General features: G+C 45.7%; 3 protein-coding genes and 1 long non-coding RNA gene across 5 annotated transcripts; 2 read left to right on the forward strand and 2 right to left on the reverse strand.

Annotated features, from left to right (window-relative positions):
• Positions 1–21,766: 21,766 nt before the first annotated feature.
• On the reverse strand, positions 21,767–24,911 carry LOC136495361 (uncharacterized). Of its 2 annotated transcripts, none has more exons than XR_010768981.1 (3): positions 24,691–24,911; positions 22,147–22,206; positions 21,767–22,037 (listed from the first exon to the last, which is right to left on the reverse strand). It is a non-coding gene; the product is annotated as an uncharacterized lncRNA (long non-coding RNA). The 2 variants fall into 2 exon arrangements; XR_010768980.1 differs by having other exon boundaries at positions 22,147–22,266.
• Positions 24,912–28,946: 4,035 nt separating this feature from the next.
• Positions 28,947–31,876, forward strand: LOC136497285 (protein SICKLE-like). Its single transcript, XM_066493084.1, has 2 exons — positions 28,947–29,472; positions 30,996–31,876. The coding sequence occupies exons 1-2, from the start codon at positions 29,157–29,159 to the stop codon at positions 31,631–31,633; spliced, it is 954 nt and encodes a 317-aa protein (XP_066349181.1). The 5' UTR covers positions 28,947–29,156; the 3' UTR covers positions 31,634–31,876.
• Positions 31,877–40,224: 8,348 nt separating this feature from the next.
• Positions 40,225–43,943, forward strand: LOC136496823 (probable glucuronosyltransferase Os04g0103100). The gene is made up of 4 exons (XM_066492576.1): positions 40,225–41,385; positions 42,069–42,321; positions 42,671–42,883; positions 43,476–43,943. Exons 1-3 carry the CDS (start codon positions 40,691–40,693, stop codon positions 42,839–42,841), a joined length of 1,119 nt encoding a protein of 372 aa, XP_066348673.1. The 5' UTR covers positions 40,225–40,690; the 3' UTR covers positions 42,842–42,883; positions 43,476–43,943.
• Positions 43,944–55,111: 11,168 nt separating this feature from the next.
• Positions 55,112–55,959, reverse strand: LOC136498302 (putative F-box protein At5g55150). The gene is made up of 2 exons (XM_066494245.1): positions 55,619–55,959; positions 55,112–55,520 (listed from the first exon to the last, which is right to left on the reverse strand). The coding sequence occupies exons 1-2, from the start codon at positions 55,957–55,959 to the stop codon at positions 55,112–55,114; spliced, it is 750 nt and encodes a 249-aa protein (XP_066350342.1).
• Positions 55,960–71,571: the final 15,612 nt, after the last annotated feature.

Genomic DNA, 71,571 nt, shown 5'->3' on the forward strand with positions numbered 1-71,571 from the left:
GGTTGTTCCCCAGTCGACTCTGGGCTCCTAGTCAAAGAAGAGCTATAAGCGGAGGTTCAATGTACTCTCGGTCGAAGAAGCGAGTCGGAGCCGGAGGCGAGCATCGCGCCTTCTCAACCAGGTCTTTTGGTCGGAGGGGCAGGCCAGAGTTGGAGGCAAGCGCCGATCTTCCTCGGCTAGGCCTTCTAGTCGGAGAGGTAGGCCAGAGACTGAGGCAAGCATCAGTCCTCCTTAGCTAGGCCTTCTAGTTGGAGAGGTGGGCTGGAGTCGGAAGCGACGAAAGCGAGGTCCGGAGTCGGAGGCGAGCATTGCCCCTTCTTGGCCAGGCCTTTCGGTTGGAGAGGTGGGCCGAAGTCAGAGGCGAGCACCGGCCTTCCTTGGCCAGGCCTTCTAGTTGGAGAGATGGGCCGGAGTCAGAGGCGAGCGTCAGTGCTCCTTGGCTAGGCCTTTCAGTTAGAGAGGCGGGCCAGAGTCAAAAGCGACAGTAGCGAGGGCCGAAGTCAGAGGTGAGTGCTAGTCTTCTTTGGCCAGGCCTTCTAGTCAGAGAGGCAGGCTAAAGTCAGAGGCAAGCGTCAGTTCTTCTTTGGCCAGGCCTTCTGGTAGGAGATTGGATCGCCCTTCTGGCCTATCGTTAGGTTTTTGGGCTGGCCAAGGAGTTGCTCGTCGTTCGCAACATCATCTGCTGGGTCGAGCTTTTGCTGGGAAGCAGGTCCATGAGGGACTCTAGGTTTATGAACCCGATCGGAGCCCCTGAGCCCCTGGGCGATTCGGGTAGAATCATTAGGGGGGTTTTTTGTCTTGGTAGCGAGGGAATTTTTTGTGCTGACAACGGGTGCGCACAAGCGCACCCACGGGTGTAGCCCCCGAGCCCTCAGGTGATTCGGGTAGAATCATCTGGGGGTTTTTTTGTTTTGTCAGCAGGGGAATTTCTTGTTTTGATAGTGGGTGCACGTGAGCGCACCCATGGGTGTAGCCCCCAAGCCTGCGTCCGACTGGTGAGTCAGTTGGAGGCTGAGCATCTTGGTACTCTCTCCTGGGGCCATAAGCTATCATTTAGGGTGGTTGCCGTGTTTGTCCCACTCGCAACCTATGCAGTTGGTTGATTTCCTGAGTCATTGTTAGGTGACCTGAGCCCCCGAGCCCCGTTGGGCTTGGTAGGGCTTGGTCTAGTTCCGTGCATTACCCCATCCATGGTTTCCACAACTAGAGGGGCTGAGCTAACGTTGCTTGCCTCGATGGCTCAAGTGATGCGCTCAGTGAGCTCGCTAACGGGCATGTTCGAGTGGAATCAAGGTCCATCGTTTGTGACGGGGTCAGCATAGCCCTCATGTGGCATTCCACTGCTCCTTAACCCGCATCCTGGTAGATGCCCGGGTCTTTCCGTAGACCGACCCAGGTGGCCTGCTGGCCTCCCCTCGATGGAGATTCTATGGGCATGGCTCAAGGTTAGGATTGAACAAGAAGGTTGAGATGACCCTATCTACTTCTGGGCAGATTGGGCGAGGGCTGCTAGGGCTCATCTGCATTTTCTCCCCTAGCTCTATTTGATGTGAGGCGGCCTCGAGCCCTTTGTGGGCCGGCCTTCGAACCTCGGTCCTTCGTTGCTCATGTTGAATGTGGCAGCTACCATTTCGTGATGCAACACGAAGCGTTGTGATGCATTAGCTGCATATGCGATGCTTTGGATGTATGGGATGAATGAATGTGTGCATGGATGAATGTGTGAATGCATGTATGAGAATGGATGAATGAATGTTTACATATTTAGAAAATCAAATAAAGTAAGGGGGTCAGTAGAGTTACCTTAACGACTCGAGTGATAGGCTTGAGGAGTTCTTATCGGATATGTCCAAATGTGATCCATGCTCATCGTTCATGATGGAGTTAGCATGGCCCACATGGAGCATCCCTCTACTCCTTACCCATCTCTCGGTATTCGCCTGAGCCGTCTGATTGACTTAGGAGGCCCGTTGGTCTTTCCTCGGTGGAGATCCCATTGTTGGGTCCTTCCAAGTCTTGCCTAGGAAGGTGGAGGGCCGCCTGCGCATGGTTGCACCTTGTTTCCCATGCTTGGTGTGCGGTAGTGGTGGGCCATGCCCAGGCCACATCTTGTCTAACCAGGCGCTGTCTCGTCGGGCAGGGCACATCCCATCGGTCAGGACAGGTCCCACCGCATCCCATCCGCATTGAATGGGGAAAGGAAGAGGGGGTTTCACCACATTCCTTTGCCTTTCCCCAACTGCTACACCTCCTCCTTAAATAGGGGAAGGGAGAGGGCTTTCATCCCGTTTCTTCGCCTATTCTCCATCTACTGCCTCTCCTCCTTCTTCTTTCTCGCCAAGTGCATTCGTACCGTGGCTTTTCCGAAGTGAGAGAGGGTAGAGCGAGGGAGAGGAGAACTCACGGATCTGTTTCATGAATCCAGAGCGCAATGTCAAGATGGAGGCCATTGAATGTGGATGAGTCGGTGCTGGTCGTCTTCACTAAGAAGGGGCTGCTTCCACCGAAGGAGGTGGCACACTGGAGGGCTCCCATTGGGGAGGCTTTTCCTCAACCTTAGGCCAATGAGGTCATCTCCTTCCTCGCCTTCCATGAGCATGGGCAAGGATACCCTATGCATTGGTTCCTACGTGGGCTCCTAAAAGAGTGGGGCCTACAGCTACAACACCTCAATCCAACTAGGGTGTTGCACATCACCGGCTTTGTCATCATGTGTGAGGCCTTCCTCGGGATGGAGCCGCATGTGGACTTCTTTCGGTGGATCTTCACTAGGAGGGCCTTGTTGGAGGGGAAGTCGACCAAGACCGCGTCGGTTGGTAGTTTCGCCTTGCAGAAGAAGCCTAGTGCGTTGGGCTCCTACCCCTCGTACACCCCCTACGACTCCAACCGGGGGTGGCATAGGGAATGGTTCTACATTAGGAAGCTAGTGGAGGTGCCGCTCCCATCGTTCACTGAAAGAAGACTGGAGAGGCGGGAGAGCTGGTCATGGGCCTCTCTAGCTGGCAGAACAAGCTAGAGATCATCAGGGTGGAGCTCCAGAAGCTATTGCAGCATGGCCTCAATGGGGTGCGGGTGTTCCACACCTTCTTCCACCATCGGGTTGCCCCGCTGGTGGAAAGGACATGGCCAATGTGGCTATACTCTAGCCCGACGGACCCCAACCACACGTCGCCAATGGAGTTGGAGAAGGACGAAGCCTAGAGCCAACTCAACCGGGTATTGCAATTGAAGGCCCAGGAGACCCTCAAGGGAAAGCCTAGACCTTTCCATGCTGGGAAGTTGCCCAATCTAGTACATTCTCCTTTCCTTATTCCATGTCCCTTTCGATCTTGCTCTCTTGTAATTTGACTTCAAGTCATCCATTTTGTAGGAACTCATCGGTTATAGATCCTGACCGCACCTTTCGAAGGGGCGGGAGGGCGTGGCTTAGCAAGCTGCCTTGAAGGAGGCGGTGATCATGAAGAAGAAGAAGAAGAGAGCTGAGAAGGCTCAGAGGAAGCACGGGAAGGAGATGGAGATCGCCCAACGGGTGTGGGCCAGCGAGAATCAGAGTGACGTCAAGGTGGAGCTCGAGTCGGAGGACCCCATGGAGATGGGTGATGACGTGATCTCCTCCGAGCATGAGGGAGGCCAAGAGGTTGTCGTGACCTTGATGGAGCATTGCGAGCCTATGGTCGCGTCCACCAGCAGTGGGTGGGAGGCAGAGAGATGCGGCGACATTCTCGTGCCAAGGAAGTGCGCCATGAGCTTGGACGCCGTCGACGAGCAGGAGGCAAAGCGGACATGGTCGCCACACCCTTCAAAGGCATCAATGGCCTTGTCCCCACCTACTCTGGGCATGGTGGGGCAGGCCAAGTGGTCAGAGGAGCAGGCTCATACCCGCGCATCATCGGGGCTAGCACCAGTGTACGATCCACAATGGGCGAACGCCCCGCCAGCTGCTCTGGTCGGCGTGCCTCAAGCCGAAGGTCGTGGTGACTCGCGGGCCGATTAAGAGTTGGCCGGATTGACTCCCCCTGATCGAAGTGAGGGGGCGTGGCTCACAACCTATGAGCAACCCTCGTCGGGCAGGCCCATTGCCAGCGGGTCGGTGAAAGCTCTAGTTTAGTTTTGGTTAATTGATGAAACCCTAAGTGATAACCTAGTTTATCAAAGTGATTATGAGATAGGTAGCACTACTCCAAGTGATGAAGCAATGGCGAAGATCATGATGATGGTGATGGCATGGTGATGATCAAATGCTTGAACTTGGAAAAGAAGAAATAGAAAAACAAAAGGCTCAAGGCAAAGGTATAAATAGTAGCAGCCATTTTGTTTCGGTGATCAAGACACTTAGCGAGTGTGATCACATTTAGGTTAGATAGCCGTACTATTAAGAGGGGTGAAACTCGTATTGAAATGCGGTTATCAAAGTGCCACTAGATGCTCTAACTCATTGCATATGCATTTAGGATCTAGTGGAGTACTAACACCCTTGAAAATGTTTGTGAAAATATGCTAACACATGTGCACAAGGTGATACACTTGGTGGTTGGCACATTTGATCAAGGCTGGTGGAGTTTGGGTGCAAGGGTAAGAAACTCCATCGGTGGAGTGTCCGCCCGTAGAGTACGGATAGTCCGACGGTGCCACCGGCACCCTAGATAGAAAAGATAGAGGTCAATGGGTGTGACCGGACGCTGGCCTCGGTTGGACCGGCGTGTCCGACCAGGTGTAACAGCGAAGACGCTGGCATCGGTCAATCGACCAGACGCTAGGCCGCTCTGTGACCGGACGCTGGTAGGGTGCGTCCAGTCAGTGCTGATGTACGCTAACATGGGGCGTATAGAAGAGACATTGAGTGACCGGACGTTGGGTGAGTCTGGTCGGGCATGACTGGACGTGTCTGGTCGTGAAAATTCACGTTTGGAACCTTACTAGAAATGACCGGACGCTGAGGTCTAGCGTCCGATCACTTTCTAACTGATGCGTCTGATCATCAATTGACCGTTGAAATCGGGTGAACGGCATTTGAAGCCGATGACACATGGCGCACATCGCACGACCGGACGCTGAGGTCCAGCGTCCGGTCAATATGACCGGAGCATCCAATCGGCCCGTGTTCAGTGCAGTGAGGAGCCCAATGGCTCTATTTTGTGGGGGCTTCTATTTAATCCCCATGGCCGGCTCAAGCTCACCCTCTTGCACATTGTCATTGACATAGCAACCTTGTGAACTTAGCCAAAGCCCTCCCACTCATCTCCATCATTGATCCATCATATTTGTGAGATTGGGAGAGAATCCAAGTGTATTGCTTGAGTGATTGCATCTAGAGGCACTTGGTATTCGTATTTTGCTGTGGATTTCGATTGTTGCTCTTGGTGGTTGCCACCACCTACATGGCTTGGTGCAGCGGTGGAGGATCAGCATGAGTTGGTGATTGTTCGTGGTTGTCTCTGGTGATTGTGAGGGGAGTTGTACCTTCCCTGATGGAGTGTCGAAAGGTAACTCTAGTAAATTGCTCATGTCATTGAGTTACCTCACTTGTGGGTAGGTTCTTGCGGTGTCCAATCATGTGGACAAGGTTTGTGAAACACCTCTTAGCCGCCGAACCACCAAGTGTTGGTCGACACAATGGGGACTAGCGTGTTGGCAAGCACATGAACCTCGGGAGAAAAATCGGTTGTCTCTTGCCATTTGATATTCTCTGGGTGATTGGTTTCATATTCATCTTGTGATTGGTTCATCCCTCTACACGGCGGTATAATCACCCTACTCACTCTTGTATATTCTTGCAAACTAGTGGTGACAAGCTCTTTAGTGTAATTAGAATTGAGAGCTTGTTTTGTTATTTAAATTCATCTAGTGGAGCTCTTTAGTGTAGCAAGATTGAGAGCTCTTAGTGAGAAGTATCATAGCAAATTGTGTGTCTAGCTTTCATTGCAACTAGAATTGTTGGATAGGTGGCTTGCAACCCTTGTAGAGCTAGAGCAAGTTTGTATTTCGCTATTTGTCATACTAATCAAATTGCTTTAGTTGATTTGTAGTTTTTTAAATAGGCTATTCACCCCCTCTAGCCATATTAGGACCTTTCAGTTGGGTCTTCAGAGCCCTGCCGCTTGCGTCCCGGTATGTATTCTTTGTTTCTTTTTGATCTCATAGTTGAGTTTTTTAGCGCAGCTGACCTGTACCTTTTGACAGTGGCCAGATTCTGATGGGGTTGAGAATCACCCTGACTCCCATGTGGGAGGAGTGGAGGTCCGCCTTGCAGCGTGTCTCAATGAGCGGTGGGGAGAGAAGGCTGGTGGTGGAGCGACCTTCCCTCCTATGGGCTACGCCCTCCTGGCTAGCTGCAAGTACGGCGGTAGCGGCAGCAGCGGTGTTGGTGGTGATCCCGGTGGTAACGGTGGAGGTTGGGTCAGAGGTGACCCTTATGGCCCCTCCCCCAACAGTCATGGTGGAAGAGAGGAGGGAGACCAGGCTCCCTGCCTCACCCGTTAGAGGGACGCACGGCTCACCCACCTGGTCGGAGCTATCAGTGTCGGGTGGCGACGCGGCCAGGCTGGAGGTGGAACAACCGCTGGTAGGCCACAAGGTCGAGGAGGTGGAGACCCCTGCCCCATCGAGGTGGGCACTAGGGTTGAGCTGCCGGTGCCATCACAGGAGCTGGCGGTGGTCCAGTCACCAGCTAGGTCTTTCGGTAGGTTGGGGGCGACCATTGACCTGGTGTGGCCCTGCCCTGGGGACCTGAGGAAGGTGTGGTTATCCTTCGGGATGAGGAGGAGGTGCAGCTCTAGGACGTGCTTGGGGGAGAGGGATTGCGATGGAGTCTGATCTTGCCCAAACTAGGGCGAGGCTCGAGGAGGCCCTAGAGCGGGTCAAGTCCAGCCTCTAGGCAGTTACATTCAACCTACCCTATGTCACCAAGGTGAGTTTTCTGCATCCATCCTTCACTCCTTGGTCTTTTCGCTGGTTGCTTTAGTATGCCCGCTTCTTGCTTTGTAGGGCTTGGAGGAGATGTCGAGCCGCAAGTCCCGTTTCCTCTAGGAGGAGCATGCCCGGATGGAGCAGGAGGCCACAGCGTTGCGGTGGGTCGCTGAGCTCGAGTGCCAGCTAGAGTCCACCCACTATGAGTCTCAAGACTAGGCGGCCAAGGCGACCAAGGCACGGGTGGCGGAACTACTCGTGGCAGAGTGGGTCACCGCCGCCGAGCGGGGGCTTGATGCGGTGAAGGTCCGCTAGGCGGAGACCAAGGCGGCACTCCAAAAGTCCTTGGCGGAGACCAAGGTAGCACCCCAGAGTTCCCTAGAGGCCCTAGAGTCAAAGTGGGAGGCCTAGCCGGAGGTCGACCAGGAAGTGCTCACGCTCTGGGGCCGGGTGCTTGGGATGGAGGAGTTGAATGCCCAGTTGCATGAGCAGGTGACTCGGCAGTAGGAAGGACTCTACATCCTTGAGAACACCTGCCTCGGTATGTACCTATTTGGTTTTTGCTTGATGTCTTGGTTTTTTCCTTAACTTGCTTCTGAGCTTGTCATCCTTGTTCTAGAACTAGGCGGAAGGGTTGGGTCACTAGAGCAGGACCTAGAGATGGCCAAGGCGACGATTGGTCAGAGCGCGGAGGTGCTGGCCAAGTCCCTTGAAGAGCAATGTGCTCTTAAGGGGAACTTGACCAGATGTGCAATGTCACCTAGGTCGTCGTCTCGGAGGTCTTTGGGTCGGCACTAAGCACCAGTACACCCGCCATCCAACTGGCAGAGGTCCTGGATGAGATTCGGGCCCTCACCTTCGACGAGATGTTCTATGGGACGTTGAGGGTGCTGACTTCGGTGGCGACGCATCACCCAAACCTGGACTTCACCGCCATCTGCAGTGGGTACACCAAAGGCTGGAGCCCGGATGCCATCCATGCACTCAGGGAGAGCTTGCTGCCATGCGCACAGATGGTGGCAGAGCAAGTCTCCGCGCAATGCGTGATGGACGCTCACCTATGGATGGAGTGGGGCCTGGGTCAGAAGTGGACATTGTAACACCTCGGGTGTTAGCCTTGCATAACTTGACTTGCATAGCATGAGCATGATCATAAAGCATTCATATATAAGCTTTGACACTTGAAACATTTGATTGAAACATATGCAACATTCTTATTATTTCATGTTTCCATCTGTATATGCATATGATCATGAGTGTAAACATGTAGATGATTGTGTGACCTTGCAAATAGCTTAAACATGTTTAGAATATCATCATGAACAGCTTTGGTATTTATGGCTAGGGCTAATTAGGTCATTATGTCATAGTTCAATTATGTACCATCTTTTGAATGTAGCCTGTTTGACCAAGTTTGAACTATGTGCTAGAGACAATGCATGTATGTGATCACTAAAACAAAGTTGTAGTATTTTTCATGGGGAACAACTTTTATCTTTGGGTCATGAACTAATAATGTGCATAGCTTATTCTTTTGGAGCTCACAAAAATCATCAAGTCAACAATTTTCAACACTTTGCCAATTCTGCTAAGTCTTGTACCCTAACCGTGCTGACAGCCGATCTTTGGGATGGCCTAACTCGAGATTGGTTGAGAGTTTGGGCGTGAGTTCTAAACAAGAAATGAAGATGGTACATCGGTCTACAAGTTCCATTTAGATGGTTTGCACAATAGAGCTACGGTTTAGTAGTTAAATCATTGTCAAAACACGCTGTCAGGCATCACTTTGTGAGTCTGAACTAACTGAATCGGTCGATCGTTCAGTCATCAGTGGCCGACCGGCTCAGAGCCGAGCAGCCGCGTGGCACGGGAATTGGCCGTGCGTCGTCGGCGTTCTGCCCCACGCGGCAGAGACGAGCCAGAGCTGGCCATTATCACCCCCAGCGCCCTCCCGATCCATCCCGCGCCCCATTTTTCATTTCCTTAGCTCCTCCTTCGTCCTTGCGTGCAGCTGCCGAGCTTCCGCAGCATCGAGAGCCTCCGCCGTCGCCATAGCCAATGCCAGCTCACCCTCGTTGCTTCTCCACCACTGTAATGCCTCCACCAGAGCCCCCACGACTCACCGCCTCCACCCGTGCTCGCTGACCGCGCTTGGTAAGCCATAGCAATGCGCACGAGCTTGCCAGAGCTCCGCCGCCAAGTTTGTCACCGTGGCTGGAAGGCCATCGTCCACCTCTTGCTGCAAATGCTTGTGCGCTAGGTTCGCCTGAGTCCGTAGAAGCTCGTCAGCGCTTGAGCTTGCTTCGCCGTGGCCTCCACCGACGTAGCGCCATCGTCCCGCGCCACCACTCTGCCATGGTCGCCGCCGTAGTCGCTAGCTCCGACGGAGGTCCCACCAAGTAGCTCAATCGATGCGCTAGGTCACGTAGGTCATGCAGTGATGATGTCACCGTCGGCAACCCCGCCGTCGGTGAGCTCCGCCGTTCCCGCGTCGATTCTGCGCCGTTGCTCTGTACCGTTTCATTGACATGTGGGGTCCCCTGACCAGTGGGTCCCGCTTGTCAGCGACTCCAACTTAAAAGCTAGTTCATTTAAATCCAGATTTGGTGCTGTTTTGTGATTTTTATATCTCCAGTTTGATAGTTTCAAAAATTGTGAAACAAATTTTGTAGTGTTCCTTAGGAAGTGAACTATTTAAGAAAAATATGATCTTAACACTTACAGTAGAAATTTTGGAAGATTTAAATGGAGATTTGAAATGTGTTTTTGAATGCATGCAAACTTGTTTATTTTATATCTAGAGTTCCTGTGCTCCAAAAATTATGAAATTTTTGTGGTAATCTATTCTTGTCATATATGAGCTTTGGTAAAAATTTGAGGATCAGTGCATGCATAGATTTGTAGTTATAGATTTTTCTTTTATAATTAGGAGATCCTTGTGTGAATTTTTATAAATTATTTAGGAATCCAATATTCATGAAATTTGTTGGAGGTTAACCTAGCAGTATATGGATGCTAAGAAAAATAGGAAATCTACTGCTTGACACTTTTCAATAGGGTTTTCTATTTATGCTATTTCAAGCCTTGCTGCCTTGTCATTTTTGTATAGGATGTTCTACTTGGCAAAATGGCATAAAACTTTTACAGTAGTCTATTGGTAGCACTAGTAAGCCACTATAATTTTTTGAGAATTTATGATGCACATTTGGTATATGTTTATTATTTAGCCTATGTATCTAAATAAAATAATAAAGGCATAATAAGAAATAGTTTGGGCTTCACCATTATATTGTCTTGAATGTATTTGGTATGCTTAAACTGTTGGTAGGCTTTATGTTGTCAAACTTTGAGTGATTACATGAAGTAGAAGTATGGTTGCTTTAAAATGCAAAGTTAAAAGGATTCCGGACAGATTCTATAGTTTGATAAGTTGCATGATAGGGATGATGTTTGCTGTAAAAATGCTTAATAAGAAAGTTGTAGATAATTTGATAAGCTTTCCAGAAAGTCTAGGATCACTGCATTTTGATTAGTAGAACTCCAGTTATGAGTGAAACAAGTAGCTGCTGTTTTGTGATATAGTCGATGCATTGTGGAAGTAGTTAATTAAATAATCGAGAAGAGATATGCACCTACTCAATAAACATGATGCACTTGTTAACATATATGCCTTCGTAATACTTATGCCATATTCATGCATCTAGGATCGGAGGAAGAAATAACATTGCTGGACTTCGAAGAAGCAGAGGAAGGGGACCAGCAGGAGAATCCTCAAGCCGCAGCTCCCGAAGGCATGGAGCAGAATCCTGAAGAGCTTCCGGAGTGTCCTGACCACTGCCCTACTTCCTTTCCGCGAGGCAAGCCCCAGAGCATTCTAAGTCTCTTAGTATTTTACAAATGTTTACTTAAGTACTTATGATTGATGCATTAGGTTATAAGAGTTGAATGGAACCACTTGGTGCATGTACATTCCTTGTCCAGATATTACACCTTTAACCGGTATAGGTCTAGGATCGAATATATGCTTAGCCATGCTTAGACCGGTAGAAGTCGGGTGATGTCCTATCACCTACGAGATATAGGTGGATACCGGAGCAGGTTGGCTATATTTGCTATCGTGGAACAAAACCATGGGGTAAAAGAAAATCGAGACCGGGCGGGATGTCGATAGAGAAGCAACAAGACATGGAGGTCTTGGGTGTGGATCTATCCCCGTCTGTGTCGATTAAGGACTGTACCATTGTTGGCGCTTCTGACAAGATTGAACGCATGCCTCTCACTTAGCTGGCCGGATAACTCATTCCGACCGCGAAGCCAAGTAATTCAACTCAGGCCGGGACCCGTTTTGTTGTGCGCTCCTTCCAAGGAACGATCAGACTGAGCCCAAGGGCAGGCTAGGCCTGAACGTCCTGGCGTCTGGTATTCCAGATTGTGCGGCGCAGTACGGACCCACGAAATATAGACTTGAGTTGTACCAAAGGTGACCTAAGGCTGCCTTCACGCGGTATGCCTAGGTTTGTGTTAGGAATAAATTCCCAGCTGGTTGAAATTGATTCGAATCGCTGTCTCTCCCGGATAGTGAGAAACTTGGCTAGCCCCAACATCGTAGTAACTGTGTTATGGAACATGATGGTTCGGATGAAGATGGAATTACAATACCTGCTATGGTTACTATTGTATGCTTTTAAATTGATATACCACATGTTTGGCACAGGATAGTTGCTAATCTAGAATTGGATAGTTATAATTAACTTGATAAAGGAATCGTAATGGTACAATAAGTCATTTGCTTTTATGCAAAATGTTGTCGAGTTATCTCCACTTATACAGCCTTGCATAATCCTTGGAGTTATTTTAGTTTTGGTTTATGACGGGTAAGTCTAGCTGAGTACCTTCTCGTACTCAGGGTTTTATTTCCCATTGTTGTAGATGGCACTGTGTATCATGGTTATTGCAAGAGTTGCTTCTATCCTGCCATGGATGAGGAGTAAGCCTTGGGCAGGCTTCTTTATTAATCCCTATCTTTGCTTTTGTGGACCGTGATCCTACTTGGTACTGTATCAAACTATATTGGAAATTTTATTTTCGAACTTAATTGCTTCCACTTTATCTATCAAACTCGGTTTGTAATAACTTTTATTCGTACTCTGATGATGAAATGTATCTGTGAACTTTATGTAATATGTGTCATGTATGTTGAATCATGTACGATCTTGGTTGTTGTAAATCGTTTATCGAGACCCGTCATGGTACTCGATGGACTACCGGGTTTATATGGGTTCAAGTATGACAGTGCGACCGCTTGTGGGCTGCCATTGTACTTGTACTCTTATAAATTGGTTGGTTCTACGACAGACATCATCCCACCTTCGACTGAACCGAACGTCGCCCCGTCGGAGGGCGAGCAGCCTTTATCTTCGCCAGTCGCGCCGTCAGCCAATGCCGCCGGGCGGTCATAGTAGAAATTAGAGTAGAAGTACTTAGCATATGTAAAGGATAAGTTCATGGAGAAGCCTCTATGTGAACAGTTGTATTGATGAATACATCAATTTTCGTTTTGTGATGAATCACTTCATTCGGGGAAGTTTGTCCCATCCGTTCCTTATTTTTACCCTAGCATAGCTTTGTTTTTTATTCTTTCTTTTTCTCACCTACTTGTTTGAACCATAGGCTACAACCTTAAGAACCCGGGCGTGGCCTACGAGGCTCAGCTTCCCATAACCATAGGTCATGGTGGGGTGTGATTGGTCAGAATGTTTAAAGCAAAGTTACGTAAGGTAATTAAAGGAACAGACTACCCTTTCATTTGGGTAAAAATGTATTTACCATATGATAGTAAAAAAAAGAGAGGTGGTATCGCACCCCCGTGGAGCCCCCGAGCGACCCAGGCCAAAAGTGTTTGGGCCATGGTGCTTTGTAGGAGCAAACGTTAAATTGAAAGAAAACGGTAAGACCGAATTTTTAGGGGAAGAAACGATATAACTATTCGATGTTCCAAGTATTGGTGAGAATGTTGTCATTGTCGTCCTTTAGTCGGTAGGCGCCCGGTCGGATCACTTCGGTCACCATGTAGGGTCCTTCCCAAGGTGGAGAGAGTTTGTGTTTCTCCTTGGTTGATTAGGTCCTTCGAAGCAAGAGGTCTCCGACCTCAAGGATTCTCCCTCTGATTTTTATTTCATGGTAGCGACGGTGAGTTTGCTGGTAGCGAGCGGAGTGGATGACAGTCATCTCACGGGCCTCCTCTAGCAGGTTGACAGCGTCTTGTTGAGCCTCCATGGCTCGGTCATGGTCAAATGCCTTCACTCTTGGGGCATCGTGGTCGAGGTCCGAGGGCAGCACTACTTTAGCTCCGTAGGCTAGGAAGAAGGGTGTGAACCCAGTGGATCAGTTCAGGGTCATCCTCAGGCTCTAGAGGATCGCTAGGACCTCTACAACCCATCGCCCGACGTACTTGTTGAGTCAGTCAAAGATGCATGGCATAAGTCCTTGGAGGACCATGCCATTGGCACACTCGACCTGACCGTTAGTACATGGATGTCTGACCGAGGCCTAGTCGATCCTGATGTTGTATCCATCGCTGAAGTCCAGGAACTTCTTCCCAGTGAAGTTAGTTCTGTGGTCAGTGATGATACAATTAGGAACGCTGAACTGGTAGATGATGTCGAAGAAGAACTTGACTGCCTCTTCTGAGCGGATGTTGGTGATGGGCTTGGCCTCTATCCACTTGGTGAACTTGTCGACTGCTATGAGTAGGTGAGTGAAGCCACCTGGGCCCTTTTTGAGGGGTCCTACCATGTCAAGGCCCCAGACCGTGAATGGCCAGTTGATGGGGATGGTTTGAAGCTCCTGTGCTGGCAAATGGGTTTGTCAAGCGTAGAACTGGCATCCTTCACACCTACGGACAACCTCCTCGGCATCTTATAGTGTGGTGGGCTAGTAAAAACCTTAGCGAAAGGCTTTTCTAACCAGGGAGGGACCTTGGGGCCATGTGTTGTCCGCAGATTCTAGAATGGACCTCGAGGAGGAGCTATTTCCCTTGGTCGGTAGGAACGCACTTCATGAGTACTCCCGATGGACTTCATTTGTAAAGTTCATTACCAAATGTGACAAATGTCTTGGTGCATCAAGTAATCCATCGTGCTTTAGTCCTTTTGGGTGGGAGAACCTCCTCAAGGAGGTAGGCGAGTAGCGGTGCTCGCCAGTCGGTTTGATCGAGTGCTAATATGGCGACATCAGCGGGCGATGTCATCATGGAGGCACTAGGGTTGGAGCCCCTGAGAGCCGGGTCGACTTTAGGGTGTGTCTAGATCGGACCTTCTTGGATGCGGGCAGACAGTTCATGAAGGTCATTGATGAAGACCCTGTCCAGAGATGGAACCCGCCTGGCAGCCAATTTTGTGAGAAAATCAGCGGCGGCATTGTCCTTTCAGGGAACATGGTGTAACTCAATCTCCTGGAATTTGTCCTCTAGCTTGTGCTCCTCTTGGCAGTATCCTGCCATGAGGGGGCTTTTGCAGGAGGACTCCTTCATGACTTGGTCGACGACTAACTCTGAGTCACCGCGAATGTAGAGTCATGTAGCGCCGAGCTCGATGGCGATGCACAGTCCGTTGATGAGGGCCTCGTATTCCGCAGCATTGTTTGAGGCCGAAAAGTGGAGGTGAATCACGTAGCGGAGCTTGCTCCTGTCTAGGGAGATCAGAACCACTCCAGCCCCCGAGCCAGACGCCATTATGGACCCGTCGAAGTACATCATCCAGTACTTGTGGGTGATGTCTAGAGTTAGTAGCTGGACCTCCATCCATTCGACGACAAAATCCATAAGAGCCTAAGACTTAATAGCGGTACGGGGGATATACCTAATGTCATGGCCCATTAGCTTGAGTGCCCACTTGGAGATTCATCCCACGGTGTTGCGGTTGCATATGATGTCTCCGAGCAGGTATGAAGTGACGACTGGACTTTGGGGTCGGTGAAGTAGTACAAGAGCTTTTGGGTCGCCATCAGCACGACGTATAGGAGTTTTTGCTCCTAGGGGTACCGGACCTTGGGGTTGGTGAGTACCTCCATGATGAAGTATATGGGTCGTTGGACCTTAAGGTGGTGTCCTAGTTCCTCCCTTTCGATGACTACGGCGGCACTCACCACATGGTTGCTTGCCGCGACGTAGAGGAGGAGGGGTTCTCCCCGTTTGGGAGCGACGAGGATTGAGGCCGACATCAGTGATGCTTTGAGGCTTTCTAGAGCCTATTGTGCCTCCTCGGTCTAGATAAACATGTCTGTCCTTTTGAGAAGCTTGTAGAGAGGCATCCCCTGTTCACCAAGCCAGGAGATGAATTGGCTCAGGGTGGCCAAACAACCAGTGAGCCTTTGTATGCCCTTGTCATTGCGTATGGGGCCCATGTTGGAGATGGCCGTGATTTTTTTGGGGTTGGCCTCGATGCCGCATTCAGACACGATGTATCCAAGTAGCTTCCCCTTCGGAACCCCAAAAACACATTTCTCATGATTCAGTTTGATGTTGAACCTTTGGAGGTTTGTGAACGTTGCGGCCAAGTTTGCGATTAGGTCGCAAGCTTGAGCCATTTTGACCACTATGTCATCAACATAGACAGCGATTGTTGGTTTTGGCCGCTTGACTTGGTCAGGCTGATCGAGCGGGTTGATTTTATCAGCGAAGCATTGCTACATGCACCGTTGATAGGTGGCCCCAGCATTCTTCAGACCAAAAGGCATGGTTATGTAACAGTACGAACCATACGTAGTGATGAACAAAGTCGCAAGATGGTCGAACTCTTTCATCGCAATCTAGTGATAGCCTGAGTAGGCATCCAGAAAGGAGAGGATTTTGCATCCTAAGGTGGAGTTGACTATCTAGTCTATGCGTCGTAAAGGGAAATGGTCCTTTAGACATGCCTTGTTGAGGCAAGTATAATCAACGCACATTCTCCATTTCCCAGTCTTCTTTTTAACAAGAACAAGATTGGCGAACCAGTCGGAGTGGTATACCTCTTTGATGAATCTGGCTGCCAGGAGTTTGGTGACCTCCTCGCCTATGGCCCTACATCTCTCATCGTCAAAGCAATGTAGGTGTTGTTTGGTAGGCTTTGAGCCCGAGATGAGGTGTAGTGCGTGCTCGGTGACCTCCCATGGTATGCCTGGCATGTCAGAAGGTTTCCATGCGAAGACATCGTGATTGGCGCATAGAAAGTTAGCGAGCTCGCATTCATATTTGGCTAGGAGCTGGGTCCTGATCCACACCGTCTTGGTAGGGTTAGTGGGGTCGATCCCCACCGCCTTAGTTTCCTTGAGTGGGCGGAAGGCAGTCGAGGAGGTTGGTTTGTTGCAGTCTAGGACTACTAGGGTCGACAACTCCCCGAGCCGCATAAGCTCAAAAGAGTTGATGATGGTAGTGGTGAGCTCGTAATGCTCACGGTCGCACATGTAGGCGTGCGAAAGGTGCTACCCATAGTGATGACATCATTTGGTCCCAGCATCTTCAACTTTAGGTAGGTGTAGTTGGGGACTGCCATGAACTTGGCATAGCATGGCTGCCCCAAGATGGCGTGGTAAGACCTCAGGAAGTCCACCACCTCGAAGGTGAGCACCTCCGTGCAGAACTTGGTTTGGTCACCAAATGTGACGGGCAGGTCGATCTGCCCCAGCGAGTATGTCTGCGCTCCTAGGATTACGCCGTGGAAGGGAGAGCTCGCCGGGCGGAGCTTTGACCGGGGGATGCGCATGGCATCGAGGGTGTCGATGTAGAGGATGTTGAGGCCGCTGCCTCCGTCCATCAGCACCTTGGTGAGGCGCTTCTTGCGAATGATGGGGTCGATGACGAGCAGGTAGTGACCTGGTCTAGCGACGTGGAAAGGATGGTCCCTCTGATCAAAAGTGATCAGAGTTTCTGACCAGCGAAGGAAGAAGGGGATGGCTGTTTTGGCGATGCATGCCTCTCTATAGTGCACTTTGTGCTGGCACTTGGAGTAGATGGCATCGAAGCCCCGAAGATCATGATGCTTTCCTCGAGGTCGGGAAAGCCATCCCCATCCTTGCTCGCCACGTCTCCTTTCTTGGCTGCTGCCTCCTTGCCTTTTCCATCATTCGGCCCGTCGGCCAGTTGTAGGAAGCACTTGAGGAGCTTGTAGTCCTTGTAGAGGTGCTTAACGGGGTAAGCGTGGTTGGTGCATGGGCTATCCATGAGCTTGTCAAAGTGGTTAGGCTGGCCCTGCTGGGGCTGCTTGCCCGTGTAATCAGCCATGGTGACCAATGCAGAGTTGGCTAGTTAGCACCGATCCTTCTTGTTCTTCTTGCCCCTCTGCATGGAGGGGCCCTTGTCTTGGTCCTTGTGGTTGGCCTTGCCCTTATCCTGGCCTCCATTGAAGACTGCTCCGACCGCCTCCTCGCTGGAGGCATGGTTTGTGGTGATGTCTAGCAGGTCATGGGTGGTATGGGGCTTCAGGCAGCCAAGCTTGTGGATCAGGGACTTGCATGTCATCCTAGAGAGGAATGCGTTGATGACATCCACGTCGACGACATTAGGAAGGGAGTTGCATCATTTCGAGAACCTATGGATGTAATCCTATAGGGACTCATTAGGCTCCTATTGGCAGCTCTTGAGGTCCTAGGAGTTTCTAGGGTGGACATACGTCCTCTAGAAATTACCAACAAAGATCCTATTAAGGTCTACCCAGTTGCAGATACTGTCATGTGGGAGGAATTCGAGCCACGCTCGAACATGTTCCCCATGCAGATGGGGAGGTACTGAATGATGAAGTGGTCATCATCCACTCCTCCAGCTCAGCAGACGAGCAGGAAGTCTTCACGCCATATACCAGGATTCGTCTCTTCGGTATACTTGGCAATGTTGGTAGGCGGTCTGAACTCCTCTGGCTATGGGAATGGCGCTCTCTAGATGCGCCGACCAAAGGCCCATGGTCCCGGGCCATATAGGCTAGGACTCTGATCATAGGATCGGTGACCGCACCTGGGGTGCGTTTCACTACTCCTCTCGATGGTCTGATCGGAGCCCATGTCGCCTGCTCTTACTGCCACCCGATGGACATCATCATCATGCTGGGCCCGATGCCGGTTGCTGATGATGCTGTGAGCATCTCGGTTTGGCCTGAGACGTTCGCACATAGGTGGCCAGTGTGGAGCGGGCGTCGGGTCAGGCCATGGCATAGCTGTGCCCTCCTGTTGCACGCTTGGCGGCCACAGTGGTGAGTGGATGGAGTGGTTGGACTAGCGTGCCCCCGTTCCCCTAGTAGGGAGGGAGGCCGCGAGTCGGTGGTGCGACGCAGAGCTTTTTGCCTACTAGACGGTGGTTGTCTCCACCAGCGCCCAGAGGTTCCGGTGGACCTCCTGCTCCTATGGGTCAATAGGCTCGGGAAGGCCATGTAGAAGCATCACCACCGTGGCGATGTTCTGGCCAGCCCGAGCGAACTATGGGGGGTCATTCCCCCCATCGATGATATTGCGCTGAACCTGGCGGGCGTGACCCCAGGCGCCGCTCACCGGGTTACACGCACGGGGCACAACATGGTGTGCCGAGCGCGCCGGCGCTGGTGGTGGCTGGTTCTGCCGCCTTTCTTGTAGCTCCTCGCCATGCTCCTGAGCAACATGCGAGGGCCTCCGCACGAGGGTCCGAAGGGGTGTGGGTTTGTAGAGACTCCGCTACCACCAGCGGCTGTCCTGGGGCATAGGACAGAGGGTGGCTAGGCACCACAATGTCGCTGATGCTAGAGCCATCACTCTCAACATCGTCATCCATGAGGTCGTGGAAAGAGGCAGGAGCATAGCTTGCCATCCCCATGAATTCGGATGTGAGACGGGGTGACACCAGCATCCTTCAGAGCCCCTGTGTGTATGCATTCGCGGGGGACATGAGGCCGTAGGGGAACCGGTTGCATGACGGTCGTGGCAGGGACAACGGGGTCCCTCCGGAGAATCGGTGGAAAATAGTAAATAGTGAGTAAATAATAGTATGTATGTTACTCGTAGTGGGGTTTGAGCCTAGCGTAGGCTCAGAGTGAAGCGTAGGCGCCTCGCATTGAAGTCGCTGGGAGTCCTAGAGCCGATGGAGGGCGCCCCTCCGACAGGCGCCAGAACAAGTGCCTTCTCACGAAGGCGAAGCACGTCGAGCCGGTCGACGATGAAGTCCAGGCTTCCGAAGAGGAAGGTCTGGGATGGCTCAAAGACGGGTGAAACCCACATCCTAATAGGTGGTAGCGCGGGAAACTCTAGTGAGCTGAAGTGAGTCATATCACTTGAGCCCGCCATAGCGAAGGTGGTAGAAAGGTGGGCCATCTGATGACAAAAAGCGTGAACGTACGACGTCCTCCCCACAGACGGTGCCAACTATCGGTGCGAAAAGTGACCAACTAGTAAATATTTGTCGTTTTGCCATACGTTGTGATTGGATGTGGCCTAGCACTCAATGACATAGGGTTTATACTAGTTCAGGCAATGTGCCCTACGTCCAATTTGAGTCGGTCGGTGACTTTATTCCTGAGTCTAGATGCTCGAAGTTTGTTGTGGGGTTACAAACGAGAGGGAGTAAGATGGGGGTATCGGAGGTCCGGTCGAACTTCGGACCGAATGGCCAAGAGTGACGGGAGCTCTGACGTTCGCTAAGTGTGTCTCTGTTCAGCTTTAGAGTTCTAGAGCTGAGTAGAGAGAATCAGAATGATCCTATATGTTGTTTGTTGGAATCGTTGGTCGTCTAGATCGATCCATCGTTTTGGAGAGAGCGCATCCCCTTTTATAGATGAAGGGGATGGCTTTACAAGAGAGAGTGTGTGTGTGTGCTACCTAGTCTTGTTGCCCACGCCGGCAGGTACAAGACGGTTTGTCAGCGCCCACAACACTATTGTCGCTCAGATGCATGTGGTAGGCTCCATCGTCTTCTTCTGGTATGGCAAATGTCGGCGCCTACCATACTGTAGGTCAAATGTCGGTGCCCACAATACTGTTGGTGTTCTAACATGTCTGGAAGGTTATAAAGTATCCTTCTGACATGACCTGTTGGTACTGTCCTACAAGTGAGCAGGTATTGCGGTTGACTGGAGCGCCCCACCTTACTTGCTCTGTCTGTTTCCTAGGTCTTCACCGAGCGGACGTCCCCAATCGATCGTTCCCCAGTTGGCTCTGGCCTCCCGGTCGGAGAAGAGCTGTAAGCAGAGATTCGATGTACTCCTGGTCGGAGAAGTGAGTCGGAGTCGGAGGCGAGCGTCGCCCCTTCTCGGCCAAGCCTTTCGGTCGTTGGGGTGGGCCGGAGTCGGAGGCGAGCGCCGGTCTTCCTCGGCCAGGCCTTCTAGTCGGAGAGGCTGGCCGGAGTCAGAGGCGAGCGTCGGTCCTCCTTGGCCAGGCCTTCCAGTCGAAGAGGCGGGCCAGAGTCGGAAGTGATGGAAGCGACGGCCGGAGTCGGAGGTGAGCGTCGCCCCTTCTAGGCCAAGCCTTTCAATGAGAGAGGTTGGCCGGAGTCAGAGGCGAGCGCCGGTCTTCCTTGGCTAGGCCTTCCAGTCGGAGAGGCGGGCCAGAGTCAGAGGCGAGCGTCGGTCCTCCTTGGCCAGGCCTTCCGATCGGAGAGGCAGGCTGGAGTCGGAAGCGAGGGTCAGAGTCGGAGGCGAGCGCTGGTCTTCCTCAACCATGCCTTCTAGTCGGAGAGGCAGGCCGGAGTCAGAGGCGAGCATCGGTTTTTCTTTGGCCAGGCCTTTCTGTCAAAGATTGGATCACCCTTCTGGCCTGTCATTAGGTTTTTGGGCCGGCCTAGGAGTTGCGCGTCGTTCGCAACGTCGTCTGCTGGGCCGAGCTTTTGCTGGGAAGCAGGTCCATGAGGGACCCCGGGTTTATGAACCCGACAGAACTGTTTATTTTTCGATGGATCTTCACCATGTTTCTGTTTCTCGATTATTAGGTAACGGAAACATTTTTTTTCTTGAAAAACTCATAATTACAAAGCTGTGGATATCATTGGGGACTAATTGACGGCAACGGTTTTCCGATGATAGATGCAGGAGTTACACCTATGTGAATATTATTGTTGTGTTGTCAATGTTTTGAGACTGCAGTTGGGCCATTAGTGTAGAGAACATTAAATGGTTATCGTGCAAAGTTTGATAAATTTAAGGTTGTAGAAATTTATTCAAACTTTCCATCAAAGCATACTGCACTGGGTTGGGAGTTATGCTCACGTGAGGTACCAGAATGGTTTGCTTTCTCAAATTGAGTGTTTCTTATTCTTGCAAGCCTCGTTCTCTCACCACTAAAAAGACTAAAAGTGGACACCGTTTTGGTGCGACAATCCAATGTTGGGTCATCGATCTGCCTGCGTGCGATCCCACGCTCCTGGCTGCATCCCACGCGCAGCATGCCATCACACGCACAACTGATAATTCAAAAACATGGTTAGTTCTAAAAGGTTGAGGAATCAATTAATCTTGTTATGGTGATATGAACTTTTATGTGCGTATGTACAAATATACAATACTATAAATACATACCTTGATGATTGCAAATCATCGATGAGAATTTTAGCCATGCACAAAATTCATTTTATAATATTGACATTCTGAACATCATGCTTGCATTATTGTTTTTTTAACAATATAACACGTTCATGCTCAAATTATCAGGGCATTATTTGTTCACGTTGCAACGCATGGAAAGGTCTATATAGTAGAGTTTGTGAGCCTGCGACGCCACGCTCTCTGTGACTATGTTAATTTCACGAATTTTGCTTTTTGGATTAAATGTCACTTTAACGTCGGTATTTAATTTCACAGTATTGTTATCTTATCGTGCGATTTGTGTGTTTTTAGTACAAAAGTTTAGCAACGCACAGGCAGGCTACCTAGTTTGTACTAAAAACACACGAATCGCACGATAAGATAACAATACTGTAAAAACTAAATACCAACGTTAAAGTGACAGTTAATCAAAAAAGCAAAGTTTGTAAAATTAACAGTCACGGATAGCGCGGCGTCACAGACTCACAAACTCTACTATATAGACCTTTCCGTGATACGTCTAAGATAATATTTTATATCAGCAGGATAAAATCTCTTATATCTATTTCTTTCGTGCACCAATAAATCCTCGAATAAGTTCCGCCGCATCTCCATACCATCCTGTACACAGGTTCGAGTATATATGTAAATATTAGTGTCTGTCGCATGGGTAATACTGTGTCTCTTAAAAAATCTTCCACAAAAACTTAAAACAAAGTGTTGTACTCACCGTATAAATATGTGTGGCTTTTGATGTATTCCACGCAGACATATACTGCCACTTGACTGTCTATGACAAAATTCACGATCATCAATATTCCACGCAGACATATACGGCAGGAGAGAATCGCTTGAAAAGATTAAAAAAAAAGAAATAAACACCATTACTACTCCATATTACAATCCATTGCCTCATTATCAGCAAAAGCACAGGTGTCGTATCATGCATGAAGCAAATGAAGTTTACTACTGCTCCTGGATGCCAACGAACAGAAGGAGCAGCTATGGACAATGGACAAAAGCCAGGAAAGACAGGAATACAGAAAGAACAAAAAAAAGGTCTGTAAGGTAAACATAGCTGACCTAATATGAACCTGCTGCATCAATCGCTATTGCATAGATCAATGTGAAGTAACAAAAAAAAGGCCATGCTGATTAATCTGAACCATATGTGACTGGGCGGTTTATGACCAGTTTATAGGGAAGCAGAGCATGTTTATCTACAAGTAAATAGTTGGTCAGGTGTAGAAGCGGTGTTTGCTTTATGTGTACTTGTGTAGGCGATGTTTTTTTCCGTGTCAGACATGTATCTTGAATTGTGTCAAACATATAAATTCTTCGGATATCCGGTACATGTAATTATCTGTTAGGTAGAGCGGTGTATTGTGCATAACTGTATTTCAGTCATTGTTCGTTACACTAGTTTTTATGCAAAGGATAAGATGTTTTTTCATTTGTGAAACACTGTCTTTTCAATCCAGGACCTATATAAGCATTCAGTGAATGGCTTATTAATTGCTTAGCTTCGTGAGCAATTTATATGTTCGATAATGCACTACTGCAAGCTCATGGCTTGGGTATGGTTCTAAACTAACTGGAAGCTTCAATCCTAATAGTAAAAAGATAGGGTGCAGTGTGCTTGATTTGTCTTCCTTTTCCCATTACAACAAAGATAGTGTACAGTGTGCTTGATTTGTTATTCACAACAGAGCAATTTATTTGTTCTATGGATCACAGAAAACATTATTTTAATCTATATGCAATTAAGGTGTTTTCCTCGCTTCAATTGTTTATGCGAGACTGACAAGCCCTTGATAATATTAAGTTAATGTATTATTAAATTTTTAATCTATATGCATATCACTCTTCAGAAATACAGGTCTATGTCAAGCTTGTGCAGGTGCGTATTATTTTTTACAAGCTATTTCTGGAAGTGCTGGACGAGAGGGTCTACTCTATTAGTTGTTGGTTCATTAGTATTCATTGGCAGACAGTATATTGCATTGCCCTTGTAGCTCTGAATTTCACAGAAAAATGGAATTCCTATATAGTTGTTTGCATCCCAAGGTCTATCATGAAAAATTAGCTCCTATTCATGAATCTATGAAAGAAACATGTGTTCCAGTGCAGCTTATTCATGATTTTTGGCACATGTTTTTTCATACGACTTAGTTTATACCACTGGAGGACCTCCTGATTTCATAGTAGTGCTGCTAATTATTTGTTACCACTAGAACCTCATCAGATTGTTCAGAACTGTACTAACTGAAACCTATGACTTACCGGGATCATACCAATGTGCAATTTTTATAACCACAGTTTATTTCATAGTAGTGCTTATTTTGCACAACTTTTTTCTCCCTTCCAATTACTGATTCCAGTGTTATATTTTCTTGACTTCAGTTTGATGCTGTTCAAGATTTTCCACTGGTATGTGTTAACTCCAAGCTGTTGTAGCTCGTCGGAAGTTTCTCGCCACCGGCGAACTTTAAGCAACGCACTCAAGAACACAGATGAACACAACTGGGTCTTGGTGCTGTCCACTGTCAGCGTTTTTCAGCTTATGGATTGCAATATAAAGGGAAATACATAGGAGCTATCCTCCTGAATGCACAACACCAGTGCCACTACGATCATGCCATCCGAAGACCACGCAAGAGCCGCGCAGGACTCGGACGTGCCTCCGCAGGAACCAAACGCATGCATCAGGCTAACTACAACCTTAACTGATGAAATTGAAATAAAGCTAAACTCTGACGAAACTAAAAGTGAAATGGAAACTAACTGACGAAACAGAGTGACGGAGAACAACAGGAGTAGACAACGCTGGCATGGTATTGTTTAGCACTATTGTTCATTGTTACTGCTAACTTGCGTCATTTATCTGATTCGAGTAATTTATGTTTGTAATAATGCAGGTGCTAATTCGGTTGATTCCACATGGGCACATCAGAAACCCATCTACACACTTGGGGAAAGAATTAGCTACCTAGATTTCACCTAATAAATAAATAAAATGATGAACCGATCATATATCAACTATGTTCGTTCAGATCGAACACAGGTGAAATCACGAAGGAAACACCAAAAAAAAAGTGCAGCAGCTTCGTTTCATTCCCCTAGCTCCCTCATTAGGGATCGATAGATAAACAACCACGGCCACAGGATGTTTCTACAGCTGAGATGAGAGGAACACCCCACTCTCACTATGATTTATGCTATATTAATCGTTGCGGAGAGGTTACAGGGAAACTAATTGAACTCACGTACGTACCGATCGGTGAATGAAGTCGCGCTCGCGCCTCGATCGACGTAGGAGATGTTCTCGATCTGGCGGCGGGCGGCAGCCCCCGACGGCGAGCAGAGGTAACGGAGGCCTCAGGCACGAACCGAGGAGGCACAGCGGACGGGTCGGAACCGGCGGTGACGAACGAGGTGCACGACACGACGTACCTGGTGCAGGGGACACGGTGCTTCCTGCCACCCCCAGTGATGGCCAAGGGTGCAAATGAGGGCCGGACAATTTGCGGTGAGGTGGGGGGTGGTGAAAGGGTGCGATGCATGGGATAGCGATTAGCCAGGTGGTACCTTTGCATGACCGCATGCAAATGAGTATCTCGCTCACACACACAAAAAATGGAAGGCTCTATCTCCTCAAATCACGGTGTTTGTTCTGATTGCACGATTAGGAAGACAATTTTACATCAGGAATCATATACTATTTCTAAATTATCCTAACCAATTTTATATATTCTTTCCTTCTTATATATTTGCATCAAGAATCCTTTCTTATTCTTTATTTTTTTCCCACCCTTCCACCTGCTGGCGCATGTTGGGGAGTGTCGCGGGATCGCACGGGGAGAGGTAGAGCGACGACCCAAAAATTGTCGCACCATTTGATTGTCTTATTTTTGTTCTTTTTAGTTGTAGGAAATAGGATATTCCATCTCTAGCGCGTCAAATTTTCTTTTCTTCAGGTTTCGTGTTCAATTCGGTTAGGTTCGGTAACCCCTTTTTTTTGTTCGGTCTGGTTAGGTCCGGCGATCCATTTCCATGTTTTTATCTGGTTATAGGTCCGATAATGCATGCTTCGAGTTTCTTTTCTGACCGCCCCTACTGTGTCCGATTTTCCGTAGGCTGCAGAAGATTTCTACCATCCTTACCAGCGATGAAGGGCCAGACAAATAAATGAGACAGAAATTCAGGTCAACAACTTCTTAACTAATAACGAGATGAAAAAGACAAGCCACGTCATAATGTATGTAAAAATGTTGACAACGGGTTAAATCAATTCCTTTACAAATTTACATCATGCTTATCTTTTAATCTGGTGCAATAGGGCATATATTTGTTATACTAATAGCTTGTTTGAACTGAGGCCTGGCTGCTAGGCAATAAATCCTGGCTCCATACATTCAAAATGAGTACACTAAATGATTATTAAGACAATGTGTACGAAGCCTCAACTTTTTTAAGCTTCTAACCATAGAGGTCCTGAATGAGCACAATATTTATATGGCTTTATGGTACTGAGCTTTTGCCTCTCTTCCCGTTCTCTATGGATTCCACACAAACCTCACGCTAACAACTTATCTAGGAAAATTTTATGGAAAAAACACCTTTTATTTTGACACAAAAAAACACACCCTTTATGCCAACTTAAGTTTGAAATTTTTCCATAAATCATTTGTTATTAGTGCTCATCCCCTACTCAGTTAGTTAGTCATGTTGCAAAAACCACCCACCATACACGCACTCATCTCCGATTTCGCCTACTTTCCCCTATATAGAGTCATGAGAGGCCAAGCTAATTTTGTTCAAGTGCTAGGTAAGCTTATTCATCATGTTGTAGTAAAAGTTATATATATACCCCTTTTGTGCTGAAAAGAATGAAAATATCACTTATCGAGGAGTCAGATAATCTTAATTTTGACTAGATTTATAGACGTTATTATCTACATTTGAATATTTAAATAGCTTTATTATAAGAACTATATATTTCATAATTAATCTAGTAATATTTATTACACATCTTAAACATTAATACTTTTGTATATATATATATATATATATATATATATATATATATATATATATATGTGTGTGTGTGTGTGTGTGTGTGTGTGTGTGTGTGTGTGTGTGTGTGTGTGTGGTGTGTGTGTGTGTGTGTGTGTGTGTGTGTGTGTGTGTGTGTGTTTCTTTTTTGCAATTTTCCTTTTTAATATATCTTGCCCTGCTTCGCTATGGCCATCAAAATATCAAGTTCAATCGATTTTGTGAAAACAAAATTTGAGGACCCCGTACCCCAGTTGATCGATGGCAGAGAACTACGGTTACAAGCATGCAACTAAACCGAATGCAAAAGACTATACGGAGTATTTTTTATGCAATACGGACTTGAATTTCAATTGAATGAATAAACGAAAGCTATGGAGTGATCCAATCCAAAATTAGAAAAAAAAAGGCACGAGAATGAAGAGATCAATCGGTTGTCCTGTACTCTTGTTTTTTTTTAATTATTGTTCTTGCAAATATTTTCTCTGTTTCAAATTATAAGATATTCTTGGTTTTTTTAGATACATTGATTTTACTTTGTTTCTAGACATACATAGCAAAAGCAACATACCTAAAAAATCTAAAATGTCAATACCTAGTGCAAAATTACTTAGGCTCTCTCCATCAGAAAACACAAACCCAAAATGGGTTTTCAATAAAATACCTATAGCCTCCAACAAGTATCTATATGAAAGACCTATTTTGGATGTCAGGAGAGATATAACCCAAATCTGAGTATCATCTCTCTTGGAGGCCTATTTGCAGAAAGGGTTTTCTTTTGGATTTTGTTGTTGGAGAAGACCAAAAATAGGTATTGAACCATTTGCCTGTAATACTACCCAAACGTGGAATGTGTCTTGTATTTTGGGTAACGGTTGTTAAAGACAGTCTTAGAAAGCTATTATAGAAGACTGTTGGAGAATAATAACATTTAAACTTGCTATTTCTTCTATTAAGTTGTTAGATCTATTAGTTTAGCAATTAAACTATACTACCAAACTCTTGAAGATGCTCTTACGTGGTGAAAAACGGCTACTCTTCAGGACGAAACTATCGCCGAAAGCGAGTAAGCCGAACCAATCTACCTACTAGTTAGAGTATAAACGTCTTAAATTAAATTTCTATCCATACAATGGCAAAATTATAAGCGTCTTAAATTATAAAATCATATGTATTATAAGAGCTTGAATGATAAATAAAATTTTAAAAATATAAATCGCATGAATTAAATTAGTTAAATTACGTGTCAAACAGTGGAAAAGGAAAAGGAAATTAGAAAAAAAACATTTGTGAAATTTTACGGCCCTCGGAAATAATGGGAGCCCTCCATTTCGCTAGATCTGATGGTTTAAAAATAAGAGAAACCAGGTGGAAAAAATTTAAGTTGTGGGCCAAAACCAAATAATATGTGGACCTAGAACTGATTTCTGATTAAATTTGGATGGTACGATTGACGTCTCAGCAGCAGCTTTTCTGAATCAAAGAAAATGAGCTGCTTTTCGAAGGAGCTACTTCTTCCGCAGCTTGGTTCCTGTCGACGCGTCCGTGGCGTGGCTGCCCCTTGCGTGGACTCCGATGGCCGGGCTCGCAGCTCCCTCCCTTTCCTAGGCGGTCGGTGCAGCGACCCTCCCTCTCGACACGCTGGCTCTCGTTGTCCAGTTTCCTTTCTGCTTATTTCTTATTTCTCCCCCACTCTTGTGCCGCAAACACGTTGATCCCATTCTGCATCAGGGCCGACAAACAGATGCTCTACGTCAAAACCCCAATTCTTGTATAAGGGTGCATGCTCTTGAGCTTAGTACCTTTGAGTATCTTGGACTTGTGGTCTGATCTCTGACAAGATATTGCACACCTTGAAGGCGACATGCTTTGTAGATCATGTGCTTCTGTCCTGAAGTTGATATCAATTATTTCTCAATTTAGCATAGGGAGAAGCCTAAATTGTTATAGTTTCCTTCAATTTTTTTTGGTGATGTGAGATTCAGAAGAAACAAAAGTACAAAGTTCAGTGAAAGGATTAGATGCAGCCGGCGACGACAAGCCCTTGCAGGCGGCCGGAGGCACTCCTAGGCGGCAGTCGGTGCGCCTCGTGTAGGTGGGCGGCGCCCGTTATCCCCGTACCGGCTGAGTTGCAGGCCCTTGCACGCGAGCGCTGGCAAGCCCCGCAGATGGTCGGCGTTGAGCCCTTGCACGCGTCCGGCGGTGAGACCAAGACAGGCGGCCGTCGCCGAGGCGCTGTGTGTATACAGGCATTAGCGGCGAGCCCCTATTCTGCCGATCTAGCATCCAGTTTATGTGACGGCATGACGCGAGGAGGAAGATGTCAATCAAAATTAGTGTCCACGGTAAAAAGACAAGACTACCCATAATTACACATAATCAATTCTTTTTTAATCACACAGCTGCCAAAAAAAAAAGCACTGTAACAACCCTCAAAACATTAATGTTGTTACATGGGCTGGTGGGCTGACCAATCTTCTGTTCGGAGTCGGCCATCAGCCCATCCCTGTCCGCGACTCCCCGTCACCTCCCCTCTTCCACCTCGTGCTCGCGTCCGCTCCTCCCTCTTTCCGAAGGGCAAATTCGCGGCGTCGCCCACAGCAGCAGCGGACGGCGGACCACGCCACCTCGGCGACAGGGAGCGAGGGAGCGATTCGATCCGGATCCGGGTCGACCAGAACCGACATGGACGGCGGCGAGCACGAGGCGGAGGAGTCCTCCTCTCAGCGCCGGGAGCGCCTCCTCGCCCTCCGGTCCGCCGCAAACGCGTCGCCGGCGGGGGCTCCTCCCCCGGCGCCCGCGGGGAGCCTCCTCCCGGACCCTGACCTCCTGGGGGACCAGGCCGCATCCGTGTGCCCGCCCCCTCCCCATCGGTTCGACTACTACACCAACCCCGCCGCCGCCTTCACTTCCTCCTACTCCGGCGGCGCAACAAATCCCACCTGGTCCCACAAGCGCAAGGGCCCTCCCGCCTGCTACGCCCCGCCTCCGCCGGCTTATGGTCCGTACTACCCTACACGCACCTACTAGCTTATGCTACTCTTCTCTTCTCCCTACTAATGTCGGTTGTCGGATTAGGGTTGCATATCCTGCACAATTCAGTCCCCATACTCATAATTGATTCTAAATCTTAACAAAATCCTCTTTCTGATTTCTAGTATTAAACTAATAGGAAGCCGTAGTTACATTTTGCTGTACTCATTTGAATCTAAACCTTAACAAAACACTCCCTACTACAAGTATAAAAAAAGGTATCATCAACCTATAGGGCATAGGCAGAGAAAAAAAAAGGATAATGCATACTTGCTGGGAACTTGGTTATATAGTACAAGTACAACTCATTCCTGGTTTGCATTTTAAGAGGCAAACTTAGTTTTCAGTTTACAGTCCACATTATTCTTCTGGGGTTTTGTGCATTCTTAGACAGCAACTTAACATTAAGGGTGCTCTTCTATAGTTGGGCATTCGGCCTATGTGTTCTGTTGGCAGTGGCTGACCTTGTGCCTAACACCATAAGGGTGTCTATCAGAATTTCAAAGGCGTCGCCTAAACGATGCCTAGGTGTCCAGGTGTACCCAGCTCGCCTTGGGAAACATTGGCGCCTTGTCGTCTAGGCGCCGCCTAGGCATCCAGGCGGACCCAGCACTCGCCTAAACACTGGTTTCTATGTGTTCTATTAGACTGGTACATACATGATTTTTCTTGATGAATCTGCATTCAGATTTAAAATTTCATTTTCTATGAGTGTTACAGTTGAATTGGAAAAGGCTCGCTTCTGTTCTAAAGCTACTCTGTGATGTTTATCAGTTAAATCTAAACATCCTTTGAGCATAATGTAGATTCTTCTATTCAATTCGAATTTCCAATATGCTGATGTTGCATGTTTAAGATGATCAGATCAGCTTTTAACTTTTTATTTTGCGCTTTTACTTATTAGTCTGTCTAAAATTTGTTTGTCTGAGGAATTAGATGGTTAGGTAGCATGGCATAAAAACGATGTGGTATCTAGTTCTCCAAAGACAAAGAATGATATTCTAGGATTCCAGTTTAGTGATATTTGTAAGATTGAAACTAAAGGGATTTTGACATGTTTCTTATAACACTTCAGTAGCTGGAATTTGGTTAACCAGAGAAACAAGGATGCCAGTGAGAAACTCATAATTATATATCGCAGTTAAGAAAACAGCCTTACAGCAGTGGCATACAAGCTAGGTTCTAAATGGTTAATGAATATGATTGATTAAAGAAACTTAGAGTACAATTTTTGGGTTAATGGTTTGAGTCTAAAGTGCTTTCATTACTTATAGTGTCCAGTCCGGATGCAAACTATGTTGGGTGTCTGGTTCCATTATTAACATGTGAGGATTGCCATCATCTATTTCTTCTCTTGTGCTTTGCATGGCAGTCATGTTTAGTTCTTCTGTTTGCCGCATGCTTAACCTACCAATTCCTTTTCAGTTCCATCTGTGATATCATAACTACTGTAGAATGTCACCCTGACCAATGTTTCCAACTCTTGACCAGGGAACTATGGCAGCAACTATCACCCTCCACACCAGCAGCATATACCATCACAAGTTCACTCTCCATCCCCAATGCCACAAGATGCACCAGGGAGCAGTCCATGGCGAAGTCCTATGCAGTTCCAGGATCCTATGTCAGGATACCAAGGAGCTCCTCGCGCTCCACCTCCTTGGGGCTCACATTCTGGTCCTCAAGGTCGAGGTTCTTATTCAAATTCAGCAAACTTTGTGTTCAGGCACCCGAATCCCAGCCGAGGTGGTAGCCCAATGAATTATGGACCAAGAGGTGGCCCATACTCATCTTATGGACGTGGCAGGGAGCCCAACTACTTTGGCAGCCCAGGTTCAAGGGGGAGAGGGGGGAGGGGTGGTGTCGGTTTCCAGAACCATCCTGGCAGGCAAGGCCGTAGTTACTTCAACAAGTCAATGCTTGATGACCCTTGGTTGGACTTGCAACCTGCTGTTGGCAACATACTAATACCTAGGGCTGAGTATGACTCCAACAAGTCCTGGCTTCCAGAATCGCTGCGCAAAAAGAAGGAAACACCTGCTCAAGGCCAAATTAAATCAACATCAGGATTGAGCCTAGCAGAATACCTTGACCTGTCTTTCAATGAGGTTTCTGATAAAGAGAAGTAGGCTTTATGTATGCATAGTTAGGACGACAAATTGATGTTGTTTTTGCTTTCATTTGCAATAGATGTGTTCCCTCTGAAATCATGTGCTTCTTTATCTTTGCTCTTCCCATTGCCCTGTATCGTGTGGATATGGCAATTTTACAGTATTTATGTGTTCTAGCGATCTTGTTGTACCTTGACTCCTTGAATTTAAGGAACTGAATAACTGATTAATAGATGGAGGAAGCAAAATGCTTTAGCAGTGGCTTCATGTCTTATGTCATGTCGATGCATACCTTCCAGTTTTGGTGCACTATCAGTTGTAGCAAGTTCCAAATCACTGCACCTAACTCTGGTGTCGTGGAGCTGGATGCTAAGTTACACTCTTTGGAAGCATTTGATGCACTTCTTCATTAGAACTTAATAGGCTTTATTTTAAAAACAGACCTGTGGAGAAGGGAAAAGAACAAAGGTTGGGTAGCATGTCTGTGTTTTTTGTTGGTGCATAACGACTAGTGAATCCCCCATGCCTGTTTCTGGATTGCATAGAAAGTTAGGTGGAAATTCTGTTAAAAAAAGCTGCAAATCTTGTGCCAAAGGTCAGCTGGAGATGCTGCTCTTTGTGATCAGTCTGGTGGCATTCCATCACTATCTGTAATAGTGCTCATTACAACCAGCTTCCAGACTTCAGAGATTGCGTTGGCACAGTTTCAGCTGTAATGGTGCACATCACAACCAATTTCTGGGCATAAATATTACTTACACAGAGAGATGAGCTGAATTGCTCAGTAACACTTACAAAGGTCACAAGTTGGAAACTGTGCCCATGCCTAACATGCCATCCTGACACTGAATGTCAGAGTAGTCTTCCGATTAATGCAAGTACCTACGTCGCTGAACACAATTTCCATACCAAGTTCTAACGCACCATGAAGAAATATATAAACACTGCCATTGTCATCCATGTTCATATTAGTAGTCTGAATGATCGCTGCGAACAGATTCTGACGGCGTCATCCACCTCAACAGCATTGATTCCACTTTCATGGCACAGAGCATCTTATCTTTTGATGTCCATACAGTTGAGTTCGGCAAATCAGCTAATGCGTTCACAGCATCCTGACAAAGGTCTTGTGGAAGTTCTTCCTTTCTGGTGGACAAGGTATCACAAAGAGTATGCCTTGCCAGATTTCTCAACCGGGCATCAAGTCCTTTGTCATACATAGCCCAGTCAAGTAAGGCCCTTTTGACAGCCCTCTTGACCTTGTCTTTACAGCTGTCTTACTCCTACATTTGGAAGGCTCGAAAAGCTTCCCAACCATGATCAGCATCTTTTTGCATTTTTTTAAATGAAATTTTAAACTTTCATAGCATTACAAACAGGTTACAGTGATGAGGATGAAGTTACCCTAATCAAAGTTTCCTACCACGTGCTTGATATTACAAGTTGGAGAATGAGCAAGTGCCTAGCAAGAGAAAAGATATGAATTCTGGATGCTAGCTCATCTTCCCTTTTTAGCAAGAGAATCAACTATCTTATAGATCTTGATTACAGAGAAGCTTCTTGTTCAGCAATGATAGGACACATCGACCAATGTCTAAGATGAGTGTGTGGCGATCTAACAAGCACAACGGAGGCCAGCACCTATGCACAAAGTTGTGTCGTGAAGGTCGGGTGCATAGCTATCTCGGCACCAAAAAGGAGGGCATGAGCGTTGACCTCTAAGGGTTCCAAGACCCGAGCAATCGCTACCTGGAAAAAAAGAAGCATGGAGAATAATACTCCTAGTAGGTTGAATGAGAATGGCAACTCCAATTTTGGTTTGATTGTTTGAAGTAGGATTTTGCAAGTCAAAAGAGGCATAAAAAAAAAATCATAGGAGCAAAATGAGCAGCACCTAGAATGGTAGAAGTTATATATAGCAGCACGTGGAATTAGCTTAGGCATAATGTCATCTGTAATAATCCAAAAGAAACAGAGGTTAGGTAGCATGTCTGATTTAATTTTTCTTGGTGCATAATGAATCATCCGAGATGGACCTTATTTCTTGTACTGCGTCCAAAGTGTCTTTGTATTGCGTCCAGACTGAGCTAGAGACTCACTTAATCAAAAGCGCACAAATCTTTTGCGTGATGTTCAAAGAAAGAGTTCAGACTTGAGAGATGGTGCTATATATTGGGAATTAGAGTCTGGTAGTGGCAAATCCACCGTTCCAGCCACTTTTTCTCCGCCACCGCTGTGTGTTCTGTTACGAACTAGGAGAACGCTGATCACGCATTGCATTGCACTGCAGCACGGTTTGACATAGCGAAGACGAGAAAAAAGTTGGCCAATTCTGTTAGCCTGTTCCTGTTAGGAAGGAAGGACTGTCTGTCTGAGTGACTGACTGACTTGGAACCAACCTAACAGGCAATGGAAAAGGAGAGGACGAGTGGTTTGTGTTTGGCCCAAGCGAGTCCGAACCCTCTGAAGTTGGCATTGGTCCCATATATTCTGGTATGATTTGGTCAGGTTTGCTGGGTGATGGCGATGCCGATGCTGATGCTGATGATGATCGCCCTATTTGCTTGCGCTTACTTAGAACTACTTTTCAGTCATGAAACAATGTTTTTTCTCTTACAACATTTCAGCATAATCATCGGCGTAAGCCCAGTGAACAGGGTGGATGGTGATATGGGACGTGCACAGGTACCTAGCTTCTTGCATGTTCAGACTGAGACTAATCATTAGCCAGCCGATAAGCAGATGCCACCATGCATGTGTAAGAGATTTGTTAGCACACCAACATGCATTGCAAGCACATGTGAGATTGGTTAGCAGAGGATCGATCATCGCCCTGTTCGCTTGGCTTATAAGCCATACTTTTTTAGCCAACGAACAATATTTTTCTCTCACAACAAATCAGCCAACGGTACTTTCAGCCAAGCGAACACGACACATATTCTGATTATCGCTAAATCTCACTGGGGATGCGGTTCGGATTTGTGGATGATATTTAATTTAATCTAGGCGGCTGTCTTTTAATACGAAACTCTGACTCTGATCATGATGAGTTTGGGTTTTGGTCGCCTGCTTTATTTTATAAATGTAGTATATTTCAGCAGGGATTTGCCTAACATAACCATGAGTGAGAGCTGAGCTGACTGATGGCTCACACATATGTAACACATTGTTTGCTTGTTGTTAAAATACTCAAATCGTCTCGGATCAGATGAGGTAATACATACATTTTTTACTACGTATATAGTAGTATATACATGACACCTTACATGAGAGTATGTATTGTTGGCTGACAGTGTTCTCTGGATGGCTTATATGGGCCAGCAAGCAGGCCTGATTTTTTTACTATTTATTTGTTGTCGGCAAGTAGCAGGGCTGGTGTTGGGTCTCAGTTTCCGTGTGCTGCTCGCTACTGCAAGGCAAAAGCCTTGTTCTTCAGATTGGAATTTTATATACAGCTGCATCGTCACACTTCACACCAGCAAGGATCGATACTACAATACACCCGCTTTCTTTTTCATTTAATTTAATATATTTTCATTCTCAATGAGAAAGTGTGGAAATTATGGAAATGATTGAGGTTTTCATCATCTTTCAGCACGGCACAAGTTTGATGATGTTTCTGATATGATGACAAAATAAAATGGTCGTTTCTTGTCTTGTGCCGTCGGTGCCTTTTAAGGATACTACTGCATGCACTTATTTATTTGATGCGCTCTCACGGGTAGCAAAATAATCTATTTGTTTTCAAATCACGGTCGTAGCCTTCAAAACTATTTTGCATGCATCTCGATTCTCCTCTTATTAAGGTACAATTTGACAAACTTTATACTAATCGAAAGGCCAGGGAAAGAAACAAATTGACTTTTAAGTTGCTCCCTCCATCAAAAAGAGCATGCCATCCTAGTTTCCTCCTTAATCATCAAATTATCTTTAAATTTGATCAGGTTTATTTAAAAACATCAACATTTACATTATTACAACAAAATAAACATCATTAGATACACCATGTTGAAATATATTTTTTATAATGTTAGTAGTTATAAATAGTGACAATCTTCAATATAAACTTGGTGCAACTTAAATAGTTTATTTGACTTTGAAATAGAAGTATAGAGTAATATTCTTTTTGGGACGGTTCGTAGGTAGTCATCAAAAGTGCATGCTCAGGAGAAGAAACTAATTAAAAAAAAGGGTCATCAGCTGGGATTGCTCCCAAGGAAGAGAGATCCATCGTCGCTGTAGATACCCTCTTCTTTTCGGTTCTGTACTGGTACCACAGCAGGACACAGTCGCATAATGATGCAGTTTGACGGATGGCGAGAAAAAGGTTGGCAAATTCAGTGAGGAAGAAGAAAAGGCCGCCGATCGCCAGCTGCTGTCAGTGTCAAGTCAAGTGCGTACGTGTTTGGCTTTTTTTGGCGGAAGCGAATTCGTCTCACCATCAAGTTAGCTTGTCAGGCAACATTCAGTTCAGTTCTGGTCTGGTTTGGTAGATGATGTACTCCTATATGTATTATCTATCTACACGCATCGTGAGTCCCTGCTCACTGGGGATTGTTACATCGAGATTTGCGGAGAAAACAAATTCTTATGCCGTTATTACAAATGTGCGTCCCTCTTTCTTTCTTTTTCCTGGTCATCGCACGCGGGTTCAGTGCGTCCGGATGGACCGAACAAGCATTGCCGTTAAAAAAAAAGAAACCTGTACTATTGCTATACTCTCGCCAAACCAACTATTTGACTCTCTCCAAGCGTAAATAATCAACCATCTGTCGTCTCAGGCCGTTCGGCTGGCAGAATTTTGACTGAAAACATTGTTCTTGCTGAATTATTGCGAGAGAAAAACACTGTTCTGGCTGAAAAAAAAGCCGAATATAGGGTAAGCCGAACATGGCCTTACTCTTAAATCCACACACCTGCTGTCAACTTTAGCTTGTTTGTTTGGCTGTGGCCTGTCGTAAATAATCGTAAATTTTTAGTTGGAATAGTATTTTTCTCGTACACAAATCAGTCAGCAATACTTCTTCACGAGCCAGCAACCAGCAACAATACGAACCAGCCAACCGAACAGACTTAGGTTCTCTATGTTTCTATACTCTTTTTTTTGGCTAGTATGTTTCCTGATCGTATCGTGCAGGGAATTAAAAGTAATGGCGCGTCCGTCCCAGAAAACAAAACAGAAGTGAAGGGGCTGCATGAGTGCATGGGCCTCAGCCTCACCTTTGGCTCGGACTTTGGACTTTGGAGGACACACACAGCTAACTATCTAGCCTTCCTGTACGAACTGGTTATAGATGAGTTGGTTGAGTTTTTTTTTTTTTTTGGTGGAATCTGTTCATCCAGGTTTAAATTCTTGATTTGATATGGGTGCTCGTATTTTTTTAGATTTATTCTAGAATTTAACGGCGCTATGCATTCAGTGGTAGACGATATCCCCGTACGTGTTATGAATATGTGTTCATAGAGGTGAGTGGGTGTCTATGTTGTACGGTGTAATTCTTAAAAAAAAAATTGTAGCCTTTCTGTATATCATTCCGTTTCCACCTGCTCATCTTTTTCTCTTGGGTGCGATCCCTTTTACATACCTTTTTTTTTTCTCCTTTCATATTATAAAAAAGACCACCGGATTATTGACTAAGACTAGCTAGTGTCTTGCCGTTTGGGGATTGATCTACCGTTTTTTATTTTTAATACATTTTTGTTTGGAAAGTACCGAAAATGCGCTATATCTGCTGAATTCCAAAAAAATAATTCGTTCTCGTCTACTGGTGCATTGATCTCCAAACATCTTTAATCTTCGCCACGTTTCCTATAATCCAGATGCCTGAAATCAAGGACCAAAAGAGATCAATAGAGGAAGAGAAAGAACATGCATAGTGCTAGTCTCCTGGATGGTTAGATTAAGATCTAATGGATATTGTTCATTGCCTGAAAAAAACTTAAATTTCAGGCATATGAGAAATAGCAGCCCCCAATCTTCGCAGAAGAAAAATAAGAATTTATACTATTTGGTTTATGCAGAAGGAAAATAAGATTTTTTGTATTTTTTTAGAAGTTGTTCCAGTAAACGAGATTTTTTGTTTTTTTTTAGAAGTTGTTGTTCCGGTAAACGAGGACTTATGAGAGGCCACTTAGCTTTTCTTTAATATAGTTTCTCCGTTTGAGATGAAGGACCTAGTATAGGGGTACCAAAAATCTTGTGATTTTTTAAATAGATGTTAAAAATCAAGCACAACTCATTTTCCTTGTATACGACATTGTAGATTTGTAGCTTGAAAATACAAAATTTTCCTAGAATGTTATATTTGAGCTTTTGGTTAATGTGTTTTGCCACCATAATGTTTTCACATAATCTAAAAAACATCTAAATTCATGGTTCGGAAAATAGTATTTTATCATTGCATGCGCTTTGTTAGAGAACTTTGAACTTTAACCTGAGCATGCATGCTAAATTACATGACAAAATACTAATATAGACTTTTTTCTCTCCGTATCCTTCAAAATCATTTTTAGAGTTACAAACTTAATCAAACTCAAATATATCATTTTAAAAATATTTCAATCTACAAAATATATGATGCTAGATACTAACAAAATCGGTTGTGCTTGAGTTTAGCATCTATTTGGAACATTACAAGATTTTGAAGACCGCTAGGTCCTTGCATAGGATTGACAAAAAAAAATCAAATAAGTTTTATTTTTCTTTTTGCAAAAATAAAATAATTTTACAAGTGTATGATTTTACCTAAAATTGTTTTTTTTTACCAAAGGAACATTTTGGAAGTCGCCCTGCATCATATTGTTTTTGGAATTCAGCAGATACACAATTTTTTTTCAAATTTCCATACACAAGCATATTTAAATAAAAAATTATGACCTACCAGCTAGGATCAATTTATATTATTCTTTTGGTTTTATTTGCGAATAAGCAAGCAGCTACTAACACGAATGTCGCATGTGCAGGTAGCATGGATCCATTAGTGTCCCAGGACAACAATGCATTGCTGCTAAATGTCCGATACTACCACGCCGTCCAAAAAAGATGTGATTCTAGATCGATCTAACCAAAGTTAAATAGTCAAGTTTGACTAAATTTATAAAAAAAATATTTTCAACATATATGACTCCAAATAGGTACTATAGAAACATATTTCATGATAAAGTCTAATTAAATTCATTTAGTATGATAAATATCAGTATCTTTGTATATAAGTTTGGTCAAACTTATATGGGCCTACCTAGTGGGTCTAGAAATGCACTTATTCGAACATATAGTGCCACATAAGACATCATTTTGCTGAGTTGGCAATAACATTAAAGATGAGAGAGATAGAAAATACCAGAAGCTCGGTACTGTATCATCTAAGACTGTACAGTATGTCCTGTACAAAAAAACCAAATTTAAGAAAAAAAACTGCATGAAATTCATTGGGATTGATGTCACAAATACCAAGATAGGATAGGAGAGTGGGGAGGAAGAGGATTAGGACAGTGTGATACTCCATAGTGTACTTTGTATTCGTATTAGGCTTGAACTCGTTCCACTAGTTTTGGGCTCCTTTTGTTGGCACTAAAGCGGAATGGTTGATCTCAATTGAAAAAAAAAAGTGGTTGATCGCCTCCTCATTGGAGAGACACTTTTTGATTAACAGGACTGGAAGATTAATCAATGTGTCATTCTGCATGCAAGGCTCATGTGTCTTATTAAAACAGACTTGCCATGCAACTAGGAGAGCCCATCGAAAATTGAGATTAGGACAATCGGTGTATTTAATTTAATAATAGTAAGTTATTTTAGGCATGAACATCAGGTTATGGCCCATTCGCGTGTCCTTAAACCCGACTTGATCCGCTTCTTTTTTCATCCGGAACAGTGTTTTTCTCTCACAAATTTCTCTAGAATTCCTCCAAACCATCCAAATTTCTCAAGAACCATACCATATATATTTGAAGATTGGAGCCTCTCCTAGCTAAAAATATGGGTTTTATTGTGTAATAACTTAGATAAACCTAATTGCAATCGGAGTAAATATGTTGTTGTTTTAGTAAATGATGAAAACCATCCAACATCTCTCATCTTAGACTTGGGTGGGTTCTAAAACTTGCCCAACTAAAATAATGGCAAGCCAGAACTTATGCGCTAAATTAAGTTAGAGACAAAATAAACGTAGGCATCCTTCTTTTGACTAACCAAGATTTTAGCCATAAACATTGGCGTGCTAATAAACCAATGATGGCTAAAACTTTTTAGACATGTGTTTAATTTTGGTTAGGCCAAATTTTGGAATTCATCTAGGGAGCATATATGTCCTTATTTATTGTTTTCATATGCATGAGCATGTATCACGGCATTTAACTGTGATATTAAATCTCCTATATATAGGGAGAGGCGAAACTAGAAATTTTAGGTTTCCCAATGTTTTGTTTTAGGGGGAAGAGGGGGAGTGAAAGTGGAAATGGAAGGGGGTAGGGGTAGTACAAATTCTTTTTATAAAAAATTGTTAAATTTGATTTTTCTTTTTCTTTTTTCAGTGAGACTTGTACAAACCTGGAGTGGACCGAATTTGTGCTGAGTTGTGTTAGAGTTTTTATTCTTCTTCCACCATCCAAACATTTGTACGACTAGGCAGCTCGAAAATACCAACATTTGTACGTCGTCTTCCTTCCTTGCTCTGCGGGCAGCTTCTTCTCCTGTTCCTTCCTCGCTCTGCTCTGCTTTTCTTGGTCCACGGCCACCTCCGATCCAGGGGCGACGGCAACCTCTTCCCCGGCCTTCCTCCTCGCATCTCTCTCTCAACCCCCCTACCCCACGCCACCAACCCCGACCGAACCTCCCTCTCTCTGCTCACCACCTCCGCAGCCCAAGTCCTGCTGACTTCAACATCCATCCATCCCCCCGCCATTCGCGCCATGATTATTCCTCCCTCCCTCCCTACTACTACTTCTACTCTTTGTTGCTGATTCCCATTCCCCTTCCACCAGGGCAGCGGCATCACCCAGCTCAGCTCCTCTCGACTCCCTCGGCCCCTCATCCGCCAACAACCTAGGCATCCAGCCGGGGAGCGAACAACAATAATGGCGTCGATCCGCCGGCCGCACTCGCCGGCGAAGCAGCACCTGCTGCGGCACCACCACCCGTTCGCCACCTCCTCCCCTCCCTCCTCGCCGCTCCGCTACTCCTCCTCCTCTCCCCCCCGGACCCACCACCACGGCGGCTACCCGCACCCGTTCCTCTTCTTCACGCGCCGCCCGCTGCCACGGTTCGCGGCCTTCTTCCTGCTCGGCTCCTTCCTCGGCCTGCTCCACTTCCTCTCCCACCTCCCCCACCAGACCCCGCACCTCCGCCCGTCCTCCCCCAACCCAACCACCGTCGACGAATCCTCCTCCGCCGACGCCAACAACAACAACAAGCTGCTGGTCGTCGTCACGCCCACGCGAGCGCGCGCCGCGCAGGCCTACTACCTCAGCCGGATGGGCCACACGCTGCGCCTCGTCGACCCGCCCGTCCTCTGGCTCGTCGTCGAGGCCGGCAAGCCCACTCCCGAGGCCGCCGCGGCGCTGAGGGGGACCACCGTCATGCACCGCTACGTCGGATGCTGCGACAAGCTCAACGTTTCCTCCTCTGACGACGACCCGCTCCGCTTCCGCCCGCACCAGATGAATGCCGCGCTCCAGCTCATCGAGAACCACCGCCTCGACGGCATTGTCTATTTCGCCGACGAGGAGGGCGTCTACTCCCTCGACCTCTTCAAACGTCTGCGCCAAATCAGGTACTGCTACTGCTTCCTTGCTTGCTCATCTTCTCCGCCCTGCCCGGCCGCCGCCATTAATCAATTCTCGCCTCCTCCTCCCTCCGCATTCAGTCCGTCACCTCATCACCTGCCAAACTGAAGGTCCCATCTTCGATGATAAATGATTTCGTACAAGTACAATCTTTTGAAGTACCTTGAATTAATGATTTGCGGTTGCCCTTATCCATCAAGATTTCATTCAGCCTCTGGAATCCTATCCGATTGCAAAGGGGGGCAAAGGGAGTTTGCTTGCTGTCTAATTCTAGTGAAAGTCTCACCTTTTCCTGTTATATGCTGTCTGAATCGACTGAAAAATTGGTACCTTTTCTTTTTCTATCTATCTAAGGAACTGCGAATACTGCTGCATGTAATGAACATATAAGACTCAAAAGTTCTTACCATTTTTCTTTTCTCGGACAGATTCAGTAGCTTTACCGTTTTGCTTTGTATATAGGTGTTCACTGGTAATTCGTACTAGTATTTATTAATTACCTTTCAACTCAAGAATGTTGGTTTTGGAATCTAATAGTAACATGCCAACATTAGAACCTGCAGCAGTGAAAATATGATATTCTATGTTATTTGAGAAAATTGGATGCTTCATCATATATATAAACCAGGCTGTTGACTTATTGCAAACTTAAATTTTCCCTCATGATTAGGAGGTTTGGCACATGGCCTGTGCCAGTGATCTCTGAAAACAGAAAGGATGGTGTGGTGCTGGAAGGCCCTGTGTGTAAACAGAACCAAGTTGTGGGGTGGCACACAAGTGAGCATGTCAGCAAGCTCCGTAGATTTCATGTTGCTATGTCGGGTTTCGCATTCAACAGCACCATGCTCTGGGACCCCAAACTCCGGTCCCATTTGGCATGGAATTCAATCCGGCATCCAGACACTGTGAAAGAAGGTTTTCAAGTAAGTTTGCTGCTTCTGTTTTCTGATATTCTGACTGTTCAGTTACTATATTCTTGTGTTCCTACTGCTCTTGGATACTAGGTACCCTTATCCATTTTGCAAAGTACTTACATTACATAGACGACTGATCTACTTCCTGACTACTATGCAACGCTGGATATGTTTAATTTTTCACCATTATATTATAAAATGGCTGCAGTGGAATAAAATAAGACTCTCAAATTGCTGATTAGCCATCAAACACATGGCGACCACCCAAATGGGCAGCTTTTCTGCATACTTGTGTGGACTTTGTTTACAATGCCTGTCTGCATATTGTACCGCATCTGAGATGGTTGTTACTTTGCAGGTAACCACGTTCGTAGAGCAATTAGTGGAGGATGAAAGCCAGATGGAAGGCATACCCGCTGACTGCTCTCAAATAATGAACTGGCATGTGCCATTTGGATCTGAGAATCTTGCCTATCCCAAAGGATGGCGAGTTGCGACGAATCTGGATGTGATCATTCCTCTTAAATAGTATCACCCGCTATGTTCATCAAAGCACTGACTCCTTTGACAGGTTTGTTTTGTACCTTTCTGAAATCTGCTTTGGTTTTCTACATATGGATGGGTTCTTAGTTGGTACCCATTTCTTACATTTTTCCACTTGACGCTAGCATATATACAGAATGGTTATTTGGTCCCCTTTCAGTTGTCTTCAGTATTTCAGTGACATCTGCTCCACAAAATCACAGCGTGTGGCATCTCAACGTGCACTGTATTAAATTAATCGGCTCATGATTGTGACACATTTCAACTTTGATGATCTGCCCTTGAACCCATATGGTTGATTACAGCCAACTTTTACTTTCTATATCCTCTTTGTTAGGTTGAAAACATTTGTGTCATATCATCTATGCTTTTCATTTGTGTAACTGAAAGTGTGAAATAGATTAGCTCAACTTCTTTTCCAAAACATAAATAATTCAGATATTGATATCCATTTCAAAAGCATCCAATAATCTGTAGCAGATCTGCTAACGTGATTGATTGGGAGTGTGGTCCAAATTTATTTTTGTCTGCATTCATCGTCTTTATCCTTTCCATTTGTGAATAAGCTCACATCATGTCTATTATCTCAGCTAGAGCTAATTGCTGGTGCTGTTTTTCAGGCATATACTGTAGAAATTAAGCCATGAAGCTTTGGCTGCGATAGTGCAGAGGAATCCCGGGTTGACTACATTGGAGAAGCAGCTCTTGAGAAGAGGAGGCTTCAGGTTCTGCGCAACCTCATGCAGAATTTCTGTTGTTATAGTCGAACTTTTGGGAAATATTTTGTAGGATGAAATTAGTGCAGCATCAACAATGAAGCCAGCCATCTTGCTGCAAAGCCGTGCATTGTATATGTTCATGTTGTTTGTATTCTTTCTTTTTCTTTTTGTGTTCACAAGCCAAAAGGCGATATATATACAAAGTTTTAAATCTTCTGCTTAGTTACAGATTATTTCAGGAGTTTCAGTAAAAGCATGAGTCACCTTATCTTCAATTGCTGCATTTCTTGCTCTTATGTGATGATCCTGTAAAAGTGCTGAATTTCTTGTTGCCGTATGATGATCTGTAGATTATTTATCGTAGGATATATTGAGCTGTTGTATTTCAGAGGAACAGAAATGCATTTTGTATTCATTTCTTATTTCTTAGCCCCAAAACCAAAAGGTGTATTTGCAGAATTTTAAATCCCCTGCGCATTACTTCATCAGTTTCAATACAAGCATGGGCCTTTCTTTTCATGGCCAAGCGCTGACATTTTCTGGTAGAATGATACTAACTGTATAGGAATGTTAGCCGTGGAAAATTATATGCTGTGCTCTGTCAGAGCATAAATAAAAAGCAACATAAATCCATTCTGAGTGCAGCTCTCGGTACAACCATACTGAAGGCAGGTTTCATTCAGGCCTGCAAAAATATTAGTAGTTGTTATGTGCAACTATCTAAGGAGTAACACAGATGAATGATCAAAGTTTGGAGAGGGTAAGAATTAGTAGCACTGAAGAGCAATTGTCATGGCAAACTGCATATCCTGGAAGAAAACAGTATGTATGTGTAACAACTGATTTGCACGCTGTGCTGATTGCTGACCAAATAAATACAAGGAGCGAGAACAGTGGTATTATTGCAACTCAAATCTATATATCCAACCTGGTCATGGAGATCTAACTCACTACACTTGTATCATCATACAAATGAAGACATTGCTCACTAATATTTTGTTAGATATTATTATCCATTGAAATATATACTTGACTGGATAGGAAAGTGGCCACCGTTTCGATGCCTTGAAAAAAAAATCACTGTCGATTCCTTCGTAGGTGCAGTGCATTGCAGCACCAGGCTATTGTTGATGCAGGCAAGGAAAGTGGTCACCTCTGACTGGGCCATTGAAGCCTGCTGGGGAGGCGCCAGTGAAACTCGTGGTGGCCTGGCTTACGTAGAGGGCCGCCGATGTTGCAGGCAGGCTGCATGGGGCTGATTATTCGGTCGTGGCCCAAATAGATGCTGGGTGGTCGGAGTCTTCGGTGCGCACTGGCCACCTTCAGCCCAGCACCATCGTCAACTGTGCTCTTATTACAATTACAATTACAATCACCGTGTCCCTAGGATGACCTGACCGTCTTAGTTTTCAGGGGCGGGCACGATCCCATCTGTTATTTGGTTGAGAAAGTACGGGATGACTCTGTTTTCGGCTTGGTTCTGGAACATTAAAATTGAGATGAACCTTTGACAGGTAGGGCCCACCATTCATCAGTCTTTTTTTCTTTTTCCTTTTTTTTTCTTTTTTGTTCTTCCTTATCCTTTCTTCTTCGTTCTTCCGTCGCGCTTCGTTCTTCCTTCGCACGTGACCCCGCGGCGGGATACCTGAGCTGCCGGTGGCGTCGGGCCCGCGCACCGCTGCCAGCCGGGGCTCTGTCTTCCCATCCACGCGTCGGGCCCCAGGGCCAATCTCCGCAGCTCCTTCTCCCTCCATCGGCGCCTCGTTGGCCGTGCGCTTGTACGCCGTCTCCTCGCCCTCGCGGCCGCTCGTCCTAGGTCCCATCCCCGTCCACCCTTTTTTCAGGGGCGGCTTCGACCTGGATATTAGGAGAATACTGCCCCTCCTATCTCCCAACCAAACACTCCTAAAAGTGGGATCGTCCCACCCCATCCCATCTCATGCCACCAACCAAACACTACCGGACATTATCATTTACCTACTTAAAAATGATTTGCAGATGCATCTACTCTCTCTGTCAAGGAAAACATGCAATTCTAGTACAGTATCATGTTTAAGTTTATCATGTTTGACCAATTATAAATAAAAAAAACTACAAACACGTGTAGCATCAAATAAATATCATTAGATTAATTATGAAATATATTTTCATAACAAATTAATTTGGAGTCATAAATATAAATATTATTCACTAAAAACTTGATCAAATAAATCTTTTCTTAAAGGCCCAAAAACGGGGTAGAATTGCGTTGAATGACCCGACGCCGAATTGACCAATTGACCGGTGTTGACCCGATGCTATTTTGTCATAAATATAAATATTATTCACTAAAAACTTGATCAAATAAATCTTTTCATAACAAACCCTGTGGCGTTGAATGACCCGACGCCGACGTACTGGGCCCCATGCGCCACCGTGTCGCCGTCGACCGGGGTCGTCCGTGACGTGGCAAGACCTCGGCGTCGTGTCAGTCGACGCCGACCCTCATACCTTGGCATCATGTCCTAAGACGTCTAAAAATGGTCTATTTTTAGCAAACGTTTTGGCTAGGGTCTTTTTGTAAAAAATGTTTTTAAAAAGGACCAAAATACAAAAATATCACTCATCGCGCCTGGCCACACCGTAGGCCAGTAGCACAAGTCAGTGGTGTCCCCGTTCTTGTCCTTGGTCGCCGCCGCGGTGACGGTGAGGGCCCCCGGTGGAGAGGAGGCGGCGTCTGAAACGTCGATCGGTGACCCGGGTCCATTGCATGCCGTTGCCGTGGCCGTGCGGTCGGTCGGCAGGGAGATGGAGATCTCTCGCCGCCCGACAGGGGGCTGGGGATGGTTCTGGGCTCCCGCGGGGCATGCCATTCCCGATTATTCACTAAAAACTTGATCAAATAAATCTTTTCTTAAAGGCCCAAAAACAAAGTTTGTTCTACTCCACTCAAACTTCAACTTTTATTTAAGGTGCAACTCCATAAAAGCACTGTAAGCAATTGGTCAACACCGGTCAAAATAGCATCACGGTAAAGCTCAATTTAGAGTTTTTGACCGATTGAGGCATTTTCTTGACCTTTGCTCAACATGAATCCTTCATGACTTTTGTTGTAGAGTTCATCTAGAGTCATTTGGGCAAGGTTGCAAGGTTTGGTTGATGACACATGTTCTCATTCACTTAATAAGACCATTCCAACAAGGATATAACTTATCATTTCAGGTGACTTTTTGATTCCAAACTTCATGAAACTTTTCTAGTGACTCTAAATTTCAGGTGACTTAATAAGACCATTCCAACAAGGATATGACACATGTTCTCTCATGGGTTTAGTTTTAGCAAATGTCGAGTGGAGGTTGCTCGAGTGGAAAGGGTTTCGGTGGAGGGAGAGGAAAGGGGGTGAGGAAGGGACCTCCGATTGTGTGGGAGGGTTCTCTGGGTTCTGATTCTTTTGAAGAACCAATAGATGAATTTCCTTTGGAGAGGAAGAGTGACTTCACCCGTGAGAGACCTTTTAGATCATACGACAAGCGCATTGAAGATTGGCCAAAATGCCGCCACGGTTTGGATTGTGTTGTGCAGATGTACGACGACTGTGACGGTGGAGGCCGTCGTTTCTTCAGATGCCCGCGAGGATTTGTATTTTCTTTGAACTCTCTCCATTTTTAGATTTGCATTTGGTTTATAGTAGTACTTATTGGTAGATGGGTTTTCAGAATTCAAGCTGTCCAGATAATTGTGGCTTCACTAGATGGGTCGACCCTGCTCCTATCTATCCCCATCAACAGTACATCACATATCTACAGGGACGCATCTTTGACCTAGAGTATGGCCCTGGAAGTGGTAACAGGGACACGTCGGACGATGACAACAGCAATGATGCAGAGGAGGCACTATGCAATAATCCGAACTGCCAGTGCCCGTACCATAAGAAGCATGGGCCTCCTTCTCCACCGCCACCGCCGCCGTCAACTGGAGGATACTATGGGGAAGGCGCAACTCAGTTCAATATGTGGGAGCATTATTAGGACCAACCTTTGTTAGTCAATCCGAATGTGGAATGCTTGTATGAGTTGTTCTTTTCAATCTCCTAAGGCATGCTAGGTTTAGTTTGCAACATGCCATTGTTAGTTTTCATGTGAGTGTGTAATCGTAGTACCTTTGCAATGTCTGTATCACTTGTTTCTTTCAATCCCCTAAGGCATGCTAGGTTTAGTTTGCGACATGCCATTGTTAGTTTTGATGTGAGTGTAATCGTTGTGCATTCGCTATTTCATAAATTGCAGTTTACCTATCTCTAAGTTTCATGTACTATGGTTGATTTCCAAACTGAAAAAAAGATTTGACTCTCTCTAAAAATAGGGGATTGAAATCGAACCAATCTTCGATTTTCCCTGCAGGAACAAACATAAATATAGCATGTCTACTCTTATTAGTGTAACTCGTGTTAGTAGAAGAGGAATCGTTGAAAAAGATTTTTCATTTGAATCATGCAAATAGGATTTCAACCTATACCAAAGGTTTAGTTTAATACTTTATTCTTTCTTTTTTATGATTTATAGGCTCGGCGTCAAGTCGGACGACGCCGAGATAGAAGACCATGGCGTTGATTCAGCCCACGCCAACCCTAGGGTTTGGATTCCCACAGCCCACGCCAGGTTTGGGCCGAACCTCGGCGCTGAGTCGACCCACGCCGAGATTAACGGCTCAGCGTCAAATTATGGAACGCCGAGCTTGGGCACCTCGTCGCTTCGAGGCAAAGGATTCCAGTATGTACCAGGGGTCGGCGTCAATTGACTAAACGCCAAGGTGCCCACCCTCGGCGTGTGTTCAATTGACGCCGATAGCCTGGGTTCACCAAAACAATGAACTGAGCGTATAATACACATAATACATGAGCATATAGAATTTCACATAACAAATGACCACACCGACATACACATTCATTCAACATCCATACATACATAAGGTCCAACACATTCAACATCCTTACATAGTCCATACATATGCTTCATCAATCATCCAACATAGTCCAAACATAGTACAAGGTCCATACATAGTGCATTACATAAGGTCCAATGCATACATAGTGTCGGTGTTTCGGACCGGGGGGGTCCTCAACCAACTAGTGAATTTGAGCACTAGGGCGGCGTGGTTGTCGAAGTGGTCCGTCCTTGGAGCACTAGGGCGGCGTGGCAGTCCCATCCGACCCTGTGCGTCGTGGGAGCCCCGGGATTACCTCGGAGTGGGTGCGGCGGAGGACGTGCAAATCATTGTGGATGAACTGTGCACGTCGAGCTATCGTCCGGCTGAGATTGCGGGAGTGGTTGAAGTATTAATGAGACATGACGTGCTGTCGGGAGGGTCGGCCGAGGCTGGGGGGCGACGGGTCACGGATGAACTGGCCTCGAGCGACGCGAAGAATGAGGCCTCGCGCGAGACGGAGATCGGGCTTCTTGCCGAGGCCTTCCGCGAGAGGCCTCGCGCGACACGAAAAATGCACCTCCTGTCGAGGCCTTCTGTGGGGAGCCTTGCACGAGACAGAGATCGTGTCCCCTGCCGAGGCCTCCTGTGGAGAGCCTCGCGCGAGGCGGAGATTGCGTCAGGACGCCAAGACCTCCTGCGCGAGGCTCGAGGCGAGGAGGAGGGCTTGGTGGGCCCGGTCGTGGTGGGTGAGGGGCCCATGGCTTATCTTCTAGCTTTGTTTTTTGATGGGACTTAAGCGACCCCTTTGATGTTCGCTCGGGATACTCCGTTCTAAGGTACCCGACACATAGTCCATGCACAAAAGAAGCATATGAAGTCTTTGGATCTTTTAGCTCGCTCCTTGTCTAATGCTCCATCATTTTCTCCTTGTCTCTCTTTTTTCCTACAGTAGTGCATTTTCACAACTTTTAGCGGATATTGAGCTAAGTTAGAAACCATTAATTAGAGTACCTTCACATAGCTATTTGGTGATTGCTAAAATCTAAGCCAAGTATCATGATTACCATATGAAAAGTCACTGGAAAAGTTTCATGAAGTTTAGAATCAAAAAGTCACCTGAAATGATAAGTTATATCCTTGTTGGAATGGTCTTATTAAGCGAATGAGAACATGTGTCATCAACCAAACCTTGCAACCTTGCTCAAATGACTCTAGATGAACTCTACAACAAAAGTCATGAAGGATTCATGTTGAGCAAAGGTCAAGAAAATGCCTCAATCGGTCAAAAACTCTAAATTGAGCTTTACCGTGATGCTATTTTGACCGGTGTTGACCAATTGCTTACAGTGCTTTTATGGAGTTGCACCTTAAATAAAAGTTGAAGTTTGAGTGGAGTAGAACAAACTTTGTTTTTGGACCAAGAGCTAGATAAGCTTGTAAGAAAGTCAAAACGAGCCCTAAAGTTGGAATCCATGACTGTTTTGGGGAGCACAAAATTTGGCTAAGTCTGGATGACTGAATTCAGGATTTCAGTTTTCATGTACCCCACTTTGGAGCCTTGTATCTCTCCAACGAGACCAAATAAGACTTTGAACCTTTAAGAAAAGTTGTAGTACTCATATAGATCTACAACTCTTGTTACTATATTTTGTGCCAGAACTAAACAGATCAGGAGGTACGAAAGGACAAAGATTTATATTCAGTCGCGTTTTTGGGATAGAATTGCGTTTTGAATCTCATTGTACAACTAGCTCGGCGTGGTGTGACTACACGCCGAGGTTGGCCCTGTGGCGTTGAATGACCCGACGCCGACGTACTGGGCCCCATGCGCCACCGTGTCGCCGTCGACCGGGGTCGTCCGTGACGTGGCAAGACCTCGGCGTCGTGTCAGTCGACGCCGACCCTCATACCTTGGCGTCATGTCCTAAGACGTCTAAAAATGGTCTATTTTTAGCAAACGTTTTGGCTGGGGTCTTTTTGTAAAAAATGTTTTTAAAAGGGACCAAAATACAAAAATATCACGGCGCGATGAGGCGACGGAGGTGGTCGTCTAGGCCAACTTCTTTGGCGCCGGCTTCTGGCGAAGCCCGTCGAGGTGCTCATGGTCGCCGCCGTCGACTCTCCCTGCCGCTTTCTTCGACTCAAATCCGTCACATGGATGGCTATGGTATCACCGGTTAAACCAATCCCCGTAGTAAAAACTTTTGCGCATCTCTACCTAATAATTAATAATAAAGAGGTAATATTTCTGTCTCTTTTCTTTTTTTGTTTGATCCAGCCTCTCCTACCTCCTCAGACCACTCGGATCGAAGAAAAACCGTATAAAATATACCAAAAAGAATCATGACTAACAAGACTCGAACTCGAACGTTATGGATAGAATATTGACTCGAACTCGAACTTCATGGATAGAATATTAACTCCACATCACCTCAAATCTCCCTTAGCATCACGAATACAACACAAGACAATCAAAATTCACCATAAATAAGAAAACAAACGTACAAATTTGAGGCCGCCAATAGGGAGCGATCCCGGCTCTCCTGTTTACCCTAAAAAAACCAATCCCCGAGGTAAAAATGTGAGCTCCGGCTATTGATTATTCGTTCAACTACAGATCGTTGCAACGACGACGACCAATTTTATCACCGTAGTATGCTAGTTTTAGCTCTTGTTTAGTTGGATCCTAAAATCCAAAAAGTTGCTATGTGCATGGAGCATTAAATGTAGACGAAAAGAAAAACTAATTGCACAGTTTGGTGGGAAATTGCGAGACGAACGTTTTAAGCCTAATTAGTCAATGTTTGGACACTATTTGCCAAATAAAAACGAAGGTGCTACAATAGCCCCAAAATCCAAATTTTGCGAACTAAACAAGGGCTTAACTACCAATTCTACTGTACTCTCTCCGTTCAGAAATAAGTGCAGTTCGAGAGTGTAGAGGAAGAGATCAAGGTTAGTAAAAAATTACAAATATGTCTCTATAAACGTGTAATTATTGCACCTTGGAAGAGAGAAAGTAGAAAAAAAATTTGGGAATTTTTTTGAACTGTAAAGTGTACTTATTGTTGTACGGAGGGAGTACTCAGCTACCAGTTTTGACTGTGCCCTACTGCATGTACTCCTGCTACCAGTATGTCTCCGCAGCAGCCAATTGTTTTTGTTTTCAATTTTTTTTCGCCTGCTACCGTGCTAGGAGGACGTCTATGCGATCGCTGTAGCAGTATGTCCCCGCAGCAGCCAATTGTTTTTGTTTAGTTCGCGAAACGAAAATTTTTGAATGTTATATCGGATGTTTTGGGATGTCGGAATGGATTTTCGGATACTAATAAAAAAAAACTAATTACATAGCTCGGCCGGAAACTGCGAGACGAATTTATTAAGCCTAATTAATCCATCATTAGTGCATGTTAGTTACTGTAGCACTTATGGCTAATCATGGGCTACTTAGTCTTAAAATATTCGTCTCGTGATTTTCAACCAAACTGTGCAATTAGTTTTTTTTTCTATATTTAATACTCCATGCATGTGCAAGATTCGATGTGATAGTTTGAGGTGAAAATTTTTGGGAACTAAACCAGGCCTGAATGAATAGCTAGGCTACTAGTGGCAGGGGCTGTCTTTGGTGCCCGTTTAGTTCCCAAAATTTTGCAAAATTTTTCAAGATTTTCCGTTACATCGAATCTTTGGACGCATGCATGAAGCATTAAATATAAATAAAAAATAAAACTAATTACATAGTTTAGACGAAATTCACGAGACGAATCTTTTAAGCCTAATTAGACTATGATTAGACACTAATTGCTAAATAACAACGAAAATGCTACAGTACCATTTTCCAAAAAATTTCGCCAACTAAACAAGGCCTTGGTCGGGGTGACCAGGGTGCTGGGCCTATCATCTATCTAAGCCTAGGCAGAGCTCAAAAATCCAGATTCTGAATAATAAAAATCCCTTCCTATTTGGATTTTTAGATTATGGTCGTGGATTCTACGTAGAAATTTCGAAAGCTTATTTCCCAAAATATCTCTCAACATTGTCCTTTTCTCTATGTCCTGCACTTGCACATGAAACGGTAACACATGCATGCTGACCATTTACTATTGTCCTGTTCGCTTGGCTGCTGTCGGTTGATTTGTTATGAGAGAAAAATATTGTTAGTTGGCTGAAAAAGTATGGCTTATAAGTCAAGTGAATAGGGCGTATATGTCTGTCCAAAATACACACTGTACGTCCAAAATACATGCACACATATACTCTTATAATTTTCATGTCCACAAAACCAAACACCAATTAAAGTTCATACAAATATCCACTTATATTCACGTACGCGTTGTAAAGAAAGCATTAGCAAGATTATCTCGGAATACATTCATGTCTTCTTGTGCATTGATTGATAGCCCAGTAAGAGAGAGAGAGGATAGACCAAAGCAAGTCCTTGTGGAAGCTTTCCACCAAGAACGACATGTCTTCTTCCCCCGCTGCAAATGGCAGCAGATGGTAATTGTAATTGAATCCTGCTATATATCTGTCCTCGGAAGTCGGAACTATTATATTCCCCTGCTCTTCTTCTCCGTCGTCCCCAAGGCTCCTCTCCCTCACATGCGACTCCTGACTGCACCTTCATACATCCATCTATGCATATACACCTAAAAAAGCAGTAAGGGTATGTATCGTCTGCGCCCCCGCTCATCGTCTCTCCGTATCCTAAAAGAAAACCTGTAGATCACACCTCAGCCTGTTCGTTTGGCTGTGGCTTATCGTAAACGATCGTAAATTTTCATCTGGAAGTATTTTTCTTTCACACAAACCAGTCAGTAGTACTTTTTCACGAACCAGCAACGATATGAACCAACCAACTGAACAGGGTGATCCGTCACATGTTCTGGCTTAGAAAATCCCCTAACCAAATACTATGTATTAGCCCCAGTACCCAAAAACCCTACCCAGACTGATATACGTCGCCGACCATGGCCGCGCCGATTCGGGTCCACGAGGACCTGCCGCTGCTCCGCCAGAGCGACGCACGGCTCTTTCGTCGTCAACGTCGAAACCGGCCACCTCATCCCTATGGACGACCGACCGCTGTTCCGTAGGTACTTCCTCGAAGGCAATATGATTGCTTCGTTGTTTCTTGCTTATCCTGTTTAAAGCAAATTTGAGTCGCATATTTGTTACAGCTGGTCCCTTGGTTGGAGGCTTGGAGCCATTGCATTTGACCACTGAAAACATGATTTGCAAATATTCAAACTACTGAATTTCAGATTATGTAATGGTAAGCATATGCATTGGTTCTACTTGCAAGCATCCATGAATTCTTTACTAAGCTGTTGAGGGGCTAGCTCCATCGCTGGGCAAGACATCGTGCACTGATATGGGTGGCGGCGGCGTGCGTTCGTCGAGTCCGTGTCCGTGTGGACGACGATGAGCAAGCCCCGCAGGAACGCCGCGCCGCGATGCACGAGGCCTGCACAGGCAAGCCCCGTAGGCCTGCCTTGGCTCTGCTGCGGAGTCTGCATTGAATGATACAGGTCATATAAACTATACTCTATACTCCCTTCTGGGAAAGAAGTCGTTTTAGGGGTTTAGATGATTTGCACAAATCAAGTCGTTTTGGCTTTGTTAACACTCTTTGGACATGTGGCTCCTTGTTCCCTGTGCTTCATTAATCGCGACGCTCGCCTCGCTTCGTTAATCGCGACGCCGCGGCCGCAGTCAGTGACTCAGTGCGTCGCTCGATCGCTCGTCTCCCCTTCTGCTTCCTTGCCTTCTTCGCTCGCTCGCGCTATGGAGTCCACGGAGATATTTCGTCGCCCATGGCTGGTGCCGCCGCCGCCGCAAGCGCTACCCGTACGCTGGCTCTGCTGGCGTGCTGGTGTGGTGACGACCGTGAAGTAGTAGATGAAAAAGAAAGATGCCAAGACAGAGCACTAGAACACATCGGTAAAGTTGAGAGCAGAAATCACGCATCAGGCAAAATCACGAACGGTCGCAAAAAAGAGAGGCAAAATCACGAACAGGCAAAAACCGGAGCGCCCAACTGCACAGTGCCATGCACATGCAAAACTAGATAGCGTGTTCGTGCGTTGCTATGGGATAACTAACAATTTATACTAAAAACACGCAGATCGCACGATAAGTTAACAACACTGTTAAATTAAATACCAACGTTAAAGTGACATTTAATCCAAAAAGCAAAGTTTATGAATTTAACACAGTCACGGAGTGCGCGGCGTCGTAGGTTCACAAACTCTAGAGCTTCCAGAGATTGGGTCGAATCCAACCTAGAACCTCGGAACCCTGCATCTTTTCCTGGATGGGCTTCACTTCAGATGCGCCGGTAGCAATATCAACGATCTCCAGTCGATGGACCAAGTCGTATGGATCCCCATACAATGGCTCAGACATGTAGATTTTATTCTCCTTGTATTTGGATACACTTGTTCCACTAAAGCTTTTATTGAAATATTTAGATACGAACAGTGTCTGATCACCGATATCCCTCACCCTGGACCACTCTGGCGTACGGTCGTGGAGGTTGCACTTGTAGATCGCGCTGCTGTAGGTGAAGCTCTGTGTCTCGTGGAACGTGCTCACCATGGCACCCACAATGTGCAGCTCATCGTTTGATTCTAGGTAGCAGCGGTGGCAGAGCCCCACAGTGGCGACAGCGATGGCAGCAGCGTCAGCGTCGCGGTTGGAGTAGCGCCGGCGGCATTGCTACTACAGACAGAGATTTCTCCAGTGTAGTCGATCGCCAAGAACTTGTCTTGGCAGTGGACGATGGACCCCACGGAGAACTCTAGCTTGGTGTCGAGCAGCGTCCATGCGCTGTTGACTCCAACCCGACAGAACGCGACCTTCGTGAAGCACCCAAGCATGGCCATGGCCACGCACTCGCGGTTGGCGGCATCAGGCGGCGCCGAGAGCACAATCTCATGAAAGAACACGCCCCTCATGTCTTCTAGCTTGATGGCTCTGCTTGCGGCATCCGCGTCCCCGTAGCCGTTGGTGGGATGAAGGACCCACCGGTCGTGAACCCTAGACACGTGTTCTAATGAGGACGCCACCACAACGTGTTCGCCTGCTGGCAGGAGCTCAATGCGGGGGCACAGGCACTAGTGAATGGATTCAACAACATCACGGATGCCGCCTCGTCCATGAGCACCAGCCACCCACACGAGGAGCCGCACGCCACCTTGCTGCGCACGTCGGGCAGCGTCTTGGACAAGACCTTCTTCTCCGGGACGCAGTAGAAGCCGACGCGGTCCGAGTTGGGGTCGAACGGGAGCAGCAGGAGCGGCCCGAAGGTCGTGAATGGGACAACGGTGCGCCATGGGGAGCAAGCGGATCGGAAGGACACCGCGTCGTGGCCTAACGCGAGACGCTGCCCGATGGACTCGAGGAGATCCTCTGACAGGCCGGATCTCCAGTCAGGGAGAGGTAGGGACCTTCTCTTAGGATTGGGAGGCTGAGCCATGGAAGACAGATGGCATCAACTATTGTTCACGTAAGAAACAACAAGCGAGGGCGATGGAACACGTGAGCATGAAACCAAATGAAAGAAGAAAAAAGTTGTCCCTTTTGCAAATGCAAAGAGGGGAAGTAATTAAATGTAGGCAGATTTGACAAGGTTCTCAGAAATACAAAGAGGTTCCTTTTGTCTTAATTCTCTTTCCTTTTGTGTTAATTCTCTTTCCTTTTGCTCGTTGCCATATATGCTGGTGCATGCAAACATGCAATGTGTATATGGATAGCACAATAATTTTCTACTTCCTATTTTGCTGTGATTCCTCTATCACATGACAGGCAATATTCAATCAAGAAGATGTCGTGGGATCATAGGCGTAGGCAGATGGACGAACCAAAACAAATGTCGCACAAAAAAATGTCCACACTTTGTTCTTTTTAGTTGTAAGAGATTTATAGCATCACGGACATATATATAGTAGAAGTACAAATGAGTTCTCCTTTTTTTGCCTTCAGATTTTACAAATTGGTTTCAAACAGACCTCCCAACGTCGTTACTGACTACAGAGCACGCCCCTACACCTACTGATAGTAGCAAGCATGGCGGGCAACCGCAGAGAATCCACAGTATCTGAATTTTACAAGAATCGACATAGTAGAAAAAATTGGTTATCACCTATTTTCTCATTGACAGTCTATTATGAAGCATGCAGATAATTTACTACTGTTGTGCCAGCCCCTCGGCGTATCGCTAGGTCGAATAGGCACCATCCCCCAACCTTTTGGTGGCGAGGGGATGCGCAAAAACGCTAACGCTCAAGAGTCTTCTGTGCTAGCCCCTCGGCATATCGCTAGGTCAAATAGGCGCCGTCCCCCCAATCTTTTGGTGGTGAGGAGATGTGCGAAAACGCTGACCCTCGAGAGGCTTCTGTGTCATCCCCTCGGCTTATCGCTAAGCCAAGATGGAGCTGATGTCGTTTCTACTTTGCATGCCATGCTTTTATTGTTTTCGAGATGGTGTTTTACATTCGGTTCAGCGCTAGGTGTATTGGCAGATATGTACAATCGGTATCTTTCCTTCTGCTTCTTGGCTCGCAACATCTAGCTTGTTTGGATGATTCGCTAGAGTGAATCAGCACTATTGTCAGGCGAATTAGCTAAATTGTTGCGTGGTGTTGTGGCGTCGTGCTTACCAACATAGAGCTGATGCAAGAATCCAATCTCATGGATGTACATGGCCTCATGTTGTGGTTTCACCGGATGGGGGATGTTACATTTTTTCTAGCAACATCCCTCCATGCTTGCTTGTCGTAGTGACATGGCCTCATCCTGTTGCCTCATCTTTCAGCTCCATGCCCGGCGAATACCGGGCGTACGCTCCTTTTGGGCAGTATGAGCTCTAATCTTTACGTGTTTTCACGCAACATCTAGATTTCATCGCATGTTGCTTTATGCTTGTAGAGCCTTTTGTCCTATCCTAGGGACTTCGCAGTTTCGGCGATTGCTGAAACCCCTGACACTCTCTTAATCCCACTCATTGCGCTTGCACGTGAGGACTCCTCACACGCTATCACGGTCGATCTGAGCGGCATAGGGTGGCTACCCTAATGCTTTAGCCCTAGACTTAGACTTGATTTGGTGTCTTGGGGAACCCCGGGCGTGTTATTTATAGGGGTTTAAGGGCTCAGGGTTATTAGTTTTGGTTGTTGCGGTTGGTGGCAACACTTTACTACCAGTTGTTTGGTGTCTTTCTTAACTTTTGTTATCCTTTGTGGTACATGCTCCTATATGCGCCTGCCTTCCCCGATAATGCTTTCGCTCTCAACACTGGTAGCAAATAAGATTTTGCACCTTCTGATCTATAAACATTGTTCCCACTCCTTTGTGGTGGTACTAAATTTTTATGGCTCTTGAGCCTTTTTGTGTTTGTTGCCACTCCTTTTTGGTGGTGCGAACTATTTTTGAGCCTGTCTGACTCTATGTTTGCCGACACTCCTTTTTGGTGTCGCAAAACATTCACGGCTGAAAGGTCCTTATGTGGTTTTGGTAATTGAGTGACAACCTAGGTGGACTAATTGTGTTTATGTGAGATACATAGGTGATTAGTCCACAGGTATATGTGTGTGAGCAACATATGCCATGAAGGTGAAAATGGCTTGGAGATGTTGCAAACCTCACACATGTGATGATGAAGGAGCTCATTGCACATGAGACATGACATTGAGTCATGTGATCAAGTTGGAGAAGATCAAGACAAGACTTGGCTTGATGGACCGGTTGCAAGCGTGAAGGGCAAGTCAGAGGCTTTAGAGCGATGGACTACATGGCGGTGAAGCTTGAGCAAGACTTGGCGCCGATGGATGAAGGCAACGGTGAAAAGCAAGTGAAGTCAAGATCGATGAACCAATATGATCATGTGATGATATGAAGTGGATCATATCATTGTTGATCATGTTGGTGCATGTGTTGCATCGACATTGGAGGAGATAGAATGGAATGCGCAAGGCAAAGGTATAACCTAGGGCATTTCATTTCATCGGTCATAGGTGTATAGAGAAGTTTATGACCGGGTTTAGGATAGATGGCCATACTATCAAGAGGGGCAAACTTGTTTGCATATCGGTCATCTAGTGCCACTCGAGTGATCTAACTTTGCATCATCGCTAGGATTGAGTGGCGTGGCAAGTTGAGTGGCTAATCCTTTGGAAAATAATTGTGAAAATGCTAACACACATACACATGATGGTGTACACTTGGTGGTGTTGGCACATTTACAAAGGAGATGAAGTTGGAGTTGATGTGGATCAACTCGGCGATGAAATGGAGGCGAGAAGGGTTTGGAACTCCACCGGCGGAGTGTCCACCCGTAGAGTGTGGACAGTCCGACGATGCCACTGACACCCTATACAGAAAAGATAGGGTCTCACAGAGTGGACCAGACACTGGTCACGTTGTGACCGAACGCTGGGGTCCTACATCCGGTCAGTGGCGGCCGAGAGCGTGCAGCGTCGGTCTTCAACCGGACGCTGGCGCTAGAAGTGACCGAACACTGGCAGGGTGTGTCCGGTTAGGCTGACATACAGTGATGTAGGCGACACAAAAAAGTTGGAGAAGGACCGGATGCGGATGCTGTGTTTGATCGTGACTGACCGGACGCATCCAGTCACAACTGGTACCTTATTGGAAATGACCGGACGCTGGGGTTGCTGCGTCCGGTCAATTTGAGCAGCTGCGTCCGGTCATCACTTAACCATTGAGATCAAGTGATTGAGGTTGAATGGAGGCAACACATGGTGAGCATCCGTTGACCGAACGCTGAGGTCCTACGCCCGGTCGATACGACCAGAGCGTCCGGTCGTCCCGAGTTTTGCCCAGTGAAGGGGTAATGGCTACTTTAGCCCGTGGGGCTATAAATAGAAGGTGGCCTTGGCCATGGCTGGGGCTGAGCACCTCGAGGGACTTTGTGTCCATGCTTGTGAGTGCTTAGGAGCCCTCCATCTCACATATACTTGATAGTGATCATTCGATTGTGTGAGAGAGCGATTCTAGCGCGATTGCATCGTGAGGTTGCATTGAGTGGCACTAGGTGATCGAGTTGCAAGCTAGTGGTGCTTGTTACTCTTGGAGGTTGCCACCTCCTAGATGGCTTGGTGGTGGTCTCCATCGAAGCCTGCAAGAAGCTTGTGCGGTGCTCCGGAGAAGAGCTTTGTGAGGGGCATTGTGCTCTCCTCACGGGAGCCGCAAAGAGCAACTCTAGTTGAGCGTGTCATTGAGCTACCCTCACTTTCGGGGTAGGTTCTTACGGTGCCTGACGTGTGGGCTTAGCGGGTGATGCCAATTAGCCGCCGAACCACCAAGTGAGCGGTCGACACAACGGGGGCTAGCGTGTTGGCAAACACGTGAACCTCAGGAGAAAAATCACTGTGTCAACCTTGTTCTTCCCGTTGGTTTGCATCCTCATTATACAAGCTTGTAATTACTTTTATATACATTGTGCTTGTGTAGTTGCTCTTGCAATTAGTTAGCTTGTGTAGCTTACTAGTTACCTTCTTGCTTGTGTAGCATAGAAGTAGCTCCCTTGCATGGCTAATTTGGTTTGTGTAACCTTGTTAGTCACATTGCTTAGTTTGTGTAGCTAAGTAATTGTGCTCCCTAATTTGACATTGGTTGCCTTGTTGTTGAGCATTGCTAGTAAGCTTAGATAGCTTTGTGGTTTTGCTTACTAGTTTGTATAGAAGCTCCCTTGTTGCTTAAAGTACTAGTGGCATAGGTTTGTGTGACCTTGCTTCTAGAATTGGTTAGGCGAGCTCTAGGTAGCCCGGCACCTTTGTTGCTTAATTAGTATCTTTAGAAGGTGTTAGAGAACATAGATAGAGGGGTGTAGTCTTGGCTAGACCAATAGTTATAATTCCACACTTGTTTCGGTTAGCTGACGCGATTAATTTTAGAAAGGACTATTCACCCCCTCTAGTCCGCCATCTCGACCCTTCAACGGCTTATTGGCCTTTCTCTTTCACTCTCACTCCTTTTTGGTGATGCGAAAGGTTTGTGCCTTTTTTAGGCTTGTTTCTAGGTTGCTTTGTTTTGATTGTGCCATTTCGCACAAGGGTGAAACGGTGCAACCTAACTTGTGCTATCGCCATCTATATTCAGAACCTACTGAAGTCAGGTTTTGTTTCGATGTCTGACTTTTTAGACCTTGCGTGGGGAAAGTTCTAATTTAATTAATGGGGTACAAAGGATCTCCTCTTTAAAAAACCTCACACCTTTTTGCAAAGGCTTCCCCTATGAGGAAAAAAGTGTGGATCCCTTTTTGAAGTTTACAAAAATAACTAAACAAAAATTACAACCCTTTGAGGGTGGAGATGCCATGGGTAGAAATGGCGTAGGTTGTCCGTGTTCCATGTGTGTCTCGTTTAGACCCCTTCTTTGTTGAGCAGCCTGTAAACTCCTGGCTTGACGCTTGCGACCACAAACAGCCCATACCACTAGGACTGTAGCTTGCCTTGCTTGTCAGGATGATGAATCAGCACCATGTCCCCTGGGTTGATGTTCTTTCACAAAACTTTCTTGTCTCTCCAAGTCTTTGTTTCTTCATGATATCTATTGAGGTTGGATGCAGCTTGCAACTTGGCATGTTTTGCGGCTTCGAGTTCAACATACCGCTGTATTGGAGTGGTTGCTGCAATCTCAGTGCGGAAAGAGCCTAACTTGAGCTCCTCTATTGTGATTGCTCCTTCACCGTACAAGAGGCGAAAGGGAGTGAACCTGGTTGTCCGAGTGCATGAGATGTTGTGACCCTAGACGGAAGTGATCAGTTCCTGCGCCCATTTTCCATTCGAAGAATCGAACAATGATTTAGATATTGCATTGAAGATTAGGCCATTTGCCCTTTCGACTGCTCTGTTGCTTTCTAGGTGATTAACAGAGGTGAATGCTAGTTTGATTCCTAGCTCGCTGTAGAAATTTCTGAATTAGGTACAAGCGAATTGCTTTCCATTGTCGACTGTTATGTAGGACGGCACTCCGAAATGGTAGATTGTCCTTTGCCACACGAAGCTGATTAAGGTGCTCAACGTGATCTTCGCCAGTGCCTTGGCCTCGATCCATTTTGTGAAGTACTCTAGGGCTACTGCGCTGAAATGTAAATTCTCGGGTGCTGTTGGCAATGGCCCAATTATGCCGACCCCCTATAACAGAACCGACCAATTATACGAAATTAAGTAAGAAAATCATCTGCCAGAGCAGACGATTTAGCAAACTTAAGCCCGTATAACCCGGTAGTCCGTGAAATCACGAAGGATTTCAAACCAACTCACATGCCAGCTAAGATCGTAATAAGTTTAGCGGTCACCATCACATATTACATAAAAGTTCACATCATAGATACATCAGAGTTTAAACATAGTTATTACAAAATGAGTTCAAATAGAAGTAGCGGAAGCCAATTGTTCAAAACCACACACACTCACACGGAATTCAAATACAGTGCCAGCTAATGATCATCTCCAACAAAAGCATCAGACGAGACGTAAGGAATGACCATGCCCATGGTCCTAAGCATCACCCATCGTAGGATAAAGGCAGTTGATACAGTAGCCATAATACATCTGCCCATCTGCAACAAGTGGGAATAAAACCCTGAGTACGAGAAGGTACTCAGCTAGACTTACCCGACATAACCAAAAATAAGTGACACCAAGGATTATGAAAGGCTTTATAGTAGGGTAGCTGATTCATTTGCAAAAAGAAGCATTTTTAGCATTTCAATAACCTTTCCAAAAGCATTATTGTCAAGTTAATCATTATTAACGTGTCGACTAGATTTGCACCTATACTAGAGCAACCATGTGATTAAGCCAATAGTAATAACCCATGATCATCAACAACTTCCATAATGTCATATTCATTATAACTGTCCAAGTGTTCCATTAACATTACTACGATGAAGTAACTCAAGTCAAGTGCTCACTATCCAGGAGCGATGGCGATTCGAATCGATTCCTAACCAGCTGGTGATTTATTCCTTACACAAACCTCACTCACCCGCTAAAGTGAGGTATCAGTCACCGAGTCAACTATCTAGGAATCTTGAGTTTGCCAGGAACCACATGTACCCGGGGGCCGACAGACTGCACTTTGGTCTTATCATCTCGCCCCCGTGTCCTACCACACCTGCTCCGGCACAGTGCGCTGCGAGCAATCTACTCGGCCCAAATAATCTCCCAGCTTCGTGGTCGAAATGTACTTTATTCGGCCAGCTAAATGTAAGGCATGCGTTCAACATGACCTGAGGCCCAACAAAGGTCGGTCCTTAATCGACATAGATGGAAAGCACTACAGTCCAAAACTCTATAAATCTCTGTCCGGTCTCAACTTCATTTAACACTTAGTTATACCATGACTACATAGTTATCCAAGCAGATCTAGGTAACCACCTATAGCTCGTAGGTGACAGGAAATCACCCGACTTCTATCGGTCTAAGCCAGCTAAGCATTGACTCGACTGTGAATACCAGGATAACAAGGATATAGTATAACAAAGGTAGACAAGGTATAATGCAGCAACGGTTGCAAACAACTCCTAAACGTAATGCATCAATTAAAGTAAAGCATTTAATTAATAATTGCAAACTGGGGAGAAAATGCTCCGGGGCTTGCCTCTCTCGAAGGAGCTCGAGCGGTGATCGGGGCACTCTAGAAGTTCCTCAACGTCGTCCTCGTCTGCTTTGGTCACTTCCTGCGGCTGCACCTCGAACAGTTCCTCGGGCTCCTCGGGTATGACGACTGGGTTCTCAGTTTGCAATCCTGTATGATGCATGTGCATAAGTGCTTATGCAAAAAGGTGCATCGGATGAGATGAACACAATGGATATGCTTGAATGCAAGGTAGTCAACATCATCCAAGAACATGTACTACAAGCACATGTCATCTATTGCATTCTCTTCTACTACTAATATGCTAAGTCAACGCATCTCATTAAATGCTTCAAAGATACACCAAAGCTTCACTAATTTCTTAATCATACATAAAGCAACACTTGATTAAACCCTAATTAATAATAGGTTTGAATAGCAACATCTATTTTTATTGCTTAGAAAAATCTTAGAAAATTACCATAGCACAGTACTACCCTAAGTAGTCTACCATCAGATTTTTATGGCATTTGGATAAGTGGAATAGCCTACACAAAAATGATAAGCTTAGACCTAATTATGAACATGAAAATACTTTGTATTATGAAAAGTGTCAAACAATAGAGGAAATATTTTTCCTATGTTCTACACAGCAAATAATCACTGTACAAAAATTATCACATGCATATTTTATACAAATTTTGCTCTGTAGCAAAAATAACAAAAATCAGCCATTAAAGGCACTTGATCTACATCTCACAATTTTTCTACAAGACATGCATGGCACATATTTTTCCTAGGAAGTACATTACACAAGAAGAGTAACAAACTTGGAATCATATTTTTCTGATACATATAGGATTTATTAACCATTTTACAAGATATTAGCAATATCAAGAATTAATTAAAGCTCTACAGAAAAGTATCTCAAAAATGACATTCAATATTTTTATCATGTAGATCTGGTGACAAGGAACCTAGCAAAATTTGTTTCAACAAATTTGGAGCCAAAATGAGTACACAAACATTTTCCAAAGTATTTAACAGAAATCTAAAAATTCATTTCTTAATTCCTTTTTAAAACCAGCCGACGAAAATACTGGGTGCACCCGGAACTTCCACCGGCCACTGCGGCTGGGCCCTGCGGCCCCATGGGTCAGGGACCCGAGAACAGGGGAGGAGCCTCGCCGACCGGTGCTCACCGACGACGAGCTCTTCCGGTGGCGCAGGCGGTGCCAGCGTGCACACCACGCTAAGCCGCACCGACTGGGAGGGTGGCGTTGGCCTGGCGGCATGATGGACCACACGACCGTGGCAGCGCTCTCGCCAGAGAGGAAGGAGGCAGCCAAGCTCGGCCCTTACCTCGACGACGGCGGCCGCAAGCGAGCGCAAGCGAGGTAGGGACCCAAGGCAGAGCTGCTGGCGGCGGGAATCAAAGAAAGAAGGCGTGGAAGGAGGGGTACGTCGCCGACGGGGCAATGGCGGTGTTCGGTGGTGAGAGCAGGCGCGCGCTGCTGCTGTCGTGGCTTCTGAGCGAGCGGGAGTGCGAAGTGGGGAGCGCAGCGGGGTTAGGAGATGAAGGCGAGCGCGTGGAGGGTGAGGCAGGCCGGGGCTACCGCGCGGCGTGCATCGCCGGCGCATGGCAGCCACGCGGCGATCGCAACCTGACACGGTCAGGCGCGACGCGGTGCTAAGGCAGGCCAGGTGAACGGGCCAGCGTGGAGGCAGGCCAGGCGCGCGAGTTGGGCTGGGCCGCGGTGAAGGCGCGGCGTGCGGCAGGGTGGAGTGTGGGTCGGCTTCGGCTGGTGTTGACACCGTTTTTTGCACGTGTCAAAATAATCGGAGTGGACCAATTGGCAAGGGGAAAGTTATTGAATACTTTGATAGCCAATGAAAGCCAGTTTGTAAAAATGGTTGCCGATAGTTGGTGATAATCGATGGAAAGGTTGATTTGGACTCGGGCGTTGCCGATGAGGTTGGAGGAGTTGTTGTCGATGCCGATGAAAGGAGGCTTGAAGACTACTGCCGATGAGATAGGGAGTATGCCGATGAAGGAAGACTTGACGACTACTGCCGATGAAGCAGGGAATATGCCGATGGGAAGGGGGACAGTGAGATTTCCATCGTAATTGAGGCGGACAAGGAAATAGATAGGAGTTGATTTCCTTTTCTATATTTGTTAGGATATGATTCGTGTAAGAGTCACGTGTTTCCTTAGATATGGGATTGGTGTCCTAGTTGTGTTTGGTTGTGTCTCTTTAGATCAGGGTATAAATATGGAGTAAGGGGCAATGTAATAATATATATCAATCAATATCAAAACCAACTTTTTACTCCTATTTGCATCTACTTACTTTTCGGCGACTTCGTCAATTTGCATATTTTTCCTTTTTACGAGTTCTCATTGATTCGGCGAGCTGCATCGCTTCAGTGCGACCTTCGGCGATTCTCGAGTTCCGTGTGAGCACCTCTTGGCCGTGACTTCCGGGCGTATCGCTGTTGTCAGGACCAAAGTGTTCGTGTCTTCATCCTTGTCGATTAGTAGGTCAAATCGACTGGCACGCTTTGGATATCGATTCGGGTATTAGCCCTTTGTGTTTGCAGATCACTTTTGCATCAACACATCTTTTGGCACGCCCGGTGGGACAAATCAATCAATATGTTCAATTCCGAGATCGATCCAGGGAACATCATCGCAGTATCAGAAGAAGATCTCAAGGAAGAACAGAGGCAGGCTATGGAAAAGGCTGTAGAAGAATACAAGCAGCTTTGTCTGAGGTCGTTTAGCTTGAACAAGAGTGGACAAGTCATCCAGAAGCAAGATTTGCCATTACCTCGGCAGGTTACCTTTGACTCCAATCCTGGTAAACTTCAAGAGATGGTTAATTCTGCAGTAAATCATGCTTTGATTAATCATTCCAATGTGCTGTCCAATACTGTTCATAATGCTGTGGTTCGAACTCTCAAAGAAGGACAAGCGGCACCATATTACGTTGGGCCTGCCTATCATCAACCAGAGCCGGCATCTGTCAAAACTCCATCGGCTCCTACGGCCGTTGTGGGTACAGAAGTTACTTCCCCTCCAGTATTGGCAGGCTCACCTAATATACAATCTACACCGATACAATCAGATCAGGTGTTACCAGGAGGGCGAGTTCAGCTTAATACAGATCTATCGGCATCAGCTATGTCAGGCCCTGTGTCTCAGAATAACCAGATTCCTACTAATTGGTGGGGATATGGCATGCCTCCAGAGTCATCTGCTTTCAATCCTAGATTACCTCAAGTATTTGATGCAGCAGGAAGAGCGCCTATATCATCGGCCGTTTCGCCGATGGCTCAAGTGCCTCAATATGCCGCGACTACTTCTGTACAACCAACTCCAGGAGGTTTCCAGATGCCTATGATTCAAACATTCAATTCAAGTCCATCGGCGAGCGTACTGCCGATGCAGCAGAAAGCCCCTGCTTTGAGTCAAACTGGGGTTCAGTTCATGCCTCAAACCAGTTATAATTATCCAACAATATCAGCAAATTACCAGCCATCGGTAAGTTTTGTGCCGATGAGTTCTAATAATGATTGGTCAGGACAGTTACCTGTTCAACATACAGTTCAGCGAAATCAGCAGGTTGCAGGGATTCAACAAGGTCATATGCAAGCTAGTTTCCAGAATCAAGCATCGGCAGCCCAGCCGATGAATCCTTTCCAACAGGTTAATGGACCACAAGTAGCGGCAAATATGCCGATTGCTGGGGATCGTGGGCCACAAAGATATGTGGAAGGATGTCAGCAGGCACCTCCTGTAGAAATTCAACCAGTTCGTCAGCAGGAGGCTGATGCTTTTTGGGCCGATAAGATAGCAGAGATTATGAAGGATCAGTTTGGAATAAAGCCCAAGGTCAATACTTATTCTTATCGGACTCCATACCCTCCTGCATACGATTTAATTCCTCTCCCAAATCGGTACAAGGTACCGGATTTCACTAAATTCTCTGGGCAAGATGATACATCAACAATGGAACATGTCAATCGCTTCATTATTCAATGTGGAGAGGCAGCTAACAGAGATGAATTAAGAGTTCGATTATTTTCATCATCTTTGTCTGGATCAGCATTTACATGGTTCATTTCATTGCCACCAAATTCTATTATTACTTGGGTTGATCTAGAAAAACAATTCCACAAGTATTTCTTTGCTGGAATCCATGAAAAAAAGCTTACCGATTTAGTAAAATTGAGACAGCGTAATGATGAATCGGTAGAGAGCTTTGTACAAAGGCTACGAGATGTAAAGAATAAGTGCTACAGCCTGGTGCTGGATGATCGGCAGCTTGCCGATTTAGCTTTCCAGGGGTTATTGCCACATCTTAAGGACAGATATGCTTCTCAGGAATTTGAAAGCCTCAGTCATCTTGTGCAAAGGATCTCTGATCAAGATACTAGGGTTTTTGAACCTAAAAAGAACTGGAGTAAAAAGGTATCATTTGTTGAAGAAGTAGGAGATTCTGACTCTGATGAAGAACCAGTTATCGGCTTAGCTGAGTGGGTTAAGAATAAAAAGCCGATATCATGTCCCTTTGGTCAAAAAGAGCCAGAAAAGTTTACCTTTGATATCACCAAGGCCGATAAAATATTTGATCTTCTGCTTCAAGAGGGCCAAATTAAGCTGTCACCTAATCACGTGATCCCATCGGCAGAAGAGTTGAAGAAGATTTTGTACTGCAAATGGCACAATGCAACTTCACACAGTACAAATGAGTGCAAGGTATTCAGGCAACAGTTACAATCGGCTATTGAATCTGGGAGAATTAAGTTTGGTACTTCCAAGACCCAGAAGCCGATGAAAATTGATCAACACCCTTTTCCAGCAAATATGTTGGATGCCAAAGGAAAGACCAAGGTATTGACGTCAGAGGCTGCTGAGAAAAACGCGTCAGTAGACCCCCAACATCGGATAACTACCGATGATGCAAAGAGTAAGGGTTTGCTAGGAGAAAGCAGTAGTTCCAAAAAACCTCCTCGACCTGGCATTGTGATTACTCATCAAAGGCAGCAGGAGGGTTGGCGTCAGCGTAATGACCGATATCGGCAACAGCAAGAAATGAGACGTCAGGAAGAGTGGAATCGACATAAAGATCATTGGAGATGTCCGTTCTTCATCCATTGCTGGGAAGAAGGTATTAAATTACCAACTGTTGAAAATTGCCCTGAGTGTAATGGTTATTACGGAGTCAATCATTCAGAAAGGAGGTTTCAACGTGGTAATCAGGGTTTGTCTATCAACGAGCCGATCAGAGGCAGAGCATCAGTGCATGATCGGCTGGGGGGCAGACTTAGTGTACATGAGAGGCTTGGTAAACGCGCTGGATATTTTCCAAGGAATCAAGAGGAGCTTGAGGAGATGGCAAACGCAAGAGTTCCCGATGAGGAAATATTCTACAGGGACCCTAATATACGTCGCGTAGAACCAACTAGGACTTGTTATCAGCCGGTTTGGAAGACCAAGTTTCCTCGATGGTGCCCAGAGGGTCTGACAAAGACGCAGAGAAGGAGGATGCAACGTGAGCGTCAGGAGGATTTATACCAGGAGGAAAATTCCTCCAATGAAAGGCCTGGTCATCAGCAGTGGCAGGTAAAACACAAAAATAAGGGTCCATCGGCAGATGTTAATATGGTATTCATGTTGCCGATGGAGTTTCTGGCAATATCTGATAATGAGGAAGAAGTTGTTCTCTCTGATCAAGTGGCTCAGCTAACACTAGATCCAATGATGGCTGTTTTTGAGAAACCTACCGATGACGAGAGACAGCATCTTAAAGCTTTATTTGTGAAGGGCAGAGTTGATGGGCAGCCTGTGTCTAAGGTACTTATTGATGGAGGGGCTGCGATTAATATTATGCCTTACGTGATGTATCGGAAACTTGGTAGGGGAGAGCAAGACTTGACCAAAACCGATATGATGTTGAAAGATTTTGAAGGCAATGTGTCACCGGCTAAAGGGGCAGTGTGCGTTGAATTGACCATCGGCAGCAAAACCTTGCCAACGACGTTCTTTGTTATCAACGGCAAGGGTGCATATAATCTGCTTCTAGGGAGGGATTGGATTCATGCTAATTGTTGTGTTCCTTCTACAATGCATCAATGCCTCGTACAGTGGATTGGGGATAAGATTGAGGTCGTCCCTGGTGATTCTTCTTATATCATCGCATCGGCAGAATCAGATACTTATGAGCGAACTAAATGCATATCAGGAGAAGCTTGGGAAAAAGAGTTCCTTAGAGTTGCTGATTATGAAATTCCACCGATCCAAGCAGTCGGTTCTGAAGAGGAGTTTTAATGGATAGGTTTGCCGATGATGGAAAATTAGGCCAAGGGTTCACATCGGCAGATGATTTAGTAGAAGTAGATATCGGTGATGGTGATAGGTCGAGGCCTACTTTTATTAGTGCCAAGTTGGATTCTAAGTGTAAGCAGCGAATAACAGATTTGTTAAAAGAATATAAAGATTGTTTTGCTTGGGATTATACTGAGATGCCTGGGTTAGACCGATCGATAGTTGAACATCGGTTACCTATCAAATCTGGATTTTGGCCACATCAACAGCCAGCGCGCCGATGCAACCCTAATGTACTTCCTGACATTAAGGCCGAAATAACTAAATTAATTGAAGCAAAGTTTATTCGGCAATGTCGATACACAGAGTGGATCTCTAATGTGGTTCCTGTTTATAAGAAAAATGGAAAACTTCGTGTTTGTATTGATTTCAGGAATCTCAACAAAGCCACACCGATGGATGGCTATCCAATGCCGATTGCTGATTTGTTGATTGATGCTGCGGCTGGACATCAAATTATTAGCTTCATGGATGGTAATGCAGGTTACAATCAAATATTCATGGCTGAGGAGGATATTCCCAAGACTGCTTTCAGATGTCCAGGACATGTGGGGTTGTTCGAGTGGATAGTCATGACGTTTGGTTTGAAAAATGCCGGTGCTACTTATCAAAGGGCTATGAACTTTATTTTTCATGAGTACATCGGCACATTAGTGGAGATCTACATTGATGATGTAGTGATTAAGTCTGGAGATATCACAGCACATTTAGCCGATCTGCGAAAGATACTGGAGTGCACAAGGAGGCATGGATGAATCCTAATAAATGTGCATTCGGTGTATCGGCAGGACAATTCTTGGGTTTTATGGTGCATCAACGGGGCATTGAAATCAGTGGGAAGTCTATTGATGCAATTAACAAGGTGATTGCTCCTGCCAATAAGACTGAATTGCAATCTTTGATCGGTAAGATTAATTTCATTAGAAGATTCATATCTAATCTGTCGGGTAAGATCAAGGCTTTCAGCCCACTACTTAAATTAAAAGCTGATCAGGAATTTGTATGGGGAGTTAAACAGCAATTAGCCCTTGATGAAATTAAGAAATATTTATCAAATCCTCCAGTGCTAGTTCCACCTCAACATGGGAAGCCTTTCAGGTTGTATTTGTCAGCTGATGATACAGTTATCGGTTCGGCTCTTATTCAAGAATTTGAAGGGAAGGAGCGTGTTGTTTATTATTTGAGCAGAAGATTAGTGGATGCTGAGACGAGGTATTCGGCTATCGAGAAATTGTGTCTGTGCTTATATTTTTCTTGTGTCAAATTAAGGCATTATTTGTTATCTGCCGAGTGTATGGTCATATGCAAAGACGATGTGGTCAAGTATATGCTGTCGATGCCGATATTAAGTGGTAGAATCGGCAAATGGATTTTAGCATTATCAGAATTCGAGCTACGCTACAAATCAACTAAGGCAGTTAAAGGGCAAGTGATGGCTGATTTTGTCACTCAGCATTGTAATACGGTGGATTCTTTGGGGATTGCTCCCTGGACACTTTTCTTCGATGGGTCCACATGTGGTGAAGGGGCAGGTATCGGCATTGTGTTAATTTCACCTCAGGGAAAGAAGTATGAGTTTTCATTGCCGATTGTTGCTACAGCGACAAATAATCAAGCTGAATACCAAGCCTTGATAAAGGGGTTAGAATTGCTGAAGGAGATACGTGCCGATGTTGTTGAAATCTTTGGCGATTCTATGCTAGTTATAAATCAATTAGATGGAATTTATGAATGCCGAAGTGAAGCTTTGATTCCGTATTATGAAAGATGTTTGCAATTGTTGAAAGGATTTAGAGATTTTCATCTTGAACATATCTCTCGATTGCATAATGAGGAAGCTAATCGACTAGCTCAGCATGCTTCAGGGTATCAGCCTATTCAGGAAGTGCTAACATCGGCAGTTGATACCGATGACTGGAGGAAAGAGATTGTCGATTATTTAAAGGATCCATGTAGAAAGGTCGAGAGACGTATAAGGTTCCAAGCTACCAAATATGTGCTCCTCGATGATGAATTATATTATCGAACTATAGATGGAGTTTTACTCAGATGTGTTAGCAATGATGAATCGAAAAGCTTGATGGGTGAAAT

This window comes from Miscanthus floridulus, chromosome 12, assembly GCF_019320115.1.
Source record: "Miscanthus floridulus cultivar M001 chromosome 12, ASM1932011v1, whole genome shotgun sequence".
Lineage (NCBI taxonomy): Eukaryota > Viridiplantae > Streptophyta > Magnoliopsida > Poales > Poaceae > Miscanthus > Miscanthus floridulus.

Excerpts from the sequence above, each read along its gene's own strand:
- LOC136498302 (XM_066494245.1), bottom strand. The coding sequence starts at position 55,959 with ATGGCTCAGCCTCCCAATCCTAAGAGAAGGTCCCTACCTCTCCCTGAC. Across the intron at positions 55,521-55,618 it reads GACGAGGCGGCATCCGTGAT|GGTTCACGACCGGTGGGTCC; the intron begins GTTGTTGAATCC and ends ACACGTGTCTAG.
- LOC136496823 (XM_066492576.1), top strand. The coding sequence starts at position 40,691 with ATGGCGTCGATCCGCCGGCCGCACTCGCCGGCGAAGCAGCACCTGCTG. Across the intron at positions 41,386-42,068 it reads AAACGTCTGCGCCAAATCAG|GAGGTTTGGCACATGGCCTG; the intron begins GTACTGCTACTG and ends CCTCATGATTAG. Across the intron at positions 42,322-42,670 it reads CTGTGAAAGAAGGTTTTCAA|GTAACCACGTTCGTAGAGCA; the intron begins GTAAGTTTGCTG and ends GTTACTTTGCAG.
- LOC136497285 (XM_066493084.1), top strand. The coding sequence starts at position 29,157 with ATGGACGGCGGCGAGCACGAGGCGGAGGAGTCCTCCTCTCAGCGCCGG. Across the intron at positions 29,473-30,995 it reads CCCGCCTCCGCCGGCTTATG|GGAACTATGGCAGCAACTAT; the intron begins GTCCGTACTACC and ends ACTCTTGACCAG.